The sequence below is a fragment of the Theobroma umbraticum genome, unplaced genomic scaffold, assembly GCF_002168275.2.
Source record: "Theobroma umbraticum cultivar Fairchild unplaced genomic scaffold, ASM216827v3 scaffold_95.0, whole genome shotgun sequence".
NCBI lineage: Eukaryota > Viridiplantae > Streptophyta > Magnoliopsida > Malvales > Malvaceae > Theobroma > Theobroma umbraticum.
Window position 1 is genome coordinate 8553668 of NW_018397257.1, and position 71468 is coordinate 8625135.

At 33.0% G+C, this 71468-nt stretch overlaps 7 protein-coding genes across 8 annotated transcripts in view; 6 read left to right on the forward strand and 1 right to left on the reverse strand.

The window, feature by feature from the left end:
• The first annotated feature begins 6628 nt into the window (after positions 1-6628).
• LOC110411997 (arogenate dehydratase/prephenate dehydratase 6, chloroplastic-like) lies at positions 6629-8285 on the forward strand. Its single transcript, XM_021422391.2, has one exon. The coding sequence runs from the start codon at positions 6764-6766 to the stop codon at positions 8051-8053; it is 1290 nt and encodes a 429-aa protein (XP_021278066.1). The 5' UTR covers positions 6629-6763; the 3' UTR covers positions 8054-8285.
• A 15978-nt stretch (positions 8286-24263) lies between these two features.
• Positions 24264-25171, forward strand: PSK3 (PHYTOSULFOKINE 3 PRECURSOR). Its single transcript, XM_021423232.2, has 3 exons — positions 24264-24571; positions 24653-24711; positions 24817-25171. The coding sequence occupies exons 1-3, from the start codon at positions 24475-24477 to the stop codon at positions 24925-24927; spliced, it is 267 nt and encodes an 88-aa protein (XP_021278907.1). The 5' UTR covers positions 24264-24474; the 3' UTR covers positions 24928-25171.
• An 8401-nt stretch (positions 25172-33572) lies between these two features.
• Positions 33573-34952, forward strand: LOC149527460 (uncharacterized). Its single transcript, XM_089782951.1, has one exon. The coding sequence runs from the start codon at positions 33764-33766 to the stop codon at positions 34511-34513; it is 750 nt and encodes a 249-aa protein (XP_089639077.1). The 5' UTR covers positions 33573-33763; the 3' UTR covers positions 34514-34952.
• Positions 34953-38484: 3532 nt separating this feature from the next.
• LOC110412551 (DNA glycosylase/AP lyase ROS1-like) lies at positions 38485-53682 on the reverse strand. The gene is made up of 21 exons (XM_021423107.2): positions 53568-53682; positions 45201-46206; positions 44475-45091; positions 43913-44372; positions 43515-43808; positions 43270-43360; positions 42106-43132; positions 41914-41993; positions 41765-41849; positions 41585-41676; positions 41430-41498; positions 41282-41318; positions 41110-41192; positions 40412-40837; positions 40141-40177; positions 40009-40066; positions 39672-39808; positions 39477-39542; positions 39257-39371; positions 39145-39183; positions 38485-38876 (listed from the first exon to the last, which is right to left on the reverse strand). The coding sequence occupies exons 2-21, from the start codon at positions 46189-46191 to the stop codon at positions 38692-38694; spliced, it is 4989 nt and encodes a 1662-aa protein (XP_021278782.1). The 5' UTR covers positions 46192-46206; positions 53568-53682; the 3' UTR covers positions 38485-38691.
• EMB1211 (MORN (Membrane Occupation and Recognition Nexus) repeat-containing protein) lies at positions 47993-54191 on the forward strand. Its single transcript, XM_021423110.2, has 11 exons — positions 47993-48857; positions 49364-49435; positions 49760-49849; positions 49964-50137; positions 50413-50503; positions 50961-51023; positions 51122-51188; positions 52068-52171; positions 52252-52378; positions 52506-53251; positions 53602-54191. The coding sequence occupies exons 1-11, from the start codon at positions 48217-48219 to the stop codon at positions 54010-54012; spliced, it is 2586 nt and encodes an 861-aa protein (XP_021278785.1). The 5' UTR covers positions 47993-48216; the 3' UTR covers positions 54013-54191.
• Positions 54192-62986: 8795 nt separating this feature from the next.
• Positions 62987-64198, forward strand: LOC110412120 (uncharacterized). The gene is made up of 2 exons (XM_021422581.2): positions 62987-63696; positions 63818-64198. The coding sequence occupies exons 1-2, from the start codon at positions 63315-63317 to the stop codon at positions 63991-63993; spliced, it is 558 nt and encodes a 185-aa protein (XP_021278256.1). The 5' UTR covers positions 62987-63314; the 3' UTR covers positions 63994-64198.
• A 4960-nt stretch (positions 64199-69158) lies between these two features.
• LOC110412162 (histone deacetylase HDT1-like) overlaps positions 69159-71468 on the forward strand; it is a 3067-nt gene continuing 757 nt past the window's right edge. Inside the window, exons 1-8 of one of the 2 annotated variants that reach the window (XM_021422635.2) lie at positions 69159-69332; positions 69985-70055; positions 70156-70367; positions 70491-70507; positions 70591-70653; positions 70745-70932; positions 71317-71367; positions 71454-71468. The exon at positions 71454-71468 is cut by the window's right edge and continues 73 nt beyond it. In XM_021422635.2, coding sequence (XP_021278310.1) covers positions 69320-69332; positions 69985-70055; positions 70156-70367; positions 70491-70507; positions 70591-70653; positions 70745-70932; positions 71317-71367; positions 71454-71468 — 630 coding nt within the window. In that variant the 5' untranslated portion in view covers positions 69159-69319. The remainder of the gene's footprint in view (positions 69333-69984; positions 70056-70155; positions 70368-70490; positions 70508-70590; positions 70654-70744; positions 70933-71316; positions 71368-71453) is intronic. The other variant, XM_021422636.2, reaches the window with a different exon arrangement.

Sequence of the window (71468 nt, forward strand, 5' to 3'; positions counted from 1 at the left end):
AATTTAATGGCAATTTAAACAATATTCCATGTGTCAATTAAATTTATCCTTACTTCTAATTGCTTTTTTTAACTTGTAGTTTAGAAAGTAGCCTTTTTCCACAAATTTTAAGGTTAAGACTGCTTCACATGGGCCTACATATGTATGAAACTTTTATTTATTTATTTATTTTTTAACTATGCGCGAATCTTTTATTAGAAGAATATTTAATGAAAACGAAGGTTTTTTACATGAAAAGTAGTACTGATAATTTTTTAAAGTTAACTAATAAAATCTTTCACTCTTTAAAAATCATCTACAATTACTTTAAAAGTTAAATCTGGTATAAATATTTTTAAAATATTATCTTTTATTAACAACAAGAAATCAAAACTAGGAGGAGAAAGTGGGAATCAACTGCCACGGGAAAGGAAGAAAGCAATCGAAGAAAGAATAAATGAAAAATAAATAAAAAGAGGTGATTATGACTCATGGCATGGACAAGGTTTTCTTGGTTAAAAAAGAAAAATATATTATCTAGAAGCTTTTATAGATATTAGTGTATTAATTAGATTTTTCAACAGCTATAATAAACGTTTATAGTCATTCTCAATGAAAATTGGTGAGCAACATTGTCGCTTTGTATATATTTTTAGAATTATTAAGGCCACGGACTGAACGTTGTTCACACATATAAGCCTCATTGTTTTCATCTGCACGTGTGGTCTAACTTTTCTTTGGAATTAAGCAGACTTAGGTTGGACCTTTTACATACATACAAAGAAACCAACCGTGTTATGTTATCATAATTTATATCAAGAAATTTTCAATTTTAGATTTTTCTTTTTCTAAACAAAAAAAAAACTTCATACCCAATTTTATATAATATATATATATATATATATTCAGATAATGCGAGAGGGAGAGAAAAGTACATATAGTTGGGTAGGTAGCAAAATTGGCGTCTACTGTTTTCTTCTCACCTACTTCAACGTTACTGCCGACTGAAGTAATCAAAGGGTAATTGAACTTGCTTCATGTAGTTGAATCATTTAGAAAATTTAAATCCTTTGATTTCAATAAAAAAAGTCTTGAAATTTGACCAAAGGAGATTTACAGCTATATAATAATCTTATTGGATATGACCTAAGGGACTGGACAAGCTTTCTCTTTGGTCAAGTCAAAAGCTATCTAGAAATGCTTAATTAGTGAGACATCAAACAGATACATGGTGGCTGCTTAACTTGCTTAATACACTTTATTACTTCTAGGCTTTTTACTTTGATTAATGATTATCATTAATCAAGGGGATAATAGGCGACACGGCCTGGTTTGATTAATTTGTTCATATAATTTGATCTTGGTCTTATATATGTGGCTAAGTAAAGCCAGCCCACACATAAAATTTTAATGCCATTGATTTTACTAATTATATGTGATAACTAAAGTGGGTTGGTGAGGTTCGGGGGATAGGAATTTTGTGGGATGATCATGTTGACCAATCAAAGATCAACGCCTCACAAATGTCATGTCCTAATACATTGTGTTCAGCCAAAATAGGGGATTAATGGATCATTACTTCGGAAGCCTACAATAAAATCTGTTAGAAGGCAAATTAGAGATGCATTTCGTGTAATGAATTAGGAAGAGAATTACCATAAAACTATAAAAAAAAAGCTTAATCTCATTTAGATAGGATAAACAAGGCCAAGTTACTAATCTAATTCTCTTTAAAGAATATTACTCTTAACATGTACCTGAACATATGATTCATTGATTAGAGCTTGATTCTTCTATCTAGAAAGTAAGGTTTGAATCTCTCTCTCCAATTAAAAAAAAATATTACTCTTAACATATATACTAATACTAGGTAAAAATTTTAATTTCCATATCACAACCATTGCATGTATATTATATGGTTAAAAAATTTAGAAACAGAAAAAACTCTTTGTATTAATTTTGATATGATATGTTACTTTTTTGTTTAATTGAGAAAATGAGGATTCGAACTCTACAATTTAGACAAAAAGATCATATATTAACCACTAAGATAAATACTCGAGTGTATATGATATATTATATTTGATGCAATATAAATACATAATATTTATATAATACTACTTAATTTTAACATGACATTGCGAAAGTCTATATATATACATATCCCCCAATATTTAAACTTTATGGTACTCGTATAGATGAACTATATATAATTAGAGAAAGATCTTTTTCAATTTTCATATTGTTGGCCATGATAATTATGTCGGTTTGTTTTGTATAATTACAGATTAGTTTCTAATCCACAGCCCAATTTTCTATTTATAAATAGAGTCTTTTGCGTTTTGCAAAACATAATCATTTATACGTTACCTTTTTCCTTGTACTTGTCGTTCCCTCATCAGTACTATATTTTTCACTGCTTTTGGCTTTCTCTATACCAAACATTTCGGACATGCATTTGCTTGATTTCCTGGTACAGTTAACCAATCAAAGGAAAAGGAAAAAGGAAGGTATAAAGTTACGTTTGTGGTGCCAAATCAATCCCCCAACTTATGAAGCTTGCCTTAGGGAGGTATAATTGATTTTTTGACAACAATTCTTGTTATCTTGGGTCAGTTCGCCTTTGATTCCTAAGACTACACGTTAGAAAATCTGGAATCTTACAAATATTGTCCTCTTTCAAATCTTCATGTTTTTCTTTTTTGGCAATCAAAGCAAAAAAATGGATTACATTTTACAAGAATAAAATGTCAGTATTGTTTGTTTAGTTTCTTGGCTTAAACTTGTGGAAATTAAATGACATAACACTAAAACAAAATCTTGAATTATTTTTAAAAATTTAAATAAATTTTTATTTTTATTATATGTAATTAAATATTTTTATTTTTATTTTTTTAATTAAATAAATTTTTATCATTTTATGTCATATGATACTGACATATATATATAATTAATTAATTTGTTGATATTTTTAATTCTCAAAAGCTCAAGAAAATAAGTGCAACATAACCTATCAAAGACTCCAATAATGTTTTATTTTAGGGTTTTCTTTAACCATGTGCTTCTTATTCAGATGCAGTTGTCTTTGAATACAATAATGCAAAGGTCATGGGAGCAGGATTCATTGTTCGAGAATCGAATCGGGAGGCAATCTGAGTTGGTACACGACGATTGGAAATTGAAACTACTATATGAGATGCAAAGTTGCGAGCATTAGTGTGGGCGTTGAAGAGATGTGTGCAGGAAAATGTTGAAGTTAATGAAGTCTGAAATTGATTGTGCGCAATTGATGAACAATTGTATGGAGAGTGTTTGATAATATGCTAAGTAGAGTTAAAGTCATTTTGCAAGATATGAACTACTTGTATTTATTTGTTGTCGAGCTGGGAGGAAGGAGTCGTTGCTATATAATGGAGAGCATATCAGAAAAGTACTTTTTTTTTTTCATAATTTTTGTTTCATGGGGTTTTTTCATTAAAAAAGTTTTTTAACGAGGCTTTTTCTTCATGCTAGGGGTAGTGTTGTGACTATAACATGACCATGTTATAATGAAATTGATGTGTCCAAAATGGGTTCCAAGTATACAACAACAAGTATAAAAAGAATAATTCCAAGAATAATATAAACAAAATCATTGTCTTTTAATGTTTGGGATTTCACTTAGGATACTTATTCTAAAAATTAAGGGGTAAGTGAGGGCGGAATCATAGAACATAAAATGAGATAATAAAAATATTATTGATCAAAGATGAGAGATGAAATTATTGCATGAGATTAAGCAAGAAATTTTGTTAGAATTAAGAGCAAACACATTTTTTTATCAATATTAATTAATTTGAGGGATGAATACAGACAACATGATTAATAGAAAAACCAGCAAAGGATTTTTTTGTTGTCTAACTATAATTGGACAATTAATGAAAGTAACCATTTTTTTGTTATATAAATCTTTGCCTCTCTACGATGTGAGGTAGGTCTATTCCTTTTGACGAAATTATAACATGATAATGACTTCATCATATTTTTGTCTGAAGAGAATCATAGATAATATTAGCTTTTTTCTTCCATTTCTTTTATTTTTCATTAATACATAGGAGATATAAAACAGAACCAAATTAAAAACTTTTCCTCATTATAATTAATCCAAGTTAATTTCAACTGTTTGGTAGCATTAACTGCAAAACATTAGGTTATTTTACTCATTAACTTCAAAGTAAGAGACAAAATACGAACAAGGGAGAATAAAAAATTAAAAAAAAAAAACAGGAAACGAGGACAAAACATGGGGTTTTAAGGTCTTGGGACCCTACCCCATGTGGCCTGCAATGTGGCAATGGTCCTAAGAGCTTGGCCCATACTGGGCAGCCAATAAATTAGGAGAAAGTATATATCCCCCAACTAGCAAAGCTGTATTAACTATACATTGATAATCTTGGGTCCAAATTTTCTGTAAAAACCTCATAACATTGTTGGCCGTCACTTCCACACCTAGCAAGCGATTTCCTCCTCCTTTGATTCTTTTAATTTTATGGAATATAATGGGTTTTTTGGGACTATATACCTTTTTAAAATGAGAATTATAAAAGGATTGAATTATAGACATGCCAAAAAAAAAGGAGAAAAGGCTAAGGATAACATGAGTACACTTACATTAAAAAAATGGGAAGTTTTTCTTGTACAAAAATAAGTAGCTACAAAAGTGATAGGAGTACTTATTTACTCAATTTTCTTTTGAAAAAAATATAATTTTATGTTTTTATTTGCAATTTGATATATTAACTCGTGACGTTAATTTAGTTATTCATTATATAATAATATAAATATAGGTAGTATAATAATTAGTTCGTAACGTTAATTCAATTATTTATTATATAATGATATATATGGATAGTATCAATAAATAACTCGTGACGTTAATTCAATTATTCATTATATAATATAATAGATATGAGTAGCATCAATAGTTAACTTATGAGGTTAATTCAGTTATTCGTTATATAATCATATAGATATGGGTAACATCAATAGTTAATTTGTGATGCTAATTCAGTTATTCGTTATATAATAATATAGATATAAATAACATCAATAGTTAACTCGTGACGCTAATTCAGTTATTCGTTATGTAATAATATAAATGGAAAGTAGCAATAGTTAACTTTTGATGTTAATTCAGTTATTCGTTATATAATAATATAGATATAGATAACATCAATAGTTAACTCGTGATGTTATTTCAGTTATTCGTTATGTAATAATATAAATGGAAAGTAGCAATAGTTAACTTTTGATGTTAATTCAGTTATTCATTATATAATAATATAGATATAGATAGCATCAATAGTTAACTTGTGACGCTAATTCAATTATTCATTACATAATAATATGGATATAGGTAGTAGTATAGTTACCTCATGACGTTACTTCAATTTTTTATTATATAATAATAATACATATATGGGTAGTATTAATAATTAACTTTGATGTTAATTTAGTTACTTGTTGTATAATAATATAAATGTATTATCATACCATATTATTCCAATATTACTATAAAAAAAAGATAAAATACCCTGACCCTCTTAAGTTTTGATTGAAATTAAATGAAAATTTTGTGAGGTTTTGAAATGAGCATCCTGTTTTTAAAAAATATTTTTCGTTAGACACGTAAATTTAACTGTTAGTTAACTATTAATATTTTTATCAACTTGTTAATATAGCAAGAATAAAAAAATAATTTTACTATTAATTAATTTTTATAATTATAATCATATAATTGTATTATTTTTTATTAATTAAAATAAAACTCTCCGTCACTGAGCACAGAGGGAGCCCCAATTAGAGCTCCCAAAGGGAACACCAAATCTGGTGCTCCCTCCTTCGATGCTACCCGCCAGCCCGTGGTCCCCTCTTTTGGGGAGATCGATGCTCTTTATTTTTTTTTATTTTTTAAATTATATAAAAATAATTTTTTAAATTAATTAAAAAATTAATTTTTATTATTTTATTAATACTATTTTTATTTTTAAATAAAATATTAATTTTAAAAATTAATAAACTTATGTATAATTTCAGTCTAAAGTTAACAAAGTCAAAATATTTTACGTGAGTAAAAAAGCTATGGAAATGCTAGCATATTATGAACTTTTTCTTCTTTCATCATTCCTCATATGTACTTTCCATGATTGTGATACCAATCCTATTTACTTAATGAGCTAAACATGATTGGTATAGTTAACATATCTGTCATAAGATTATAAAAAGTATAATTATCAGTGATAAAAAAATTAGTAAAAAAATTCATAAATAGATCAAAAACAAAATATTAAAATTTTGAAGAAATTGGTTTTGGCTTGAGCTATTTTTAATAATAAAGGAAAAAAAAAAAGCTTCTCACATGTGTCAAATTATTTTTTATTATTAACATGTGAGTACGTAAGTATATCTAAACGCGAATAGAAAATAGGTAAATGTTATAATTTTTTTCTAAATTGGCGAAATTTAAAAAAAAAAAGGAAAAAGAAGGGAAAGGGGTAGGTGTGAGATTGACCGAACCACCTCCGCACACACACCATCCTCTCAAAGACTCTTCTCTCTCCCCTTTCTTAATATAAAATCCCCTCTCGTCTTCATTTCCTCTCAGCTTGACGTTCCCTTCTCAGAGAGAACAGCAAGCTTTACATCAAAAGAAAAGAAAAAAAAAAAGAGTCTATTTCCTCTTTCCGTTCTTTCCTCTCAATTTGATTTAATTTCTGAAAGGAAACACATTATTTTGATTATAAATATGCAGGCGGTTTCTCCTACACAAAATCTTAACTCTTCTATAATTCGGCCGTCGAAGCCTCGGCTCAACCAGCTGACTCGGTTCGCCGTTCGCTGCGTCTACCGGTCTGATTCGGTCCAATTCCCCAATGGAGTCGGTTCAAGCCGTGCCGATTGGCAAAGCTCCTGTGCTATCCTTTCTAGCAAAGTCTTTTCTCAGGACCAAGGTTCCGGTGACAAATCCACTCCTCCCTCCGCTTCGGACCACCTCGCCCCCGCTGTTAACGGCCACAAGACCACCATCGATCTCAACCTAGTCCCAATCGACAAAAACAACAAGCCTCAACCACCTTCTCAACCGCCTCCACAAAAACCGCTAACCATCACCGACTTGTCCCCGGCTCCGATGCATGGCTCTCAGCTGCGCGTAGCCTACCAGGGAGTACCTGGCGCGTACTCCGAAGCTGCTGCGGGAAAGGCTTATCCTAACTGTGAAGCCATCCCTTGTGACCAGTTCGAAGTGGCGTTTCAAGCAGTTGAGCTTTGGATCGCCGACCGAGCCGTGTTACCAGTGGAAAACTCACTCGGCGGCTCGATTCATCGGAACTACGATCTACTCCTCCGGCACCGCCTCCACATCGTCGGCGAAGTCCAACTCCCAGTCCACCACTGCCTGTTAGCTCTCCCAGGAGTCCGTAAAGAGTACCTTACGCGTGTCATTTCTCATCCACAAGCTCTATCCCAGTGCGAACACACACTCACCAAACTCGGTCTCAACGTCACGCGCGAAGCTGTTGACGACACAGCCGGAGCGGCGGAGTACATCGCAACCAACAACCTTCGCGACACCGCCGCCATAGCAAGCGCACGCGCCGCCGAACTCTACGGACTCCAAATCCTTGCCGATGGAATCCAAGACGATTCGAGCAACGTCACGCGCTTCGTCATGCTAGCTCGGGAGCCAATCATCCCGCGTACGGATCGGCCATTTAAAACGAGCATCGTTTTTGCGCACGACAAAGGGACGAGCGTGCTTTTCAAAGTGCTGTCTGCGTTTGCGTTTAGGAACATCAGCCTAACAAAAATCGAGTCGCGGCCGCACCGCAACAGGCCGATCCGGTTGGTCGACGACGCCAATGTGGGAACTGCCAAGCATTTTGAGTATATGTTTTACGTGGATTTCGAAGCGTCGATGGCGGAGGTCAGGGCCCAAAACGCGTTGGCTGAGGTTCAGGAGTTCACGTCGTTCTTGAGGGTGTTGGGAAGTTACCCTATGGATATGACGCCTTGGTGCCCCTCTAGGGAAGATTAGCAAATCCCATGGAAATAAACAAAAAAGTAAAAAAAAAAAATCATTTGCACAAAAAAGAGATTGGGGAAATTAATTTTAATTTTACTTTTTAATTTGTTTTTTTTGTTATTATGAGAATTTTTAATTCATCAATGGATTCAACAACAAGCTAAAAGAAAAAAAGAATTGTTGTTGTTATTGTTGTTGTTGGGTAAATATTTTTATAATATAGTTGATTAAGTCCTTCCCAAAATTTTTCTTTGTTTCGTGTAAGAATGTGAATACCATCTCAAACTCAATCTTTCTTCCTTCAGTTTTTTGAACCCTTCTTCTTTTGTTCTGTTTGTTAATAATTCTTTGGGGACCTTGATGGCAATGTTGAAAGGAACTTGAAAACTAGAACAGCTTTATTGTTACTATGATTAAGTCAATTGTTGTATGCTAAGAAGGGATTTCCATTTTCCCTTTTGACAATTTGGGGAGGATGGGATCTGAACTTGTAAACACAACTTCTTCAAAAATAATGTCTTAATTATCAATTAAATTACATATCAGTCAAGCTGCAAAATAAATATATCAATTAAAGTGTTGTCACAGTCAAGTCTAATTGTCACTACTCTCTGTTGTGGGAACAAGGGTATTATTCCAATTCCCTGTTGACAAATTCCACAGTCCTCATTTTAATCTGTTTGGTAAGAAAATAGCAAATATGATTATCAAACCTAATCATATTTATTTTTCATTTTGTTTTCCTTTTAGAGAAAAGGTTATGTTTCAATTACAGAACTGTTTTGGGTATAATAGAACCAGAGCCGACCCTATCAAGTTTTAAACAAAAATGAAACTCTTGAGTTAGGAAGCAAAGGCCTGAGTAGTGGGTAGTTGCCATGCCTTCCCACCAGAAACCCAAAAAAAAAAAATGCACTAGTTGTCATATTATAGTTTTAATATTCCAACAAATTCATTTTTTTAATTGGTATCAATAGATCTGATTAGCTTTCTTTTTTCAGAAATCAGATTGCATGACAGCATTATACACTTAAACACTGAATAATTAAGTAGCTTGGTCCCCTTCACTTTTCTAATCTTCAGGAAGGCCATTACCAAAACTAAAAGACCTAGCTTTCTTCTTCTTCTTTTTTTGTTTTTTCTATATTCATATTCTAATTCTAATCATAGAAATGTTGCTAGACTTGAGCACAACTAATAATTTATTTTTCAAAATTTTCAGGGTATTTTTTAAGTTGAAGTGTCTCTGTTAAGATTTGAGTTAACTATATTTTTCGTTTATCATTCGTTATTTACAAAAGGATTTTTAGGGAAAACAAATCGACTTATATGTCAAAAATTTTCTTATTTGAGTTTTTGCCGCTAATTCTTAACAAAGAAGAAGAAGAAAACTTATTATCTCATCTAAGACCTTTATGAAAGTTTCACATTAGATAAATGGAAGAATGCGAATAATGGAAGTAACATAACGATCTAATTAGCATGGTAATGGACTTAATAAATTAATAAATAGTTGGATTAATTATCATTGACTATCCATCACTCTAGCCTAAATTTAATTGTTTTCAAAATCTGTATGTATATCACTTACCAACCTATGAGTGTTTTTTCCTGTTTCCTGCTTTTCCACCTACCAACTAAATGAGGTTGAAATTTCATGGTAAACCAATTTGTTTCTTCCTTAAAATAAATTCCCAAGAGCTTAAGTCATTTTCATCAAAAGCCAAACAACATAAGTAAAAAAATAAATAAATGGTTTGATATCATCTGTCAATGTTACCCTTTCTATGAAGCCAATCAAGACAAATTTCAATAAAGATTTTACGATTTATCATACCATACCATACATATTTACTAACAAATAATCAGTAAAAGTAAAACCCAATTAGGGAAAAAGTTGGGGAGGAGAAAGTGTTACTATTATAACACACTAAAGCACTATTATAATGAGGAAATAATTATTGAAAATGAGATATTGGAGTCATTACTTGTTTTGTTAATATAATAATAATTAATGAGAAATTAAGAAAACATGAAAGGGGGGGGGAAAAAGAGAAGAATTAAGAGGAGGGGTTTGGTGAGGATTGGCAAAGGGAGAGAGCATGATGGGAAAATGGGGTGTGGTAGGTGGAGATGTGCCTTTTGCTAAGTAGTTGAAAGCTACTACACTCTTCTTCTCCCCCATTGAGTGACGATCCCCTCACCTGCCGCTTACGTACGTCGGTATTTCCTGGCCGGTTATGGCCTCATGGCTGTCCCCACTTGCTCCTCTTTCTTTTATTACACTATTCTTTTTCTCCTCCTCCACCTACCCGACACGCGTTTTTTATTCGTACGCTCCTTTATTAGTAGAAATTCAATTTTGTTTCCGTATCACGTGAAATTTATATGAATGCACATCAAGTCGATCCTTTTTAAGTTATTTTGAAGTTTTTTTTATGTAAGTTACGCCAAACTGTTAAGATAATTAAATTAGTATAATTACGTTAATATGATATTGTTAGATTACAATTATAATAATATTAAATTTATTCTTTTTTATAAAATAAATAATTCATAATATAAAATCTTCCCTTTTGTAACAAAATTCGTGATTGTTATTCTTTGATGAATTAAGAAAAGAAAGTTTGTCTTTTTGTTATTTTAGAACGGATCTTTTAAATAGAAAGTTTAATGTTTTTAATTTTGGAGATCTTAAGGTTAATGATTGATTTTAAAAAGGGAGTTAAAATCAATGCGCATGTTCTACCCTAATAAAAGTTTAAGAGAACGAACGGGATTAATTTTTCAAAAAATTTCTTATTGGATAAAACGAAAACAAACATTAAATTAAATGTATTTGGGCATTTAATATATAAAACATATAATATAATCAATCCTCATAATATATATATTAATAAATGTAAAAAAATCTACTTATAATCAAGTGTGGAGTCACGGGAATAGTGATTGTCACTCCTTAATTTTTATTTTTTTTGTTATTACATATGTAAAATTTGATATATAAAATGTAATTATTTTTATAATTATTTTTTAACTATCTCTCATGTAAAATCTTAAATGCACTATTACCTATAAGTGAAGCCATTAGAATAGGGAAAAATCTTGAATTTAGATCTTGAAATAAAAAATCAAAGACGAGGTAAGTTGATTAAAAGGCAAGTTCATAAAATTTAACTATTCTCATGAATTATGAATCCATGCCCATAATATGATATATGATAAATGCAAGGAAGGAAGCAGAGCCAGCAAAAGAAAGAAAGCTCTTTCCTCGATCTGTCTCTTAAACATTAATCTTTTATAAATGAAATAAGTTTATTGATAATACACGTGACGACCTTCGGGAACCAAATAAATAAGTTGTTCAACCAATATTTTGTAACCCAATGTGACAGTGTCAGAAATAAATCTCTGCCAAACTTATGGCAGCCTCATCTTATCTCTCGATTAAACCTTATACATACATACATGTATAAACTAGATCTCCCTCAACAAATAAATCTGAGCCATCACATGCAATAATTACTACTTCTGTTTTTCTTTTTATTTCGTGTGTATGAAGCTCGTGATAATGAAAGTAGTAGGCAAATAATTACTTACATATAGATGACCATATTTCTATGCATGTTTTTGACTTGTTTAATACAAATACCAATCATTACATGCTGCATAAGCGGGACTCCCATGTGGGCAAGCATGTGTTCTATCACAAGAAGTAAAATTATGTGTAGAAAAAAAATCATCTTCTTGGTATTTATCTTTTTTTTATATATATTTTAAAAAGTTTTTGAATTACTAAAATATTTTAAAGAACATTTATTTTTTATTATGTTTAATTAAATTTTTATATTTTTATTATTAATAATTAATTAATTATATTAATAAAAAATTAATTTTTATTTTAACGTGAGAATTAAAAATATTACATGATTATGTTATAATATTATATTATTATTTATTGTAATATATTTGTATGTCACATTAATACTATGTATCATAAAATAATAAATAAAAATTAATCAACTTTTAGATAAAGCTTAATTGATTAAAAGTAAAAGTATAAAAATTGAAATAAATATAATAAAAGAATAAAAATTTATTTAATATTTTTTAAATAATTTTAATTTTTTTTTATATATTATGTCTAAAATTTTGATTATTGTATATTTTATATTATAACATTCAAAACTTTATATAAAATATTAATGTACAATAACTTTTTCTATAATCATTAAAGCTATGTTTTTTGTTTAATGGTAAATTAAAAAGAAGAGGTCTTGTCCTGTATCGTGCTTGAGAGTGAGTACGGAAGCATGGGTTAAAAATAAAAAATGGGCCTCCCTAACTCTTTAATTGATGGATGCCAGTTGCTTTAGCCAACGAAGCAAAAGCTAAAAGACAAAGCCAGCAAAGCGGGAGCAAAATTTCATCACATGTCCTAATGGCCTAGTTAGACTAGTCTTCAACTTCCTACCCTTTGAATATTTCGTCATTATCGACTGTCTTCTTGGGCATCCACCCTGGACCTGGCACACCTTACCTTACCCCCACAGGCTTCTTTTCTTTTGTTTTATCCAACTAAACATGTGCCTGCTCACCAATATCCACAAATCATCTACATTATTTTTTTTTTAGCACATGTTTAACTTGAGTGGCAAGGGCGAGGTATGATGATATAAATAAATATTTTATGCTTAAACGGTAATGCTTCCTCTCATAATCTTTTTCAGTGTTTGCTTTCCATGGAGGATGGACTATCACAATAAGCTGAAATTTACACTACAAACATGAAGCTATTGCTATTTTTTTTTTCCCCTTTAGAAATGGTAAAGAGTCAAGTTAGAAAAAGCACAGATACTTGAATTCATCAAAACTTGCTTCTAAAGGCCAGCTAATTCACATTCAATGTGGTGTACATATTAGCCTGCTACCTCTGCCGCATATACCATTGTAACCTTTCAGGCAATTAAAACTTGAGAGCCAATTGTCAACTGTAGTGTGGACACAATTGAATGATTAACCCAGAAGTTGCTGAAAATTGAAATGCACCAAGTTTGTAATGGTGTTGTCTATATTTATGTTTACCAAAGGTTCATACCTAACGGTTGAGCAATCGGTTAAATCGGTTAAACTAATTAAAAAATTTCAGCAATCGACTTCCTTGGTTTTCTTAGGGGATTTAATGGAAACTATTGACTTTGACTCATAACCAGCTAATTAATCGACTTTAGTCTCATAATTTAGTTATAACCGATTTAATCGAATTTTTTTTATCTTTTAAAATTTTTAGCTTTTTAATTTACCTAATAATTTGTTTTGAAATAGTATTGACATTATATTTTTTATGGTTAATATAAGTGCTTTGATATTAAAAGAAAAGGATACAAAACATTTGCATATTAAAATAAAATGAATTAGTGACATAAGTTTTTTACATAATAAAATAGAATTTACTTCACTACCAAATTCAAGAAGCATGATTTTTACATATATCTATAAGATTAAAATGACGATGGTTGACATTTTAGTAATTGCTTCAAATACAAAAGGAAAAAGAAGTAGTGAATGAAATAGGATTTTTTTATAAAAAAATGTTATTATAGAAGTTATTAAACTATTTTTTAAAAAAAATACTATTAAATTATTTAAATGTAAATCTTATTTGATGTATTGATTTAAAATCTTAATTCTTAACATAAAACTAAAATTATCCTAATATAAATTATAGTTAGCTTAGTATTAAAGATTAAAAGATATTAATAATTAAATAAATAGTTCTTAATTATTTAATTACTCGTTTAGATTTTGTGTAATTGGTTTATAATTTTTGTAAGTGATTTGTTCAAATAAAACAAATTGCTTAATAAAAAAAACTTATACATTTTTGAATAAATAAGTGAGATGATGGTCAAATATTTTGTAAATAAATTTTGATATAAAAATCATGTAAATAATTTTATAAATATTATTTTTGTATTATGTTTAATTTTTTATAAGTGTTTTATATTATTATATCAATGATATCAATGTTTAAATAAAGATATATAAAAATATAAATTGGTTTTGTTCGTTGAGAAGTTGAATATTGACATGGATTATATATTTATATACATAAAAATAAATAAATAAAATTTAAAATTAACAAAAAAATAACTAATGAGATTATATGATGTTTGCCATTTGTTTGATGCAATCTAAGCTATTGACTTATATATGCAAATGGTGAAACTGTGTGAGCAAGATCTATGCAAGACTTACCTTAAAAATAGTGTATATAAGGTCGGTTAATTTGATTAACCGTCTTAATTTTTTTTTAACCGAATTAACTTAACTTAATCGATCCCTTAATCGAATTAATCTTTCTAACTGACTTTACATAGTCCAATTAACCAACTTTTGTAAATTAAGACAATTTTAATCAACTTTTTTTCACCCTAATTTGTAATTAAAAAAAATTGTTGTACATGATTTTTAAAGCCCCAAACATTTTCAACTCATGATTCTAATGTCACACGTACACTTATTAAAGTCTTACACATAATTAATAAGTGAATAAGTGGTGTTGTTTCGAGTTTCATCAGTGATTTTTTTATTAATTAATGTTAATTTTAAATGCAAAATGAGATAAAGTACATTTTGTTAGACCTAAAATCTGACCAACCTATCTACCATATGATACTATATATACGTTTTTATCGTGGAAAGAACAAAAGTTGTCTCCATTTTTTTTTCTCTTCTCCTTAATTTGTCCACAGAAGCCATCACACGTGCATTAGAAAACTTAATACAATTTTCCATAATAAAATCAGTGTTGAATTGACTCCTACAGTCATTATAATATTGTTTTTGGGTCAAAACAACAAACAACACAAAGGTCTTTCAAACAGAAGAAATAAATAAAAGTAAATTGTGATAAATAACCAACTCGATAAATCTATTTAAAAAATAATTTTTTAATATAAAATTAAGTATTTTTATTCAACTTTTATTATGATTTGATAAAAATATTTTTAAAATTATTTTAAATAAATTAAATACTTTTAATTTGTTTCTCTCCCATCCATCTATTATGTTTTATATTTTTTTTTCTTGCCATTCAACTCTTTTTAGTTTTACCACCGTTATTATCTGTTTGTCTATCTCTTGTCATCTCGTCGTCGATCTATAAACCAAAAAGCATGATATGACAAGTAGTAACATCTTATTTGGTTTCTTAATTTACATTCACAAAACTCTCGTTATCTCTCTGTATCATCATTGATCTATAGATTAAAAATTATGATATGATGAGTAACAATATGTTCTATTGATGTTGAGTTTTTTAGTGATTCAAGTTTAGTAGAATATGCCTTGACGTGTAACAAAAAAATTTCTGTCTTGGTTTGTAACATGAAGAAGAAAGCTATAGCATATATTATCTAGCGTTGAAGCTTTGACCTTTGCATGTAACATGTGCTGCTAAAATTTTGATGTATAACATCTTTTGCTAAAGTGTGTAACATCTGCTTAAGCTTGCAGTGTCGTTTTTCTTTTTAGTTATTTTTATTGTAGATAGATTTATAGATTAGTAGTTTTTTTATAATTTGTAGTTACTTATATATATCTATACCTATATACACACACACATATATATAAATCTAAATGGAGGTGAGAGAGTTTTTGGCTCTAAAGTTGTTAATCCATCTTTTTCTTTTTTTGAAAATTTTCAAAGTTCTTATTTTTCTACAAATTTTTTTTGAAAAATTAATAATTGGTTTGCATTTAAAAAAGTCAAAAGTTGATGAGTTGAAGTTCTAAGTGAAATAAACTCTGTAAATTAGAACATTGCACAGAATTGTTACATAGAGTTGTTACAAGTCATGTCTACATCAAACAACTCTAATGCACTTCATGTATATCAAATCTATTGAATATGGCATGACATATAACAACATGTTTTTGTACATGCTTGTATGTAACAATATTTTTTTTTTCAAAATAATGTGTAATAATACTTTTTTAAACATAACTTGTAACAATATTTTTTAAACATAATGTGGAACTTACTCCTTTGTATTTCGCTAAACTCTTGGAGTCAAAGTGTGTAATAATTTTTTTCAACTATAATAATATTTTTGTGAGCATGCGTATAATAACAATATTTTTTAAACATAGTTTGTAACTTGATTTTTATCGTTATATTTTACTAAAATATAAACTCTTAAAATTAAATAACTTCATCAGATAAAATTTAAAATAAAAAAAAATTGACATGAAAAGGAAGATATATTGAAAAGTTATTCACCTTCAACCTTATTGTTGGGATGAAATAGATTTGGATAAAAAGATATTATCCAAAATTTTTAAATTTAGATAATTAGCATTTAAGGTTATTTTATTTGTTACATTTCTTGGAATAAAAAAAATGATGTGTAACAATTTTTTTTAACATAAAACAACATTTTTTCAACACATATGTTTGAATATGAAAAAGTTTTATTAAGGGTAATTTTGTTTAAAAAATTTTTCTCTTAACTAAAAATAATTAAAATTAAAAAAAAGAATATTTTTAAAAGCACTTTATCTTTGAAGATTAAAAAAAATTATCCCAACAAATAATGCAGCACACGCTTCACTCTGCACCTTAACAACAAATTAACAAATAATTGGCAATGCAAGGATTTTAGTAATTAAAACTTAGAACAAAATAATATCTTTAAAGTAAAAGGAATTTCTTAGGCCTGGACCTTTATCAGAATAATTTGTGGATCACATTTATCTGTCTCTATTCCTACCATAGTTTCCTCACAATTTGTGTTGGTGTGTTTCACAATGTATAGAAATATTCATTTATTAAATTACCAAGCAGAAAGGTATATATATTTCTGGAAGTGGAAAGGCTTATGAGAAAAACATTATTCCAAATTGGAGGGGCTCACGCACCCCGCCCAACAAACTCATTGAACGGGTTCACACTCCCCGCTCAACAAACTCATTGAAGGGATCTCTATTGGTGTCTTGACCCTTGACCCTGGACCACAAAACTCACCAACCTTACTAGAAGCTCAAGCTCAAGCTCAAGCTCAAGACTTTTTGAGAAGCTGCATTGATCCTTCTCTTTCAATGCTTTTTGCATTGTCAAGGCTTGTTCCTTTGTTTCTCTTAATCGTCAGCCTCCAAATGTCCATTTTCTTTGGTCAACTAATAAACCCACTCTTTTTTTGGTCATTTAAACTTTGGTCTCTCCTTTGTCTAGCACTCTAGCTCACCTTTTTTGTATGGATACGACATCCGAAGTTTAATGTCCAACAATCATTGTGTCATGTCAATACAATTGATTTCAGCCTTGCACCAACTTGATTCATTTCATGAATCATGACTTTAGAGGAAAATTCCAGAAAAGTTTCCAATATACCATTGCAAAAATTATTCATGCATTTCCATAAAAGTTCCTTCCTTTATTGTTACAAGAGGAATTTTCAAGAATGGGGAACCTACAAGCTTCACAAATAGCCCTGGTGTCACCAGACCAAGCAGTGAAGATCACAACTATTTTCATACTCACAATGGCTAAAACACCCCCCCCAGATTTTGGATCAGGATTGCCTACAAAACTTCACATGATTGCCTTGTGAAGTTTATGTGCCAAAGTGGCAAGTCCCATAAAAGAAATTGAGTAGCATTTATTCTCTCCCCAACTAGTTCAACATTGCCTTGCACCACCTTTATTTCAACAACTTCTTGTCGAAAGGATTTTGCTTGAACCAAACTTACTTCTTTTCCACATCAACTTGCTGCCCTTCGTCCCCTATCCCCTTATGCTTTCATCATCAGACACAGACACAAAAGTTATTGCAGCAAAGAAACGCCTTACCTAAACTTGATTGTGAAATAATTAATTAGGGTCCTATTCAAAATTAGTTGATAGGTTTTACCAACTTCAGATGTTTTAAATTTGAACACTCCTAATTAATGAACTGTAATCTCAATGGAGGATAGATATTGCACAGTGATTGATTAACCAACTTTGGTATTGCAATCCCTAGCCTATTTTGTTTAATTAATGCAAGTTCAAAATCCAACAAGCCCTGTGACCTCAGAAATCGGAGATTCTTATTATTCCTACTGCTTGGAAAGGTACATACCTTGGTGTATAACAAGATTTCAAAAGGAAGGTGGGGTTGCTTTCAAATTATTGAAATAAGGAGTAATTTTTATGCTTCAAGAGTAGGCTAAACTCCAGTCTTCTTTTCCAAGTTGAAACAATGCGTCTAACTTTTTAGGCAGCAATGTTACTTTAAATAAGCCAAGGAAGTAGAATCTTTTATATTGCAAAATGATAACAATTTGGACTTTACATATATGTCTATACGTTTATGCATATATATGTGTCCATTTTTATATATACAAACATACATGTACGTATGTATTTGATTGACATCATTACTCCATCCTAAAACCAAAAGGTGAGCGAAAAGATACACATAATCTTTTGAAGGCATTAGAAATCAGAGTGAGCCCAATTTGTTATACTAAGCTCTTAGGCCCAAATGAGGCTGAAATCTCTTGGGTCCAAATATGATAGATAGCTTTGTCAAGACCCAACGCTCTGGTCCAATCCAATCGTAATCTGATTCTCATGTACTTTGGGTTTCAAAAATTGACAAAAAGGCAAAGCACTGAGCATAAATGATGAAATGATACCTCTTCACAATAAAAGAGGGGGAAGGGCAAAGGAAATGGTCATTATTTTTGAGGCCATTTAAGATTATTAAATTCCACAAATATGAATCATGTTGAGAGTAGGATTTGAACCCTCGCCCTTTCGGATCAGAACCTTAATCTGGCGCCTTAGACCAACTCGGCCATCTCAACATTGACATCAAATTTTCGAATATATTATTAATTGTGCTTCAATGTCAGATTCAGCTGAAATCAGGCAACTTCCCATTAACTTTAGCAAGCACGATGAGTCAATGGTCATGTAGTATATATATTCGCATTCTGGCGAAAAATGAAGAAACAGTAAAAACCAACTAATTAGTGGCCCAATCCGTGAAGCCGACCAACCCAATTGGGTGTCAGAGGAGTGCAAACCTCACTAGCATTTTGCTTTGCACAGGAGAATCCATTGTCTCTTTAACAAGTACACAAGTTGAGGGACTGATATTTTGGCAGCTATCAAAGCAGCCTTTCTCTCTTGAAAATGAAATTATGTGGTCTAATTGTCTGCTACTACTATTATATTAAGCACACACAACCATATCTACCCAGAGACACCACTAAGATTGGGTTAAATGAACTGAAAGCTGGTGCATTACAGTATTTAGCAAGAAATTTAATTTGCTGGTTTTGTGTTTTGACAGTAATAAGAAAACGCTTCAAGTCATCTTGGATTTGACGGCACATTATGGTGAGATTCTTTAAGCAATTTACCAGAAGTATAGTATAGTTGTTTGAAGAGTATTTCAGAGTGACTTTCTGGTGAGGCACTGGGTAGGTGTCATATCTGTGCGTGTAGGTGGGTCAGAGAAATCGCCAAGGTGTTTCCACCCTCTCCAAGTATTTTTTTCTTTCTATCTACAAGCCTACTACTAGCAATAAAAAAGAGAAAAGATAGTGCACTTTAATGATTAATGTTATCATACTTGTCTGTTATGTCTATTACATCCAAATCGTAATTGATCTCCAGCAAGTAAGAAATGGGCCCCTTCCCCTCCGCATAGCAAAAAATGGTCTTAAGTGTGCATGATCAGTTCAACTTCTGCCTAGTAACAAACAAATATTAAGAAAGGCTTGGATTGACAACTTGCCAAAGTTTATCCTTTATGGGTTTAATGACATTGAGGCTCTCATGATTAAGAGGGTTTCGATCATAACTTAGCCTCACTTTTCTCAATGATGCAAGTAAATGTTTTTATGTTTCCAAAGATAATTGATGACATTGCAAACCTATCACTTATTATTTAAATTTAAATTACTTGACATTTATTATTTTAAATTTGAATTATTAATAGTGATTGACTTGAACTTTTATAAAAAATTTTAAGAATCAATTCATATCAAATCAAATGTAGGGGGGATATAGCATAATCCTGAAGTGTTCTAAGGGGTAAATCACTTAAGTTGCCACAAAATCCAAACTCTTTTCGCGTGTAACTCGTTAGGCTGTAGCTACTGCATATATCTGGTTAGATCTTTGCTGTCAAACTTCATGACTTCTAAAACTAGCAATATCTTCTAGTTTTTTTAAAGTCCATCCATGTCAGTCTTACTTTGGTTGGGCATACCCACAGGCCACAAAGGGATTAGGTAGAAAGAAAGACCTTTTTTATATATTGAGGGAGGGGAAAGGAACCAAAAGCCTCGAAGATAGTGGAAAAGAGGAACTAAGAAGCACCAAAAGTAAAGGGTTTTCAGATTTGTGAGTACTGAGTACTTTTTTTTTTTTGCTCTTTGATGGAAATGTCAATGCATTGGAGTTAGGAGTCGAGGCATATTCCCTGTTGCAATATATGACTTTGATAAAAGGGTTCAAAAGCAAAAGTTACGGTTAGTGGAACTGTGGGAGAAAGCAAGCTACTTCATTTCTATCTCTTTGATTCATCAAGTCACTCACATACCATATAGCTTCACTTTCCCTTTCCTCCTATGTCTTGTCTCTCATTCCACGTTGAAACCTTGGGTCAAATTTAAGTTCCTGATCAGCTCCCAGCAAGACCAGGGTAGCAGGTCAATTCTAACGTTCATTGGACAGTCTATAGTGGAGTTGTGATACATTTGCCATTATTAGTATCAATGAAAACCAACGTAAAGTTGAAAGTTTTGTGTTGCTTTTGCAGCTTTAATTTTGGGAAAACTGAACTCTTTTGATAGCGATGCAAACAATTTCGCCTTCGACATATTGCTTAGAATTACAAAATTCAAGGTTTGAAAAAATGGAACTTTATCAAGAATAGAATAATGTTAGATCATTATTGAGTACATATTTTAAAGAGTCAGGAATAAGAGTTGGACTGCATAGAAGTGGAATCATATCTGAAAGGGGGCCATGCATGCAAATAAAGAAAGAAAGGACCAGGCGTGGAAGCCTTGGAGTATTCACGCCACTACACCGGGCTTTAAAGAGACAAAAAAATCCCAAATACCAAAGAAATCCAGCAGGCTGCAGGGGTAACTGCTAAGTCAACATAACACTAGTTCCTCCAATAAATACATGGACCAAGTATCTACCTATTGTGTTATATAAATATATTTTTACTGTAAATTGTGGACATATTGCCGGAGAAAACAGCCAAAACTTGGTGAAGGAAGAGACCAAATTTATTGGTGAAGTTCCCGATGCATTGCCAGATTTAAGTTCCACTTCGAAGTTCCCACCATGCTTTTCAAATGGGGTGAAAAATTTGGGTTCCTGCTGGGGGCTTCTATGCAATGTTGATGGCTTTCAGATGCATGTGTTTGTGTTTTATGGGTCTCGTTATCCGCTCAGGCTCACAAAGCAGGCTTGCCACAGGTCGCGTTTAGGTATAGTGTTTAACACTTGAGTTCTAGCAACTGGTATTGACTCGGAAGAATGGGCTTTGCTTTGAAAGCCATTTACCGCTCGTCAAGATAAGAGGAGAAGCGCCATCCCTCTCTTATCCCCCATCCAGAAAAGAGAAAGCTCTTTCCGATGGATTAATGCAATGAATGCGCCAAAACCTGTTGTTTGGTTCTTTTCAGCTGCGAGAGGGCAGCAAAGGAAGACATTGGTCACTGTCTCGGTGAGTACAATGTTAGAAATGATGTGCAAATGTCTAAAATTATGGACCACAAAATCTACATATTGATTGCAACTTTAAAGTCTCACATATAACAAAATTTAATGCCAACCACCAAGTACCCATTGGAGGGGAATTTTGTTCCAATAGTGATGTTTTTCTGGTTGAATTCATTTCTCATGTTTTTAACCATTTAGGGTATTCTCTTAAAGACAACATTTACCTAATAATAATGATAATAATAATAATTATTATTATGATATATATTTATATATACATACACCTTAAAAGACATATTTTAGGAGGACTGTTAAAAAAGATTTTGCATTTAATACACTAGGAACAATCATATTCAAGGTACCAAGCTTATTAACTGTGTGAATCTTTTTTTAAAAAAAATGGTGATTAAATCGGTGCCACAAATCCCAAATGATAAATAAATAATCAAGACAATAAAATATAAGTTAATTTGAAATTTGATATTCGAATTATAGTCAAATTATAGATTTGATACATAAAGTTTTAATATTGGTACTTAAGCACTAAATTTTGTTTTTATCTATCAATTTACAAATAAGACTAACACAATTAATCAAATAGATGATGTGTCCAAAAACAATAAATAAACACATTAATATCACATGTTATAATTTTATTACATGTTTTGGACATGTTATCAATTTGACAAACAATGTTAGCCATGTGCGTAAACTAATACACGAAAATAAAAAGTTCCAAGTATCTAATTGCAAATATATAAATTTTAGATGTTAAATTGAGAATTCAATAATAGTTTAGATACCAACTATGTAATTATCCCCATCATATATATATGGTAACGAGTAGATCATTAGTCACGAGAACACCCGAATATTGTCCTGCCCTCCAGCATGTCTCCATAATACAGATCAGTTCAGAACTTAGCTACATGCTGTGGCATATTCGATGTATAGGGGGAAATCTTCACTGAGATGAGCACATGAAATGGGCAATGGGGCATTCCCTTTTGGTGATAAGATTGGTTTCAAGCCAAAAAGAAATGTACATGATTAAATTAAGAGATAGCATGCACATGCCAACAAGTTAGGCTCCTTTTACTAAAAATTTATTCTATATATGTTTCTAGTTCATCAACGAATAAAATCAATATGTTATGCAATGACGAATTGTCATATTCTTTTTCTTTCTCAGACAAGCAAAGGATTATATTACAATTTTGCTTCACATCAAGCAAATTTCAAGTTCGAGTTGTAATATTCCTGTTTCGAACAAATGGTAAGGAGAAGAATAATATCTGATGCTTGTCTTGCAAACGAATCTATTCATATATTATAATTCCAAGTTTAAATCAGGAGTGCAAAAGAATGGTTCAAATTCACAAATGTGTTATTTTAACAGTATCATTTTCCAATATGACACAAACAGACCCAATAAAAGTCTTGATGTAGGAGTTAAATATTGATCATGTTTCCCAATCAAATTCGTCTGGGGCTGGCAGACATGATCTTTTCAATATTCCAACTCAATTCTCAAGAGAATTTGATCATACAATAAACATCTTGCCTTCACAGAATCCAATCCCATCAATGGCTTTCTTTTGAAAATTTTTTATTCTTCCTACAAATAATGAAAGATTCAAATCTTCCAAAAGAGAAGCATAATCACGATTTTTTTAAGTTTTAAAAAGTAACCCATCGAGAGTGGACAAAAACACATATCTGACAAACTCAACAAATGAAGTGGCTCCCCACCATTGTTGGTGAAACATGTACCATTGTTTCAGTAAAGATCACCCCATCTTTCCCCATGCAAACAGATTCCAGGGCATTACTACCATGATAGAAAACTTAAGGAGACAGATATAAAATTGATTTCATGTCAGTGCCTGGCACCAAATGAAAAGTATCACTTTGAAAACATAAAACTTAGGTAGAACTTGACAATTAGACAAAGAGTTTGGTATAATACCATAGGATACATATATTAAAAAAGGGGAGGTTTGTGACTTAGTTCCACTGAGGATAGTTGGGCTTGCCACTTATGCAGGCTGCTTACATGTGGATGCAATAACAGTAATGGGATTTCGGAATGCTTTCAGGTGCTTTGTTTTACCTGACCCCAAAACAAAGGTGGTTGTGCATTTGTATGATGTCTTTTCATGGTGTAACTAGACACTAACCATCTTGCCACTTGTCCAAATATTGTGATGTGTTAAAACATGAGCGATGGGCAACAGCTGTCAGCATGTCCAAAAGGTTGACTTGTTGACACTGTGAATCACTATTGCATTGATTTTTGGAGAGTCTTGGACTTTGCTAGGACCACTATGGCAGACAGTGACTAAAGCTTTACCTCTCTCTCTCTCTCTCTCTCTCTCTTCATAATATTGGTGCTCTTGTCACACAAGCATGGAGTGTAGTATTCTAAGGGCATGGCTTTAGGACCACATCATGAGGTATTCTATTATAAGTTTGTAACTGCCTTCTTTGAGGGGGTGAGTCTTCATGTGATTTACTGTGGTAGCTTCCTTTGCATGTATTTATATCCAGCTTCCCCCCCTTCCACCATCCCAACTCCCAACACTTTCAAGTACTCTATCCCTTTCTTTCTTCTCTATTTCTCTCTCTTTGCCCTTGTGTCTCTATTTGTGTTTGTGAGCATACCGTAAAAATAGTGTCCCAAGCTGAAACCATGAAGCAAAGTTTTCTTTCTGGTGCTCTTCTTCTCTTCTTCCTAATTCTTATTTCCTCTTCCCATTTATCTGCACGATTCATAGCAAACAAACAAGGTAAGTTTCTCGATCGGTATCCTTTTCCTCCTTCCTTCTTTACTAATCTAGAAACTAAAGTTCAGCGGCTATCTTACGCAGGAAAAGAAGAGGTAGAGCTAAGTAAGGTCACAGATAGAGAGGACATTGAACTGATAAATGTAAGCTTAAACTACCTCTTTTTCATCAACTTCGAACCTGTATCCTATAATATTGGCTAAATATCTAATAACGTACTATTGTTTTGGTTTCCCAATGCTTTGCAGCAACTAATGGGGGTGGAAGCATGTGACAGTGGAGATGATGAATGCTTGAAAAGAAGAATAGTCTCAGAGGCTCACTTAGACTACATTTACACCCAGCATCACAAGCCTTGATCAGAATTTCCATACCAAGGATTTGAAGTTCATGTAGCTTCTTCATATTTTTACCTTAGAACCTACGTATATATGTTTGATTTTATTCCATGTATAATTAAGTTCTTCTTTGATCTTCATAGTATGAGAACCGGTAGAATGGCTTTTAAGTTTTAAAATTCTATGTTTGTTACTGAAAACTTATGATTAATGTAAGTGTAACACCTAAGTGCAGCTATATATCACTAGATAGTTTTCTCTGTAACTTTGTTCTCTCAAATTTGTGATGATGATTCCACCAAGCTCATCTTGTTGCGATGTAGTCTGCATATATGCAGAAGATTTGGAGTGTCAGATTTAACCATGGAGAAAAAAACAGAAGCTACAGCCTCGACCAGCAAAGGAAAATGTACAAGGCAAGCCCCAAGTAGCTCCAGAATTTTATGAGAGGGGCCCAGGGAGAAACTTTAAAATCTAGCTAGGTCGGTGACTATGGGATTAAAGCAATTAAACAGACAGTTGGGAATTTATGCTCTTGCGAATTTAGTGAGATAAGATTTCAACTGCATTTTGCTTTCCGCAGTTGGAAGTGTTAGTTCTAGAGGCGTAGGCCGTAGGCTGCCAGATTCCACAGCTTAGATTAATTCTGTTCTTTTGACTAGCTGACTCAGACCACCTCACTTGCTCCAACTCCGGTGGCTAGTAAATATCTGTACTGCAAAGCGTATGATGTTGAAGGAAACAATCAATGCAACCTCTTCTTAAGATAGTTAAAGAAATATGTCAGAATTAATTTAGGTTTCTTTTCAAAAATATTTCTCCTATCTAAAGAATTTTTAAAAATAATTTTTTATAATTTTAATCATTTTTAATAAAAAAATAATTTTAAATAACAATATCTTTAATAAAATCAATTTATATTTAAATCTGTGTCTCATGATTCATATTTTTTGAGATTTTTTCATCAAATTATTCATTTTTAAAGTATTTTTTATAAAAAAAATTAATTATTTTGAGTATTTTGAAATAATTTTTAATACATAAAAAAATCTTTAAACGTTTTGAGTACTTTAAATATTTTAGAGTGGTTATTGATACATGAACAAAAATTTTTGAGCATTTGAACATTTTTCATCAAGTAGACATATTTGTTGATTATGTTATTAAATGAAATATAATGTTGTTTAAAGTTAGATTTTATTGAATAGAATTCAGTAGTTTTAGTAATTTTTACACATTACGTAACCGATTCTTGAACATTATGTGACTAGTTTTTAAATATTATATTATTAATTTTTAAGTATTGTATAATTGGTTGATATGGTATTACGTGACTCATTGATAGTCATTGTTTGATTGGTTAGGAATGTATTACGTGATTAATTTTTAGATATTATGTGATTTAGGCATTATCTAAAAATCAATCACAAAATAGTTAAAAAGCAGTCATGTAATACTTAAAAACTAATCACGTAATGTCTAAAACTAGTTATGCAATGTCTAAAATCAATCACACAATGGTTAAATCATGCAATACCTAAAACTCGGTCTAGCAATACTTAAAAATCAGTGATACAATATTTAAAAATCAGTAATGCAATACCTAATAACTAATTGATTTGCCTTCTTACAATTAAGTTTAAGTTACCAAAATTATATAGTGTTCTAATTTACATATATGTCTTATCAATTGCATCTTCTTAACTTTAGGGTTCTATGAATATAAACTAATAAACTCAAAAACTTAACATGTATATATTTATATCATCTCTTCTCTTGGGGATAGCGAGAAAGAGTTGAATGACGGGGTAGATAATATTTAGTAAAAGAAAAAAATCAAAATTTAATTTAAAATTTTTTGTTTGGGTGGCAAGACAGAGAAAATGAAAACTATTTTAATTTGTTTAAAATTGTTTAGAAGATATTATTGTCAAGTTATATAAAAAATTAATTAAAAATAGTTAAAATTATAATGAGTGATATTTTAAATTAAGCTTATGATTAGAGTTATTTTTCATAATTTTTTTATTAAGTTTTGGAGATAAATGATGAGAAAAATTACATAAATGACTTCATGTTCGAATGCAAAGGAAATTAAACTAAGCCACTTCTCTTACCACATGCTATTTCTCAACATAGCCAGAGATACAAAGAGATAATATTTAATTTATGTAATAAGTAGCAGCGTTGGTTGAATCACCCTGACACTACATGGTTTTCAGACAGACAGCCCTTTTCTACTGTATGGATGTGTACAATTATAATTTCATCGGCAACCCAACGTTGGTGCCTTAGAAATTTACTGTGATCACCTTGCAGAAAGGATCAGAAGCTAATGTCACCCACGTTAAAATGCTTCCTTGCACTTTCCTTTCATGCGACTTACATGAACAAGTTCATCCATTCTAAAGCATTCTGATGAAATTGTTATACTTCAGTGCGAGATGACGAATCATGAGGGGCCGGGTCCAGTGCCTCAATGTTATGCTACATTTAGATGAGGCATTAACTTTCCTTAGATTGATTGATTGATATGGACTTTATACAGGATATAGGAACCAATTTTGTCTGAACGCTGAAAAGACAATGAAATAATACACGTAAGGATATATTTTTTCTTTTGTTTGAATGAACTGCGTTCATTGAAGGCACACCTGTCATGCTTGCACATTTCTAGCTACCTAGTGAAACTTTAAGCCTGTTATCGTGCAGTCTGACTTAGTCATAAAAATCCGTAAACCCCTGATGCACATCTCAGTTTGTGCATGATAAGTGGTTAGAGGGTGCCAGCAATAGTAAAAATAAACTTGTAATTAACACCAAAACTCATATATATATATATATATATATATACCTCAAATTTTAACAGAAACGAGCAATTTCTTAGGCAGTCTGATATAAAGGGCAAGCGTGTTAAGGCAAAAAAGTGCTTGGAGACTGTTTCAGTCAAGACTCAAGATAATCACAAATATTTGAACATCAGTGCTACAAGTGACTTTGAATTCTTACTTTTAAGCTTTTGACCTACAACTTTCAGTTGTGATAGAGAATGAAAACTACCAGCTCTTGTCGATGTTGTTGAAACTTCTCTCTTTTTTCATGCTCTCGATCTTTCATTGCCTCTTTAGTACGCAAAAGACTTTTGTATGGTTACAACACGATAAACACCCAGGGAAACAGACATAACCTGATACACTAAATGGAAGGGTCCACTTGATCGTTCTGCCTTCTTTTGGATAAGATGTTCTGATAGCTGTTAGAAGGATCTTGAAAATTTGTAATTGTACCAATCTTTGTTTCGCCGGTTCTACCTTTAACCGTCCGAAATAGTGCAATAGCAAGGATTAGAGGATGAGTTTGCAATGACAGCACGTCAACACCTCTTCTGGCAACTGATTCTCCAATTCAGAATCAAGAACAGCATAGGGAAAAAGAACCCAAAACATAGATAAATGTAGAGGTTAAGTGGCCAATTTATAGCTCAACATTTACAATTCATTGCACACACCAAATCACACCACCAAAAATGGTTGATCGCGATATCAGGTTTGTTTCCCTACATGCATATGGGACCAACATGGATGTCTCCTTATCATTCAAAGCAATTTCCTTGACATGCCACATCTTACCAGCAGATGCGGGTATCAAAGTCTGACAAGGCCAACATATGATTCACTGCTGCAAGCGTTTAAAGCTTTCCGCTTGGATTGCTGTTGAAAACCAAACCCCATTCTCTAGACTGTAAATCTTACAAAATCCAACAGAGGCTAACCATTTTTTTTCTCTTTAAAGGCAGGGCAGGTACTTGATTATTTATTGTTCTTTTCAGCAGAGAAATTAGTTACAACTGCTGATTATAAGCAAACAAAAGTGAGATAAACATACTATATAATATATATTCTCCCCCAAGCTTTACTATCAGCGTAGTTGACTGATTTTGAATGTTCATGAGTAGTTGAGTACCTAATGCTTCCAGAAAGCTAACAGTACAAATCAGGATAAACTTTTCAGTGTTAGATGTTGAATTAAGACCGTTGAATGTGACCAAAACAAGATAAGTATATGATAAAGCAATGCAAAAGCTGTAAATTACATAAGCAAACACACAAGTCTCAAGAGTATTTGAACGTGGATACTCCATAGAAGGTATAGATGGCAAGCACCATTCTACTAATTTACTGGCAAACAAATTACCATGAAAATAGCCAGGCAGCCAGGATTAGTAACATTACTTGTGACAGATTTTATTGATTGTACATACTTAACCAAAATAAGTGCTCTTCTTCACAACCTGAGAACTTTAATTGATAAGATTCTGATCATATGAAGACGAGAATTGCTCTGACACCCAAGATTCGCAACAAATAGAATCTATATCCTAAAATCCTGCACAGGAATTCTTGTGATTGGGAGAGAAAACATTACAAACAACTAAAATAATGTATTAGAGGTGGCGGAGAGCAAGATTAGAACCATTCCTGAAGCATTGAGTGTCGTGATAGGTAAAAAAGAATAAGACAAGAACATGTAGAGAATGTAAAAGAGAATTAGAGAGAAGTTAGCAAAAAACATTAGGTGAGAATAGGATATAGAAATTTGAAATCTTCAAATAAATTGTGAAAGCTCTATGTATAGAGTTAGAAGTAGTAGTTATTCAATAATCGGTTTAATGTGCGTAATGATGACATTATTATGAAGAGTTTTAATGTGATTAATCGTTATTGTAACCTATTATGTAGATACTAAAATGAGAATTTTTTAGCATAAAATGAATAACGATTAAAAACTCATTATGTGACTATTAAAGTAATTAGACGTAATAAGAGTCATTCTAAAGTAAAAGATAATAGAGAAAAGGTATATGAGAAAAACTATATGAAAACAAGTTAAGAAAAATATATATATGAACAAGTACAAGAAAAGAAGCTATTATAAGAGAACAAAGTAAAGATGAGTGAGAAACACTTATAATTCAAGAAAAGTTTAAAAAGAAGACTTTTTTAGCTAGCTCCATATTTGAACGATTAAGCCAAATTCTTCAAAATATTCCAACATAAAAATAATCCGTAAATCTTGTCACTTATTTTGAATTATTTTCATTGTCATTTGTGTAAAGTAATTATTCCACTTATATTAGTTATTCCGTATGAAGTAGTATCTCACTTGTTTTAATTATTCTGTGTGAAATAGTGTTTCATTTATTTTTCATTTGGCAAATAAATACAATTAAATATTTTAAATAAAAGAATACCTACACTTTGCATTAAATTAAGGGCTTGCCTACAAAATCAGTCATCGCTTTACATTTGCATGATGATACGGTTTGGTTGTACATTTGGCCCAGTTGGTCTTTATGGGCCTTGTTAAACAAACCTTTTGAACCCAGCTTATATCAATTTGGGTCTTAGCCCAACTTCTTGTGATCATCTTTGAGACTTGTTTCATGAGGGGAGAGGTAACAGTCCTTCTAAGATGTTGTAAAGCGTTGAAGAAAAGTCATTCTTTTTTTAAATAATTATTTTTTAAGATGAAAAGAAAATTTTTTTAAAGAATAAAGAGATAATGGTTTAGCCATTCCTCCAACTAAACATGTCGTAATACTTACTTTTATGGTGTAAAATGTGATTATTACCCCATTAAGACACAACTTCTAGGCAAGTCACAATTATAGAACAAACCTTTGTCAAAAGCACCCTTGCCATGGAACCGATATTAACTTTAATAAGGTCATTATCAAAGCTTTAACATCCCCACATGAGATAATGATTCCAACTTATGTCAACTTGGGAATACAATTAGAGTGATTAATCATATTTTACTAACATGGTACGGAGTTTGGAATCCACCCTAACAATAATTGGAAACAATGGACAAATCTTTGACAATGTTGGTTTGGATATGGTTTTTGAGATTTGAAATTATTAAAAAGTAAGTCATACCTAGTATTTTTTTTTCTAATTTGGTTAAATTATAAAATACCATGTGACTTGAGATAAAATATATTTGTTTCATTAAGATTTAAATTTGACATTTAATTATTATGTATTTATTTCTGTTACCTTTTAACTTAAAACCATTAATTTTATTTTCAAGAATTTTTTAATTGTTTTAAATTTTTATTTTATTATTAATATTAATTTAATGAAATAAGAGATATTCTAATTATTTTATTTTTAAGTGTGTCAAGAAAATTTTAACAAAATTTAAATGTCAAATTTTAAATATCAATGAGTAAATTTATTTCATCTCAAACTACTAGTACTTCTGTGTTTTCAAGTAATTATTACACCTCGAGAACTTGAGTGTATAACACTATAAATAGATATACATGCAAGGTGAAGCTAGCCAACTTTTATTAGAAGATCAAAGATGAAGAAAAATAATATATAAAATATAAATAATTAAATATGGTATACAAAATTAATAATTTTCTCTTATATAATCAATATTGTTTAAAGATTAAATGCTTAAAAATAATTTCTTTTCAACTAGATATAAAACATAAAACATAGAAAAAATATCTTATATAATTAAAATTAATAAAAAAATATATTAGTAAAATTTTAAGCAACAATCAATCATGCAATGTTAATTTTAAACAACAATCAATAATGTAATGCTACAATGCATATTTGACAATTACATAATAATTTTTTAATTTTTAAAAACTAAAATCATTGAGGACATATAACAAAAAAAAGAAAAGAAAGACATGGCAAGTAGAAAATAGAATTATATAACAAATAAGAAGAAAAAACCATAGTAGATGATTTATAGAAATTTGATGAAGAAAATTTATAAAAACTTAAAACATATATCAAATAGAATAAAATTGAAAAAAATAATAAAATATAAATGATAACAAATAATATAAATAGAAAAAGAAAGATTAAGAAAAACTTTACCTTTATGCAATTTCACAATGAAAGAACAAAAAAGGCAAAAAAAAAAAAAAGAAAAAGAAAGTGATGAAAAAAAGTGTGAAGAAACTTGAAAAGAAAAAAATTTAAGAGTTATGGTGAAATTAAATGGATTTATAAGAATATTTTATTGTTTTTATTTATATTAATAATTTAATAAAAAATTATTTTAAGAGTCCATTGAAAATATGTTGGACATATTATATTAATAATTTAATAAAAAAACTATTTTGTGGCTCATTAAAAAATATATATAATATATAAAAAGTTTTAAAATTTTTAAGAGGAGTCGGAAAGGGACGCTCCGTCTCTATATTCTCGTAGATATGTATATATATATATATATAATAATTTTTGAATACACTAAATTTTAAGACATCATACAAAAAACGTGTTTATTATACATGTTTGGAGATGTTATTTTTGTGTTAAGAAGAGGTGGGTACCCCTCTTCAACACTTAAGGATTGAATGGAAAGAAAGTTTTCATTTCCCAAATAGTTTCTGTTGTGCAACTTTCCACTTTGATTCACAACCAAAATCTGTTAAAGAAAGAGAGGAGAGGTAGCTTGCTCTGTAGCTGTTTCACAACCAAAAGAAAAACCTTGCTCTGTAGCTGTTTCAGGAGGGACCACTCCATGCATTGAAGAGATACCAGCAGCAATCCCAGCTTTTAGGCATTTTAGCTGGTTTGGTAGATCAATCCAAGACAAAAATACTTGCTTATTTCTTTATTGGCCTATATACATAATCCATTATCTTATCAGAAAGCTTAGTACTTATATATATATATATTTATTTATTTAGTTTAATAAAAATCATTTGTAACTATATTTGAATATTTAATTCACTAATTAATATATGAGGTCCGAATTCCCTCTCCCAATTAAAACAAAAATAATTTTCAACTAATCTTTGGGGAGTGGCTGCTAAGCGAATTTATCAAAGTGGTTTTGTTTATATTAATTTGGTGATTTTTTGGGGTCTGTTTTCGCTTTGTTCATTAGCTAACTTTTCCTCCTACAACTGTGAGGACCCCACTAATTAAAAAGAAGCAGAAATGGCAAGGAACGAAGGGTCAATTTCTGACTATTTCTAGATTAAATGCTGAAAAATTTAAATAAAAATATAATATAAAGTTTCTACTTTGAATGGCTATTGAGATGATGGGATCAAGTATACTTTGACAATGGTCAAAATTAAAAAAATGAGCGGAGTTAGGCTCATTAGCATCTCTTATAAAATTGAAATAATATTTTGGAAATTTATTTAAATAAAAAAATTATTAAATTTTTTAATAAAATATTTTTTACCAAAAAGATTTTCATTCCGTAAGTTATTTTCCCAATACCTAATGGAACCTAGACATGGATGATGAATTATTATTATAAAAAAGAAGGAAAATTCTTGATGGGGTTAATAAAAATTAATTTTTCAAAAATAATTATCCTCCTTTGGAAAGGAAAGGAAAGAAAAGAAAAGATCACACAAAACAAGCTTTCAAGAAAAGAACACCATTCTATTTGCTAACACAAGAGAAACGCCCAAGGCCAAGGGCGTAAACCCGATGACAAGTTTTGTTCTCATCGGTTAATTACGTGCCACTACCATCTCCAACACCCAATCATCTTTCGCCACGTATGGAACACTGGTAGCCAACATGCCACGTCACTAAAGCATCGAAGAATCCCATATCTTGTTTTTTTTCCCCTCATTTTCCATTATTTCATAGCAACAAATTGAAATTCCAAGAATATAAAAACAAAATGCTACTATTAAATACGGAAAGATTAGCGAGCATGCCTTAGCTTGTTCGTTTCTTTTCTCTCTCTCATTTAGTATTCATTTTTTTTCTCTCTTGAATTCTCTCGGAAAAATTGGCAAAGCCTTGTGAGATGTGAAAGGGAAGGGAACCTGGGTTCTTTCTTGACTCCCAAAATGGCTTCTTTGTACTGCAATAATCAGGTAAGAGATTCTTGCTTTAGCAGCGCACACCATGGAAGATCATGTTCCAAAGCTCAAGCATGTCTTCAAAAGATTCTTCATATTATTTCAACTATTCCACCACCGTGTCAAAATATCCCAAACCCTTTTAAGAAGGGAGGGTTTGATATTGACTTAAACTTAAGGTTAGGGTCTTTTCTCAATGATGATGAGAGTGAAGAAAAATCTGAGTCTTTAGCCGAGAATAGCTTCGTCGGCAAAAACCCAGATGGAGAAGAAGAAGAAACTGAAGAAATTCAAGAGAAAACAGCTACAGCTACAGCCACTGATGTTTCTTCTGATGTCACGGAAATGCAAAAAAGCGACGAGTTTAAAAGCGGTACTGACGATCAAGTTAAAACGGGGGCAGCGTTCAATGATTCTTTGGATTTACTTATAGAAGCGGCAGAGATGATTTCAGACAGGGATTATTGTGTGAGTGAAAAGGATAAGGAAGTTGAAGAGGTTGAAGAAAGTGGTGTTTCAATGAAAAGGAATAAGGACGACAGTTCGGTTAACGTTGAAGAAGAAGGGCTCGGGGAATTTGAAGATATATCGCCGGTGGTTAGATCAAAGAGAGGGAGAAGTCAGGTTTTGCCACACAGGTTTAGAGACTCGGTTTTGGAGCCATGGAAGAAGCGACCACAGAGATCAGCAGCAGCAGCAGCAGCCGTGGTTTCGAAAAAGAAACGGAGGTCGAGGTAAAAAAAAAAAAGAGAACTTTAATTTAGAAAGAAAGACGTAAAAAAAAGAGTGATTTTTTTTTTCTTTTACCGTTTACGTGTTGGAGGGTTTTATGGGAGTTACTGCGAAGTGGCAGAAAGAGATTGGTAAAGGAGAAATTCAGGAACTATGGTGTCTGTCAACTGTCAAAGGTAAATGCAGATTGCAGAATGTTAAGTTGGGTGACAGAGATGTTTTTTTTTTCTTTCTTGTCTTTTTTTTTTTGTTTTTGTAGCTTTTAATGTAGTATTGAATTATATTATCCTTTAGCTTTTCTTTTTAATTTTTCAAGTCCTTTTGTCTGTGATAATTTTCGGATGTCAGCATTGGCTTAAAGTATGAGGAGAATCCTTTTCCTTGTAATAATGTGTTTACTGTGTAAAGATCATGCTATTCACTAAACTGAAAACTGGTTTGTGTATCACTCTGCGTCTACAACTATGTCTAGACATGGTTATTGGCTTTGAAATTGAAGGAGTACTAGTGAATTTTTCATTTGTGCTTGAAGACAACTGAAAGGTCAATTGTCTCCCTCTGTCTTGTGAAGCTCTCCAGGTTAGGAAAAACTGTGTCACATGTTTCAAAGTAAGGGCCCAGTTCCTGAACCCAAACTTTTCCCTCACGTTCTTTTTACAATTTTATTTTTCCCGGAATTGGGTCTTTTTTCCACAGTATACTACAATGATCAATGACGTTTACTACTGTAACCGATTGCAAAATTTAAATGACAGGGTAAGATTCACTGGTTTTGGTTAAGTGAATGTCTGAAAAGAGAACACACCTAGCTAGTAGTACAAACTCTACCGTAAGTCACCGCGCACCGCAGAAAGCAGGCCAAAGGATGTACAATGGTTTTTTCCTTCAGCCCCTGCTTTTGAAACTCTGCTTCCAAGAAATTGTACGTTCTCATTGAAATATAAAAAGAATTTGCCTGCCAAAAGGTCAAAGGTACAGAAGCGAAAAAGCAGCAGCGGCCAGTCTTAGAATCTAGACACCTAGTCAAAACGACGTCGTACTAAGGTCAGTACAGAAATTCAAGCTCATCACAGTACCCATATCAACATCATTATGATAATCAGATAAAGCAACGGTCATATTTTCTTTTCCCTTCAACGTGAGCATATTTTTATCGTCACTACTCGCTATCCGTCCTTCCGCATGCACCACGTCATTTATATTAACCCCATTAACCCTCTCATCTCATTTGACTCTTCAACAACTTTCTAGGGGACAAGTCAGAAATACATTGTCTACAGAAGGAAGGAAAGAGAGAAACGAGAAAGACTGAAGGAATTAATTAAGCAAAGAGATTGGTTTTTGGGTGGTGCCTTTCAGAATTTGGCGTTTCTTTCTTCCGTGTGATTTTGCAGAAACTGATGAAGAAAAAACAGTTCAAATTCTAGCGAAAGCCGATCAGATCGCTGATGAATTAAAAGGAAAGGGGGCTTCGTCTTCTTTTTTATTTTTTATTCTCTTGTTCTTTCCCGTGTTACATCAATGGATTCGCATAAATTCCTTGGTGGTAAAGGAGGAGGATATTCGAAAGCTCACATGTGCTTGCAAAAGATCCTTAGCATCATCTGCTCTATTCCTCCAAACCAACAAAACCCAAAAGCCAACCCATCTTTTCATCGTCAACTTCTTCAACTTGATTCTCCCTCCTCCTCATCAAGCTCCCAGGATAAGGCCCAGTCTTTTGGTAATCAGGGTTTCCTTATTGACTTGAACTTGGAGTTGACTTCGTCACCAGAAACTGAAAGGAATTCGGATGCTATTGAAGCCAACTCAAATCAAGAGAAAAACGAAAACGAAGAGAAAAGAAACCCAGTTCCTGAAATCGACGTTGAAGATGAAAAGAAGGAAACGGAGCCGTTTTGCAGGAGGGAGCTCGGACAGGAGGAGGGTTCGTTAGCTAATTTGCTTATTGAGACAGGGGATCTGAGTTCGGCAAATGGAGAGTTGGAACGTGGTGGACTCAGTGGCGAGTTGGAAACTCAGGAGATAAACGGGAAGGAATCGATGGAGAAAGGGAGAGACTGTAGGGTGGCGGATTTATACGGACCTTTCGACGAGGCTTCGCAGGTGGTCCGAACGAAACGCGGGAGGAGACGGGTTTTGCCGTGCAGGTACAAGGATTCGGTGCTTCAGCCGTTGGCGCGGATTTCTCGTTCTAAGAAACGATAGCGTTTAAGGTGATGAAATCCATGTAGTTTTCGTCTTTAAGATATTCCTCTCCTTTTTTTAAAGCTTTTAATCTTGACTGGATTTGAACTTAAAAAATTGCTCATTGAAATATTGTTGTAATTCCTGGTTAAATTATGTATCACTTATAATATCTAAGTCTTGCACGTAACATAGAAAAAAGAAAAAAAAGGGAATTTAGCTTTGAATATTTTTATGCAAATTAAGCTACACAAGGATAGTAATAAGCAGTACAATTTCCTGGAAAAATCCTAGGCAACAAGTCAAACACACGCAGAACAAGTATAAGAGGTGCATCAAGTCATATTTTTCGTAATATAATATATTATATATTTGACAAGACGTGATACTCGTCTCTAAAAGAAGAATAAGAGAAAGAATACGTGAATTAAGAAAATAGTTAAATGATTATTTTAATTAATATTTAGATATTACTCGTAAAAATGCACCAAAGAATAAAAATACTTATATATATATATATATATATGTATAAACCTCAAAAGGTTAAAAGGGTAACTTTTTAGAAGTTGAATAATATTTGAATGACGTGTGAAGCTACAACAATGTTAGACGGAAAAAGTTCGAATCTTAAAATGTGTAAAAATCTGTTACCCACCGTTAAAGGCCAGAATTTGTTGACGGCACTGCACATACATCACTCCAAGGCGTCATGTTATTATAATATATCTTGTCAGTAGAGACATAGGATTTTGTTATTAAAGTTGAAACCTCAGAAATTACAAAGGAATCGTGAAGATAATTTCTTAAAAGCTTATCTTCCTTAAAAACAATTAAAAAAAAAAGGTAGGCTTTTTGATTTATTGGTTAGATTCTTTTTGATTTATTAATCTTCGAAAAATATTTTAAAGGGAAGATCTCGCCATGAAGAATTCGATTTTGAATTAAAATTATAGATCAAGAGTGTTCAATTTTCGTTTATTTATCTCGTGTAGTTATTGTTATTTCTGTTGATAATAAAATTGAGATAAAATTAAATATATATCAACATAATTATAAAAAAAATAAAAATGAGACAATTTATGAGAATTACGGTATACAATAAGACAGCAAACATAGACAAGGGATTTAGTTTCTGTTAAACACGCTTTTTGAAGGTCAATTTTGTTGTACAAATTGACCAAAAACACCTAAGGGCAAGAAAAGAAGAAATTATTTTGGACCATTTCCACAGTATTTGGAATAAATGTTTTATAACGCGGGATGCCTTTGACCAGGAATGGTTTACTGGTCACTTAATGTAACCAATATCACGTACAGTGAGACCAATATGAGCATGTGCGCCAACGTAATTGGCAAATTCATTAAAAGGGAAGGAACCATGATTAATGTAATGGATCGTCCGCGTGGTCAATCTAATTCAACAAATTAACTTTGTTAATAATTATTTTATAACATACCTATTTAATATGTGAACATAGTTCGGTGAGAATTGAGAATTATCTATTTGTAGAATTTGTTTAAGAAGACTTCAATAAATTTTTAAGAGGATGTCAGCTGGCATTTTAATTAGCTCTTAATTTTTTTTTATTAAAGCTCAAATCTTAAAAACGCTTATGTATTATAATAATAAATAAATTTTTAAATTTTAATTTTACATAAACAAACTATTCTTTCGATACAACTTCAACCAATAACCAATAAGATGATCAAATGTATCAAATTTTTTTGACCACATCAACTCATCAACTAAAATTAAAATTAAAAACTTGTTATTGATTTAATTGAATAAATTATCATAATAACAAAATATAATTTTCTTTTCATTCAGTAAACTTTACATTACTTATATCGTCATTTGAATTTAAAAAACCTTCTAACTTGAAATCTCTAATTAAAAAATACTATCTATTACAAATGGAAATGTTTTTCTATTATATATACCACTCATTTGGTAATGATAAATTATTTACAAATTGAGGATTGCAATGAAAATCGTTTCAGTTTCTGTCATCAATTATATGTCGTTTTTCTTTTGCTTTCCTTTTGCCACCTTTATTGGACATCCCATCTTCTCTTGTTTCTCTTTTTACCTTCTCCATATTACTTGGTGAGCAGTGAAATCTTCTTACAAGTGGTCTAGGAGCCCTTGTACTACGCTCAAATCCTCTCACACAAATAACACCTGAAAAATAAAAAAGTTTTAGTTCTAAAATTTGACTACCACAGATTATGTCAAGGATCAAAATAAAACATGTCTGGCAAAATATAGTAACTGACTCATGATAGCTAATAAGAGCTTGACTCAATAGTTAAAGATTCATTCAGTCTGGCCTTGGGTTTGCACCACTCTGACCTTTCATTGATGCTAATTGTATATCTTGTTCTTGACACAATCAGCTATAACAACAGTAAAACTCTTGAGGAAGGGTTTTTAGGAACTTCTTTCGTACCTTTCCAACAGCATTTCTGAATTTCTTCCATTGATAAACCTGTTTAAACAAGGTATTTTATGAATAAAATGTTTGAGGTTTACATGTTGAACTGTGAATCACAATTATTTACCTCTGAATATTGCTGTTGCTGATGATCCAAAGTATGCAGTCCTAGTTCTGAGATTATATATCAAGTCCCTTGAAATGTTAACGGGTCGAAGACTAGTTTCATGATCAGCAAATACCTATGCAGGAGATCAAATGTTATATGGCAGAAGTTTTTTATCCACAATTTTAGTTATCAGATAAGAGTTTGATTAAATACAAAAACATTATATGAATGGTTTCACCTCATTCACTTGAAAGTATGTTCCATTCAGTGGAAAGCTACGTCTCATTGCTACTCTACAAGGTATCTGTTCATACAATTAGTAATTTAGTAATATATATTGCAACCACTTTTGCAAGGATACGCACACAATTTAAGTTTTTCATTTTGTGGTGGGTGGGGATGGGGTTTATGAAGTGATGCTTTGTTCACTCACCAAAAGAGTGGCACGGACTATATTGGCATTCTGCTCCCTAGTATTGTTGCATGAAAAACATGTTTGATCATTGCAAAGCTCAAACTCCATAGAATTGCATGTCTTCCTTGATGGCACCAATGAGTCTTCAGTTTCACCTGACACCATATATTGCCCCAGTGCAAGACATTGTTTCATAATGTGAGAATAGGCTTGAAAACTTGGGGGAATAACCATCTTAGAGTCCAGAGAACATATTGTTTCACCTATCAATTATATGCTAATTTTTATGCACTAATGGATTATTAAACATAAATTGGCTTGTTCATGAATGTATATTGTTTACTTTACATCATACCTGGTCTCCATATAGCAAGATGGTACTGCACTTCTTCATCGGATTCTGTTTGTTCAAGCTGTAACAGATAAGAGGTAATGAGACTTTAAATTCATGTATCATAGTACAATTTTATTGGTTGGGTCAACTTACCTGTTCTAGAAGAAAGTGGTTTCGTGGCAGTTCATAACTGCATGAGAAAAGTAAATTGTTAGTATTAATTGCCTATGTTTGAAATAATAAGATAATCTGTACCCAACAAAACAAAAAAGATTATCTTCTAATGACTATGAAGTTTTAACGTACAGTACAAATAGTATTGCAAATTATTTGGCACAATCTAAATAATTTTACCTTTTTCTATTAGGTTCCTACCCTGATTTCAACGATACACAATAGGTTTACATGAAAGATGACTACTTACACTAGATGCTCTGTTCTTAACCGGCTAACATACTTCAGTTTCGGAGCAGGAATTGAAGCTGCTTCTGGAGTCAAAGCAATTATTGCTTTTGAGCTTTCGCCATCTTCAAACACGGTATTGCTGTTGTCCACGTAGCTGCACAAACTTGTCCTAAAGTTTTCAAGATTTAGTCTGATAATAGGAATTCCTTCAGAATCATATTCAACCTCTAGTTCCTCTGATTGTGGAGATTCAAGTTTTGGCAGTAGTTCGATGGTTTCTTGAATGTCAGGCTCACAAATCTCGATTTGCGGTCTAGAACAATGAAATGGTGTAGCCTCTGATGAAGATACCAATGGTAGGTGGTCGAAAATTGCAGTTGAACCGTCAGGAACTGATGGACTCACATTCATTTTATCAGATGGCCCTGGCAGTGCAAGCCTTGAACTGCATCCAGCAGTTTTGATTTGTAAGAACAAGCTATTTATGATATAAATCTAAAAGGGGAAGTTTATAGCATGCAGAAACATCTAGCTGCACCTCTTTATTTCTTACACGAGGATGACAATTGAGATCTTAGAATGTTTTGTTATTTCCATGATCTATAACTATGGGGAAATCTATTTTTCCTAATTCAGCATCTAATGTTCCCTATAAGTTCCTATTAAATCCAAAATAAAACTGGCATTAGTAATTTTAATTATCGATGTGATACAAACCTTGCAAATGCACTTGCAAAGTGTCTGCAATCTGCCCTCATTGGACAAGCATTACAATTTGGATTTTTCTTGGTGCAGAAAACCTGGAAAAATTTTGAAGTATGTGGTAACCATTTAGCATCTTCAATAAAAATAAATAATAAGTGAAAATGACAGTATCATGATCAAATACCTTTCCAAAGGTTATCATCTGATAATGTAGTTCATATCTGTATCAAGCAGTATGTCAAAGTATTAGTTAATAAGCTTAATGAAATCAGCAAATATTCTGTCATCTTAAGATTGTTTAATATATAGGAAGCTTTGGAATTTGGAATTACAGTGTTTTCTGGTCTAAGGTGCAGAGTCGCGGCCAGAGGTATTTCTGAATGGAATCCATTATAGGGTACCTGCACAAAAATATTATTAGTGCCTTTTCATCCTTTTTTCCCCGGTAGAAATTAGTGATTTTGCTTCTCAGCTGTATGATGCTTACTGTTCAAGGAGATGTATCTGAAGTTCTTCAGGCAGTGGTTGGAGGGGAACCCATCCTAGACGTACCGCTATTCGACCAACATTTGTGTCAACCTTGTTGAAGAAACAACCAACTTTTTGAGTGAAGAGATCAATTTCATTAACGAACAAGTAATCATTATTTTAATAGATTAAATCTTACTGGGAAGGCAACATTCTCCAGTGTCAAAAGCCGTACGCACTCAACACTCTTCAACCCCAGTCCATCAACTTTCAGCAGGTATTCCCTATAGGTATGGAATAAACATGAGTATATGCAAATTTAGCAGGTTCAAATATTCGTGGGCTTACTTCGCTAAATCAGGTGGGACGTTTCGTAGCCATTCAAGGTCAAGGCATTCATGTAGTTTAACCACTCGGTTAAGGAATTTCTGCAAAAATGAACAAATGAGCATATTTGTAAGAGCAATTTTCCATCTGAGTTACAGTTTTATCTCGAATAAACCATGCTGAATATGGTGTTCTAATACGTAGGTGCCTTACTTGGATTTTCCCTGCAATTACTCTGTGCTGCCCTCGTACTTTAATGGCATCTGCTACATCTTCAATGTCTGCAAGCCTGACTGCCTCCCAGTCCACAGAATCCATTTGATCGCTACTTCTTGGGCCAGTGGAATACTTTATCCTTAAACTATCCCAGTCAAAATTGTCTTCTGCTTTCTTACTATTTTTATTCTTTCCCCTTGAAGTAGATTCATCCTTCTTTGGTGATTTCCCTCTACCCCTTTTCTTGCTAATAGTAGGTGCATCATCATGCTGCATCGTAGTCTTCTGAGTTTGTTCTGCTTTGTCTATAGGGAATACAGGCGCATCAACTGGCGTCTTTTGAGACTGGAAGCGCACCATCTCTTCTTGGAAGCAGTGTCTAGCATGGGAAACTTCTCCAACTTCAGCTTCTGCCTCTTCCTTTGGTGCAAGGGGTGTACAGCGCTTGGCTTCATTATGTACCTCTAAATCTTCTGAAATCTCTGGATGATCTACCTTCAGATTGGAAGTGGGAAGGGACATATCAAGGGAATCTTGAGAACAGGACGGAGAGATATGTCCGCAGCAACCTTTCAGGTTAGCTGATCTCTTTGAACTGGATGTTTCATTTCCATGCTTCATCTCATTACATTCATTTTCCGGTTTCTTTTTGCATGATAATATCATATTTGGGTTATAGCGTGATTCCTCTGGTAAGTTTGTGTTTTTAATCTGTGGACTGCCTCCGTAACCACTAGAAGTCTCCAAACTATTTGGCATGCACACTGATGTAATGTCTTCAATTTCAGTGGAGCTTGTTTCCTCTACCCCACCAACCAAGGTCTCTGTTCCTCTTCCCAATTCCATCTTCCTTTCTGGTTCAGGTTCACTGACAAAATACTTGTTACCCACAGCATCATATTCTGCTGCTATGCTTCTTCCAACTGACTCTTGGATACGTAAGATCTCCAGGACTTCATCACATGCTCTTTTCTGACATGTTGGCTGAGGGGGGAACTTTGCAGCAAGTGACATAAAGGCATTGCTGTGAAAGACAAAAAAGGCATTAAATTAAGTAATAATTCTCAATCATTATCTCTAAGTTTTCTACCATTGTCAATCTGTTAAAAAGAGAGCAGAGAAAAAAAAAAAAAAAATAAAGCTAAGAAATTTGTTATATACCTTGAAAGGTGGTCTGATACGTTCTGTGTTAGGAAAACTCCTACTGCTGAATCCAGAACTGAACCATTCCATTTTCTGAAGCCTCTATCCCCTATGAAAAAAGTTTGCTGTCAGTAAAGTTGTGCAAATCACTAACTAAAAATGTATATTGAAAATAATGGATTCTTATTAAGGCACATAATCATCAACAAAAAGATACCATAGATAAGGTAGAGATAAGCTGCTTGGCAAAGGATTCAATGTACCTTGTATTTGATACATACGCGCATTAAATGAGGATACATAACCAAAAAAAATTTCTCTTTCTTTTGCCCACCACTTCTCAGTTTCTTCGCTTGCTTCCTTTTCACTCCCGCCATCATCTATGTTCATCAGCAAGTTCCAAACTCTCAATGTCTCCGAGTCTAGGTCAACTTTCGACGATTTTTTCTTCTTAGTCCCTTGATAGGGAACCAGTGTGCCTTCATCACTGATACGCAAAGACTGCAGTTTCTGAATAATTAGATTAACGTCCTTTTTACTTAAGACTCCCTTTCGACCTGCATCACATGCATGATGTATTTTACGGAGTTAGCTTCAAGAAAATCGAAACGACAGCTTTTCTGTTATTAATGTTATGTTGTGTTGTGCCTAGGGAAAATACCTTTTGATTTGGTAGTGACATCTGGTGTGCTTTCCTTAGGTTTTCTCTTGCCTGTACTTTTCTGAGCTTCTGATGTGCTTCCCTCACCTTTGCTTTTGCATGTACTATTGTCAAACTCTTTTGGAGTTTCTGTCTTTTGAGACCTCTCTGTTAAAGCAGGGGTTTCCATCTGTGTTCCTAAAGTAGGGGCTCCCATCAACCTCTCCATTAAAGCAGATACCTCCATCTCTCCCATTGTGGAAAGATCCGTCTTATCAGAGACTAAATCATCATCACTCATATTAGTGACAATAGTGTTGTGGTGAACTGGAAATTCAGCAAATCCAGCATTGTGAGTTTGAAGCCCATGGTTAGTATCTGTCTCTATTACCCTTTGCTTGTCAATAAATGAAAGATCAATCTTTGCATCCACCTCAGGTACCTCTAACTTATCACTGAGTAAAGTATTCCTCTCAGGTACCTGTAGTATATCAATGAATAAAGCACCTTATAAGCTTCATTAGTCAAAGTTTAGGGTAACTTGCTTAAGAAAACTGGAGTTTGAGTGAATTCTACTTCTTACCTTCTGTGGCCTCTTCATTTGCAACCTCCTTTTTCTCGGACACCAATTAACAGTTAATAGTCTTTTCTTGCTCTTCTTGCCCTTCTTTGTCTCACCCATGAAAGTGAAACTGAACAAATTCAGTTTCCTTCTCCTTTTGGACCTTCTTTTCTTGTTAAGAGAAGCAGAACCCACATGTTTAGCATCCAAACTTTCAGATTGAAAATCCAAAGCCCTTGCGATAGGTGCTTTGGTTTCATTGATCTCTATGATCAGGTTGCTTTGGATGTCAGATTGATTTTTGGTCTCCAATTGATTGAGAGCTGTGCCTTCAATGATGACATCCTTCAAACTGGAGCTTCTACGCTTCCCTACATTCTCAGATTTTGTTTCCTTAACTTGCTTTGGAGCTGAAACCCTTGGTTTCTTTTCCTTGGTTTGCTTTGGAGTTGCGAGCTTTGGTTTCTTTTCCCTTGCTTGCTTTGGGGTTGCAGGCTTTGGTTTGGTTGGCTCGCCATCAATTACAACTTTGGGCCTGTGTTTCTTCCTTTTTGGTTTGTGTTGTGTCTTCTTGGAATCTATGCAATCTTTGGCATCAATCTGCTCACAAGTTACATTTTCTTGCATTAAGCCATCATCTGAACCCAAAGTTAACTATATTAGAACATGTAATCTTATAATAAGAAAATAGAGATGCAACATAAATATATCAATGAGACACTAAAGGACAAAATCAGCATCCCTTACCCTGAACGAAGTTACGGTTTGAGCTTAATTTTTCACTATCAGGCTCCTTCATTACAGGGGAATTCTCAATCTTTCTGTCAGTTGAAGCAGTTTGTGATATTGCATCTGCATACACAGATGCCTGAGAAGTTTTAGGCTCTGGGAAACTAAGGAATTCTTTAAAAGGATTATGACTCAATACTGAATCACAATGACTAAGACCTTCATTCGACTCCCCAGAGCCCAAGATACCTAAACCTTCAATCACTCCACCAGAAACTAAACATGTGGATTCACCCTCATGAGTCTGCATTACTTGCTCTTTAGAACCATCAACCTCTTCCAAACTATAAATACTTATATTCAAATCTATCAAGCCTGGAGAACCCGAAAATGTCCTTTCTACTCCATCAAAACTCTGTTCCTTTTCCTTGCTTGTGCCTGTGGAGTCTGCAGACCCCAAGCTTGAGCCTCTGGTTTTATCTGAACTATGTTCCTTTTTCATACTTGCATTCAAATCTATCCATCCTGGAGCACAATCCTGTCCCTCCTCCTTTCTAGCATTGAAATTTATCGTCCCTAGAGAATCCAAGCTCATGTTCAAGTCTATTATGGGGGCAGAATCCAAACATGCGCTTTCTGTTCTGTCAGAATTTTGCCCCTTTTCGTATCCTGTCAATGCCACACAAGAACCAAACTGAACATTCTCTTCATCCGCAGAAATCATAGTAACACAAGTAACGGATGGTTTGTCAGAATCAATTTCTTGTTGAGTAAACAGAACGTTCTTTTCATATGAAGAACTCATCGCAAAAGAACTCCCAAATAACGAGTCGAAATCTTTTTCTTGTGTAGCAAGCTTCTTTCTCGAACGTTTTTTAACATAAACGTTCTTGGTCTGCGGCGTTCCTGGAACCCAACAGCGTTGTTCTTTCCTCCCTTGTTTTTCCTCCATTGCATCGCTAAACTTAGCCCTTTTTGGTGTTCTCTTGTAAATATTATACCCTGACATTGTTTCAGGTTTAACCTAAGAACCAAAGAAACCACGTAAATTCTATTGAGAAAAAGCAAAACCAGAAACAAAGAGAGACACAGAGAGGGAGAGAGAGAGAGAGTGAGAAATAAGGGCCAGTAAAAGAAGCGTAATTCAGGTGAGCAGTAAGCAGTCAAAAACAGTAATAAAGAAACAAACATAAACCCCGCTATAAAAACAGGTAAGAGAGCTTATTGCAGTCAAATTCGTCAGAAACAGCTTAAATAATTAACATTAAAAATAAAAAAACAATGCCCAAAAAAGCTATTGCTATGATGATGCTATAAATTGTGACTGAACTTTTGAAACTGTAAGGAAACTGTACTCACTGGATACAGTCAATGCTGCATAGAATTCAGAGACGAGTAGAGTTTAAAAGAGAAAAACAGTGAATGTTGGTTTTTTGGGAGACAACAGCATGGAAGGCTTTGCTGTTGGACGATAACAGTAAAATTGGTGGTTTAGTTTCACAAAAAGAAGGGTTGATGAGTTTGATTTTAACTGTGCTGTCGAGGTCCAAGGAGACCGGATTCTTCTCAACTTTCCGAAGGGTTTACGGCTTTAGGCTCTGTTCTGCGTCAGGTTTTGAATCCAAGTTTGGGCCCTGGTTTCCTTGTCATTGGATGTGCTCTCTGATTTGGGCTTCGCCATGGTTGTCTTTATAGTACTATTATAAATTATGATTTTATATTTTTAATTTAAAAAATATGTCTAATACATACTAAAAAACTCATATTTACATATTCAAGGCTTATCTTATTTCTTTTAAATCCGTGACATTTTATTTCACCTAATTGGTCAATGTTTTTGTTGTACTAGTTTTTTTATCTAAAGACTCTCATACTACTTTGGGTCTACATCAATGAAGATTTAAGTTTACTTTGATATTTATATTTAGGTTTGTTTTAATATTAAATATCACATACTGAAACATAAATTCAAGTTTATGTTACTTTAAACCTTAAAATATAGAGCTTAAATAAACTTATAAATCACAGTCCACATTCCTAATTCAAAAGATATGCCTGATGGTGAAAAATCTATATTTATATATCTAAGACTCATTTAAGCTCTTACTGATATAAAATTCGTGACATTTAAGTCATCCATAATACTTATAATTTAAATTTTAAAGAATTTTCATAAAAATATATGTATATTTTTTTATTATATTTAATTATTTTTTTATTTATATTAAATAAATTGTTATGATTAACGATTAATTATATATTATTAATAATAAATATATATTTGATTTAATAAAAATATAAAAATTTAATTAAATATAATAAAAAAATAATTTGTTTAAAATTTTATAAGTAGTTAAGAGAGTTTTTAAAGTGATATACTTTCTTTTTAAATAATAGAGATAGAATAAATATGAAGGGGAAAGTAAATAAGAAATTTGGAAAAGAAATATGAAGCTACTTTATATTAAATATAATGTTAGATTTTTTTTTTAATTTAAGAAAGAATATATGCTACTCCTTTTTTTTTCATTCATCTAGGTAACAAAAGTGATAACTAAATAGGAGATCTCAATATAATTATTATTAATATTATTTTCTATTCGTTCCAAAATTTTAATCACAAGCTAAAAAATAAATAGATAAATAAATAGTCTTTTATTGTTTTATATATATCAACAATTAAATTTAAAATCTTCGCAAAATAATTTATACACTTATCATGTATTAAACACATTGATTAATTAATTATTAGCTTTATAAGTTTATAATTAAATAAACAGTAATAAGTTTACAACTTGTAAATGTTCAAAAGAAAAAAAAACCTACTGGTCGATTATATTGTAGGATAATACTTCAAAAAAAGGAAAAGACAAAATCACCCGAAGACAAGGAAAAGGCCAAAATGCCCAAAACCCTTTTGAAGTGATAAACCACTCTGTCACTCTCTGCTCTCAGCTTCCCTTTGTAACTATCGTTCTTCACACTTTCCACCTTATCTTCTTCTTCCTCCTCTCTTTCTTTCCCCTCTGAAACAATGTCTAACGAAGGAGAACAACCCACTGAGCCACAACAAGACCCAGAAGACGAGGAAGAACAGCAAGTACAACAGCTCACTGTGTCACAACAACAATATCCAGACTCCGACTCCGACTCAGACTACTCCTCCTCTTCCTCCGACGACTACATCGAAGAATCCGATTCCGAGACTCTCACCTACACTCGACCCGGAGACGCCCTGCCCGAAGCCGAAAACACCCCTGAAACGAACATCCGCAAGTATACTCGAGTGCTCGAGAGTAAAAGATTCAAGAGAATCCAAGAAGAAGAAGACCAAGACTACATTTACAACGAAGACTTATGGGATTTTCCAGAAGATCCCGAGAATTGGCGGGAAGAGGATTTGAAGGAGTATTGGGTGGATGCTCCGTTGGAGATGACCAAACCCGGGTGGGACCCGGTTTGGGCTGATGAGGAAGATTGGGAAATTGTGAGGGATGAGATTAAGGAGGGTCGGGACCCGGGGATTGCCCCGTTTTATGTTCCGTATCGGAAGCCTTATCCGGCTATACCGGATAACCATTATGATATTTCGAACCCCAAAGCGGTTATTGAAGAGTTGGATAGGATTGAGGAGTTCCTCATTTGGGTCAGCTACATTTTCCCTGATGGAAGCTCGTATGTCAAAGAAACTTTCTTCTCTTTTTTTGGCCTTAATTTGTTAGTATTTTTGTTGCTTGAATTTTTTTTTGGAAAGGTAATGCATTTACTTTATAAGAATATCCGAATGTGGTAATTGAGGAACTTTGGTTAAGATTCAGAAGTTTGTCAATGAGGTAGCTACATTCTTTCATAGGCTTCATGTGGTTATTGTTTTTGCTAGTTAAATTTTGCTAGTGGGGTTTACATTGCTTTTGAGAATGCAGAAAGCAAAAAGTGCCGTCAGATATACAAACAAAAGTTGAATATGCTTTGAAGAGTCAACTTCAAAAAATGTATAGCAAGGTGCAAAATTATAGATTTATATGGGGCAGCTATATATGAATGTATATTGTGGTTAACTCATTTACTCATTTCCAATCATACATTTTGTTTGTCCTATGTTTGAAGTGCATAGTTATGGTATGCCGGATTAGTTAACTTGTTTGATTGCTCATCGTCTTCAATTTTGCACTTTGTTCAAGGTATGAAGGCACTGTTTGGGATGACTTGGCTCATGGAAAAGGTGTTTATGTTGCAGAACAGGGCCTGGTCAGGTATGTCAGTATTTAATTCAGCACCCTACTTCTGTTTGTTTATCTCTGTTTCTCTATCATAAGGTTGTTTTTCACCTTTCTTCATATAGATCTTCTTTCAAGGCCACTTAAACACCTAGATAAGGCTGTGCTTGAGTGGTAGGGACTGAAATGTATGCTTTTATTAATTGACCCTGAGAATGTTGTAACAATTTCCACCCTCTTATTGGGTCTATAAATTTTTACTGTGTTGGGATTATGAGGTGCTTCAAGTACCATTCTATGCTGCTTACAAAAGGTTATTACAACAAAAAAACAAATCTTACAAGATATTTCCTTTCCTAGGTATGAAGGTGAATGGCTGCAAAATAACATGGAAGGTCATGGGGTCGTTGAAGTTGATATTCCTGATATAGAACCAGTGCCAGAGTCCAAGTATGTAATAGTTGTTACTATTTATGATACTCTTATGTTATGACATAGGTTTTACAATCTGAGGAATAGATATTTACATGATATAATGTGGTTGAATGTTTCCAATTTTTCTAGGCTTGAAGCAAAAATGCGAGCTGAAGGGAAAATAATATCAAGAGATTTCATGTCCCCAGAAGATAGAAAATGGTTAGAGATGGATGTTGAAGATAGCATTCGTCTGGCTGGAGGGCAGTATGAAATTCCATTTTACGAGAGTGATGAGTGGATTAAACATTTTGGGAGAAAACCGTATGTTCCACTATCAAGTTGTATATTTCTTTAGTTTTTTCATTACTTTCATCCTTGCATTTGAATCTGCACTTATTTTTATAATAATGCTCATGTTGGTTTTGTAGTCTTTATCTCAATTCTCAGAAGTACTAGATTGGACATTTATGTTTTATAATGAATGCTATTTTCTGTGTTTTGAGCATGTACTTCACTTTTCTGCTAATATTTGTTGAGCCTTTAGTTGGCATGTAACTCAATTTATGGTGTTATCGAGACCAATGTTTCTGTTTCAGGGAAAAGGGTCGATACCGCTATGCTGGCCAGTGGAAGCAGGGTAGAATGCATGGATGTGGTGTATATGAAGTCAATGAACGCACCATCTATGTACGTGCTTTAATATAAACCAATTTTTTGAGGCTCAACTTATGTAATGAAATTTATTTCTTCCATGAAGATTTGGATTGGTTTATACATAAGATCAAATACATGCTACTGCACCTCAGCTCTAGACCATGATGTTATAAGCCTCTGTTTTGTTTTAAATAATGCTTTCTAGTAACATACAAATTTGAAAACAGAAAATTTATACAATATGTTTCAAGAGAACAATGTTAAGATATGATGATCTTTAAAAAAAAAATGAGAAACAAAACACTCATCAATCAATTTGGTTAGTGGTTGATATGATTATGTAAATTGTTTCTTTTTTTTAAAAAAAAAAACAAAGTCTTCTTAGAATAATATCTCCCTTGTTGAATGAACCATTTCTCTCAGCTACCTAAGCATTCTCTTATAAGACTGCTTGACTGCTTATGTTACTGCATAATTTATATGCATGCAGGGTAGATTCTATTTCGGAGATCTATTGGAGGATGCATATGGTTGTGATGAGAACATTTCAGCGGTATTATGGAATTTTTCATGCTTAATAAATAGTTCAAAAGAAAATATGGGAAAAAGAATTCTATAATATGGTCTTTCTCTCACATTGTAGTCTTTCAGATGCATGCTGGTATAGCAGAGGTTGCTGCTGCTAAGGCTCGGATGTTTGTTAATAAGCCAGATGGAAGTATGTAGTCTTGACTCAATTAACAATTACATTTGTATAAGCACAAAATGTTGTTTGACATGGCAACTTGCTAGACAAGGGAACAAGTGATTATGCCTATATCATATTCTTGCCAAAGAATTGCTCATAGCAGAAATATCGTACTTTAGATAATTCTCTAGTGCAAGTTTCTTGACAAAAATGTATAACATCTTTAAAATTTACAAGTTGTTTAGGAAAATATGACATATTCTCTTATAATTGTCCCTACAAGTGTCTGACATGATGGACATGAGTGTTGTGTTCTCTAGTGTCCATGCCGATCAATGTTTCTAGAGTGTGACATAAATCATGGTTGTAGAACTATGCTTGAGTGAGAACAAGAAAGAGAAGAAACAAAAAGGAAAATAGAAGTGGGAGACCTTTGTATCTTGTGCAAACTGGATAAGTCAACATCTTAACTTGTGCTGAAGTTGAATCTTTTAAAAGTTGTAGAAACTTATTCATAGATATGGATTGGGTTTATCAGAAGTCATTGTTGGTAAAAGCCTTCATAGAAATCTTCTGCTAATCTTATGTTTTGGGTGCAAAAGGGAGCTCATAGAGGATTTCATGGAGCATGTTGACAGCTATTGTGTAAAATATGTTTTTGGGGGTTCCAGAATATGATCAGAACTTTGAACACAGTTTGTTTGTTGGAGTTTCATCCTCTATGCAGAAGGCCTGACTTGGCTATTCTCTGAAGTTTGAATACCTGTATTTCTTGTTCAATATTTAGCATAATTCAATTGATACTAGAAATTTAGCTCTGCATAAATTACTATCTGCCTTTTGACTTTTAATCGCTGAGAATTTGAAAGATTAACATCTTATAGTCATGCTATTGATTTGCTTATACAGTGGTTAGGGAAGAGAGGGGTCCTTATGGTGATCCTCAACACCCCTATTTCTATGAGGAAGATGATGTGTGGATGGCACCAGGCTTCATCAACCAGTTCTATGAAGTAAGTAAAGTTTTCTTTTTCATGGTAGATACTTCCTAAGATCATGAAAAGGAGAGGTAATAAGTAAGTTTGTTGGGCAGGTTCCTGATTATTGGAAGACATATGTGCATGAAGTTGATCAGGAAAGAGAAATGTGGTTAAACTCCTTTTATAAAGCTCCCCTGAGGCTACCGATGCCCGCTGAGCTTGAATATTGGTGGTCAAAAGGTATTCTTCCTCATTTCCTTTGCCAATTCTTAGCCTTTGAAAGTTATAAAAAGAATCTTCTTCTTTTTTTTTTTGTGTTTTTGTTTTTTGGTTCGTTGAAATGTGTGCTTTACAATTTCTTCATCAGATGAGACTCCTGAGTTTGTTCTTATCAACAAAGAACCAGAGCCTGACCCTGAAGATCCATCAAAACTAGTATATACTGAAGATCCCCTCATTTTGCACACCCCAACTGGAAGATTAATTAATTATGTTGAGGATGAGAAACATGGGGTCCGATTATTTTGGCAGCCGCCTCTAAAAGAAGGTGAAGATGTGGACCCTGAGAAGGCTCAGTTCCTACCCCTCGGATTTGATGAGTTCTATGGACGAGAAGTGATTGTAAAAAGGGATAATATATGGAAACGATTCATAACGGCAATAGAAAATGCATTGAAGCCAGGATTTGATAAACTAGAAAAGTGGACTGAAGAGAAGAAGAAAGCTGGTGAGATGAAAATGAAGCTTATTGAAAAGGAACTTGACCTTATAGAGGCTGAATTGTGTTTGGAAGAGGCCATTGAGGACTTGGATGAGGAGTTAAGGATGAAAGAAAAAGAGGAGCAGAAGAAAGTGGAAATGGGTGTGCAGGAGGAAGAAGATACTTCTGTGATAGCTAACCAAGAGGAAAAAGCTATTACCAAAGAGGAGGGTGATGAAGATATAGAAGAGGAAGATGACGAGGAAGAGGATGATGATGATGCACCTACCAGTTTTGGATCTGTTGCTGCAGATCGAGGTTCCATAAAGAACGATCAGAAGGGAAAGAAGCCTAGGGAGTCTCCATTCTCGTCATCTTCATTGTCATTTGCTTCTTGTAGCCTTGTTTCGGCAGTAAGTTCTTATTCCATGAATTTTTATTTTCTTTCTTTTTCTGTTCCGATCATTGTGCAAACTATGTGATTGATTTACGAGAGAATGATCTGTGAAGGTGAACAATTTGCTTTATGACATTAGATTTCCAAAATTATTATTCATATGTAAACTGTGTTGAGTAGTCTCAATTTTTTGAGGTCTAAAATAATAGGGAGTTCATCAGAAAAGCTTTATCTTCCAATATCAAATGGCAACCAATCCAGGGATTAATGTCTACTCTGTTTATTTTGAGGATCCTTTATGCTAATAGAATAAGTATCTTTTATGAGATTACCTTGCTTCAATTGTTTTCCGTTGCTGCTTTGCAGGTTCCATCTATGTTGCAGCTATCAATTTTGTCATTGAAACAATGTAGATTACCACTAAAACCACATCCTCCCTCAAGTGTGGAAAACCCCAATGACCTCCTGAAAACAATTGATTCAGTCAGTTTCCCTCCAGTGCTTCACCATAAAGGAAGCTTGAGAGCATTTAATCAAGATCATCTAACTGTTCAGCGACAAAAATGCTCTAATGGACGGATGTCTCACTTGCACTCCTTATGTAAGATTTTGAAATGTCCTTCAGCTACTGCTAATACCAGAAGCAATCCAAAAAAACCTAGAAAGCATAACAGTTTTGGGCCACGTGCTGCACCGGAGGAATATTCAGACAGCATTTTATCTTTGCACTTTCCTGTGTATTATTTGGAATCATATACAGATACTAAATGGTGCTGAGCCTCATTGTAGAAACTTAAAACAGTTGAACCTAGGAGGGTCAGTTTTGTTGAGGCTGCATTTGATTGCTTTTTGGCCAATCTTAATTTCAAGTATGCATTTGGCTTTTATCTTTGATAAGAGGGAAAAAAAAATTAAACATTAAAAAAGTATTTCAAGTTTGGATATATTCTTCTGTATTAATAAATAGCTAAGATGGTCATCAAAATCTCATCTGGCTTGATTTTTGGATGCTTCATTTTAATGGTCGGTTTTCGGTACAGACTTTTGCAAGAATATGAGGATGGATGAAGTTCCATTCAGGCAATTGAGAAATGGAAGTGGATGATCAAGTATTAACAGTTTGGTCTGATTGTATTTTCACGTAATTTTTGAGACTAAGAAATGTTGTAATTTGTTAGAGACGAGCATGCTTCTGGAAATTCTTCAGTCACATACTTGCCCAGATGTTTCAGTGAACTTCAGAAAGAACAACATGCTTTACTAAAAGGAAGCCTCACATTGTCATGAAACCTGCACATCTGATGCTAAGTTCATCAGATTGAATACCTCAGCAAACTGTATCATCCTAGTCTCTATAACTGATTCACAATTAAACCACCATGAGACTACAGCATTTGAAGCAATCATCCTCAGTTTCGGAAATTTCCCAGCTTCCCTCTATGCTGCTGAGAAGTTTAGGAAGAAGAAAGAAGTAACAACAAATTAAAGTTTCTAGCATTGAAGCCTATGAAAATTTTACAAACTAACCCGATCCAGGGATTTTACCGTAAGATATCCATCACTTTGGTTCATAATCGTGTGTCAATTGAAACACAGAAAACAACCATACAAATCTGTACGTGTCCAAAAACCAAGTGACATGTGGATTATGTCCTTTCGACAGTCACTACGAAACATTGGCGAACATGATGTCACCCTGAGCTTGCTGGTTTTTCTTGTTAATACTACAATTTCAATATGATAAGAGGAAAATGCCTGAGTAATTAGAGTAACCAAAAGTCCAGAAAAATGAAATTAAAGGGCAAGCGCTAGCTTATAGAGTTGAAACAAGAAATGAAGTAGTGTGTATTCAGCCTAACAAAATTAATGACCCACGCTTTAGTTTGACAAAAAGGTGCTGGGAATTGCTTGCACCATATTCATACCCCAATCTACGCTGGCTCTTCTAACTTGATTGTCAAAACTCGAAAAGCACTTGGGACTTGGGATGCAATTAGAGCCACACCGCAAGCATGCATAGACAAACAAAATTAAGGCTTGGTTGCCACTCTTCCCTGGGCTGCCGTGCTTTTAATTTCAAGGTGTCAAAATCAGGAGCTACGTAAAGCTTTGCAAGCTATAATATGAAAAATTCAGCACACCAGACACCAGAATGTCGAGGAATCATCCACACATCACCAACTCTTCAGTACTCAAAACCTATCTAGTACACATGTTTATGGTGCCGAATGCTTACTGATTTTCCAAACTTTCTTTTGCCAGTTGGGTTGCTAAGAAAATGACAGAAGAGAAGGCAAACATTGGTGATTGGGACCTAACATTTTCCCCCCTTCTTATTTCTTCAAGTCAAGTTAATAAAGTCCCCCGGCATATGAAGTTTCCTTTTGTTATGTAGGTATTGTGTCAATTTAATGTGTTTAGCCTTCTCAAATTTATAAAATGAACTCATTGTATTATAATTTGTTTATATTATAAGAAAATATTGTTGTCATTGAAAATGAGTAAAACTTTTTTTTTATTTGGGAAAAGGAGATTTAAATTTTATATTTTAAGTAAGAAGATCATATATCAACTAATGAATTAAATGTTCGAGTATTGAAAAGTAAACAAAAATTAAGATAAATTACAATTATGAATTAATATGTCAACAATAAATGAAACCTAAACCCTCTCCTTGACTGGATTTGGTGGTTCATTTTTGGATTGCTGGTATTTTGGATAATGGTCAAATTTCAAGGTCCACACCCAAAGGCAAATTGTTCACAGGAACCTATGATTTACAATTCGTCAAATTTGCAATGCAATGAACTTGAACAAATATAGCAGGCAAGAGAGAAGGACATCAAGCCACATTACATGTTGGCTGCAAAGGCCAGCTGACAACGACAAGGAATTGAAAAATTCTGCAAACGCCAAAATCATGGGATGCTTTTTATGAATAACAGAGCCAAGAGAGTGGACCACTCAATAAAGCATCCCCACTCTCAGCAATGCTTGGAATGAACCAAAATTTTGATTTAAAGCTTAATTGGTTTTCCCCCAACATGCAATGCCGGCCCATCAATTAGATTTTCTTGCGTGGACATTGTAAAATTATTTCAATGACTTCTTTTTGGCCAAACCCAAACCTGCAACTTAATGAAAATTAAGTATAATTTACAATATTAATTCAAAAAAGATCCAAACGTATAATACATTTATAAACTAAATGAAAAAGACCAATCAAAGTGCTATACCCTGTCTTGTTCCCTATAACTAAGAAAATCGTGTGAATAATGACACCATTCATTTCTCATATAATTACCTAAATTGATAGCATTATCTTAAGTTTACTGTATCAATTGATAAAGATTCTTGGCCTCTAGAGATAAATATTAAAGGTGAGAAGGAAAAACAAAAGACCCAAAACGAAAAGCATCCTGGCTTATCTCATGATATCCCATGACATATGAATTTTCCTTTTGTTTGATGACGAGTAATGAAAGATAAAGCCATCACCAGGATTGATGAATAAGACCATTTCCATATCCAGGAAACTGCTTGAGCATTAGATATTTTTCATGATAGGACTGTTGCTATTGAATTGTTCTATTCATCATGCCAACTTTGAAATTCTGATTTGCGAAAACAAAAAAGTTTATGTCAAGATCAATAAATAAATCAATTCAGGTTTCAACGGGGTATTCAAACGTGCTCAATTGAGCTCAGCTATTTACCCTTTTTGTTAATGTACTAGTCTTGCGATTTGAGAGGAAGAAAGTGATGGAAAAGTTCAAAGACTTGAAATCAACATTTCTATGTAGTACTCTCAATAAGATATTCTTAAGCAATTTTTCATTATTTATTTTTCTAATTAAATTGGAAAGAGAGAAACTTTTAACAATTATTACCCTTTCTCATGAAGGTAACTAACATGAGTTGAAGATGAAAGACAGTTCAAATCAAACCAAATACATTATACTAATTATGATAAAATATATTGATTTTTAAAATTTTGTTCATAATTTTATGTAAATTCATTAGTTTTTAAAATGTATAGTCTATCTCTAGCATGGATGGGTAAATGTAAAACATCTCAAATGTCTTTTTTCTTTCTCTAATTTCTTTTCATTATTTTCCTTTCTCTTAAACCAATTGACAGCATTTTCTTACACTGACAGATCATTCAGCGACCAAATTTGGTATGGAATGTCAATTTGGTCGAATATCCCTAGGCACTCCCTTGGAGAGCACCAAATCATGCTTCCCAAATTTAGTTGAATCTGGCACTCCATAGCTGGATCGGACCATAAGGTGGTCGATCGGGCAAGAAGTAGGATTGGTCGGCCGGTAAAAGATAAAGATAAAAAATTTTTAAAAGGAGGGAAAAAATGAAAAATGAAAAATTATAATTATATATTTAGTAATTTTTTAAATTAATAAAGTGTAAAATTATTTAATAAATATTATCACATCATCAAATTATCAAAAATATTAATAATTGACAAACGGTTAGACTTATGTATTTTTTGGAAAAAATTATATATTTTTAATTATAAATTATAAATAAAATATTTTATCCTATTATATAAATATATATTTGGTGCACGATGTAAGTCTATATCCTTTATACATGTAGGTTTCATGTTAAATCAATAACTTACATTTTAAGAAAAAAAATAATATTATTCTCCGCCCTTATCATTGATTGTGATAAAATTAAATGGGGCAACGATTGCCTCTAACCATAACTTTAGTCCATACTCACTATTTTGTCTACTTTCAAAAAATTTTGTATGGCTGAAATTTGTTTAAAAATCGTTCAACTATACCAAACCTGGCATCCTAGTTAGCCAAAATACTTCTCTCTAGATTTTGAGGGCATTATTTACCCGTCCTGCTGATGTACATATGCTTTAAACAGGCACATGAAACATATGATCTCCATGACAAATTTTTTACCTTTCTCCCCTTCCCTTTTTATTTTACTTGTAATAACTCATCAGCTGCTTCTACTTGTAAGTCAGTGTTCACCCATGCACGTTTACTTCCGAATTCAACTCTCTTGTATACTAGAATTTTCTTGAGAAGCAGATAAAAAACAGTTGCTTTCCCCACGTGGTTTAAGGCTTAAAAGTCTGCCAAAAATTAAAAATAATTTCTGTACCAATAAAATGTAACTAATGTAATCCAACACGTAATAGCAGCACGATTTAAATTTTGCTTAAGCTTTGTGACTTCAATTAGTAAAGCTTATCAAGACACGGCAGGGATCAAGAGATTCAAAACCCAACATTTGTTTTTTATGAATATTAACTGCTGAATGTTCCGGAAGCAAACGCAAGATCCTGGACTTTGAAACAGGCTGACCATCTGGATAGGATTCTACATACATCTGGATAGAATCATTCAGCAGCCATAACAATAATGGCGGCTGGCAAGGTGGGGTAGTCTCTTCCACTTGGCCAAAACATTTCCCATGTTAAAGTTGTTCTTTCCCACTTGGTCACGACTGTAAGTCTGTAACCATCGTCGAAGGGTTACACTTTTACGATCACTCACTCTATACTCTTTTCACTGCAGTTGTCCAATCAAGTGAACTTTAGAATCCGGGAACTCGTCCCTTCTCATCACAATCGTGCATCAATGAAAATTTTATGATCGAAAGACGGTTATGATGGAATCAATGAGGTTGGCATCACAATCGTGTGTCAAGACTGTTAGGACTGAATAAATGAGGTTGTTATATTGGTAAGTGACAATGGGGAGTGGCACCAAAGTGATAGATAACAACAAAGAACATGACTAGTTTCTGTCCAAAATGGCACGGAGGAAGGCCAAGGGAAGGGGCCTGCGGCTGAGTCACTCCTTTGCCCTTTTCTTTAACAAAGTTGTTGTCCAGTTTGGGATTTCCACCCCCACCAGTCAAGCCCTTGTCTGGTCAAGTCGTGTGTGTTATTTTGGACCCACGTCAGCTAGCTGCAGACTAGGACCATTGGATGTCACCTGCACCAGGTGCTGCCAAGGTGTTGCTTATGATTGATACCTAGAGTTTGGTTTAGAGAAGGTGTTCTAAGGCTGACCGACTTTGATGCAAGTCAGTTTAAGACCAACTTCTTAATCTCATTAATTGGATCACTTTAAGACCTAATTTTGGGAATGAAAGATACCCTTTTGAACAGATTTGCATGTGACTGTATTTTACGCAAAGGGGAATCTGTATAATGTGACCAGAAAACCAAAATAATGTTCAAAAATTAAAAAAAAAAAACCACCTACAACATAGTAATACTCATAAAGGATAATTTATCTCAATCACCTAAATTCAAAGTTCATAGTCAAAAAGGAAAAAGCTCTCAATGAGAAAAAAACCATTACCATCCCATTTTATATTCATTGGAATTGGACCATACAATAGAGACAGCAAAGTGCCATCAATTCTATTTATATCATGGAATTTGATATAGCAGCAAAAGCCTAATAAGTTAATTAGAATGAGAGTAATACTTGAAATGAGATAATCTCAATCCACCCAAGTCCAGTTGAGTTCTGTCTTAACATGACAATCCACCGCCCAAGCAGGTAGCTAGGTTGGTTGGTGAATATTAGAAATTAGCATACATAAAGTCTTATAAAGAAAGTCAAAAATGAAATTTGTTGTTGAAGTTTTTAGATTTTTTTATGATTAAAATTCAATAATTGAGATTATTTACCAGTGAATTATGTTTAAGGTTCAAAAAATTAATCAGATAAACAATTCTTATTCTATTATATGAAATATATTAAAACACAAACTGAATTCTTTTCAATTTTATACAATAAGTAATTAGGTAAGGATCAACTGAATCCACACTTGTCCCATTCGAGAATAGAGACAAATATTGGGATCCTTCAATTCATTCATATTATTTTAATATGATTGTATTTTGATAAATACTATAATATAATAGAATGAAGTGGTGGCTGATGTTGGGTCACGACTTCAATTGGAAATTAAAATAGTATATGATTATAGAATCTCAATAAAGTGGATCACGCCTATATGGTTAAAAATTAAAATGCAAGTGGATGCACTATGAAATCACCATTTTTTTAAAAAATTAAATAAAAATATATATTAGATTGTTGCCTAACTTTTTATCTTTCTTTAGTATAACTAATATTAGTGTGCGTCTTTTCATAAAGATATTTAATTTCTTTAATGCAAAAATATCAACTAATGATAATGTCGGTAAATACAAGTGATTTTGCATTAGATAATTGACTCAGATTTTAATTGAAAATCATTTAATTGATAATCAATTTGAATTTCCGTGAAATTTTATTGGTTGAGAATTATTTGGTGATTAAATTTAGTTAAAGAATAAATAAAGTAAATAAGTAATTGTTATTGACGAGAAAAAATTATTTGTGTCCAAATATTAGGGTTCTACAAATGTAGTCGGTCTTAAACTCTAAAATTATAAGAGAAATATATTTTTTATGTGATTTTTAAAGGAGAAACAAGTTTGTTGTGAGTGTTTCACAAAATCGTAAGACAGGAGAAACATAGAGGGAATTCCATGGTTTAAAGTTTAAACACTAAGGAGCATGGGATTTGAGTTTGTTTTAGAACTCGGATAGTGTTTATTTTTGAATGTTTTGTATCATTTGTAATTTTTATATTCATAATGTTTTTTTATTTCTTTCTGGTTTGTGAATGTAGATAATAAGTGTCAAATCAAGTTAAATATTGTCTCTTATGTGAAATATTTGTATATTAATTTTAATCTTGAATACGCTTGAAAATTTCAAAAGAAAAATGATAAAATAAGACCACTTAGGTAATAGTATTTATCATTTGTCACCATATCCCTAAATTGTCCCCCATATGTGATTACATTTGCATGTGCTTGGCTCTATCTATTTTTTTAACACTATAATCATCATGATCAGTGACATTTAAAAAATATATATATGAGTTCCTTTTTTTAAAAAAAAACCTAAATCATTTATTAATGAAAGATGTTCACCCAATCAAAAGACCACTAACAATAATTCTTAATTTTGCAAAACTTAATTTTATAGCTATATGATAATACTATCAAAATTTAATGTACCAAAAATAGAAAGATCATATTTTTTCTGATATATCATTATGAAGACTTCCTTGTTTAATCTAGTCATCAGTTCACAATTTATTTAATCTTTTCTACTGAAGCATATTTATAGTATATTTCCCCTGTTTAAATTACATAGATATCCGTAACTTAAATTTTAAGTAAAATTAAATTACATAGATAGCACAAGTGAACCACCCAAACTTGATTATGACTAGGCAAACAAAAGAAAGAAATGAAGATGGAAAGCAGCTTTTGCTTACCTGTGTTTAATTGACATCTTGAACCTAATTGTTTAGGTTTAAACATGCCTTTGCAACTTCCCTGCTCATTACTTACCCAAGTGATGGTAAAGAAGTTTGTTTTAATTATTTGAACCAACTATTTTTTTGGTCACATTATTTTCCTAAGTATTAATTAAGCCTACAACGTTAATGTACCAAACTTAGGCCTACATATAATTAAGGTTGAGCATAACAATTTTTTTATATGAATAAGATGTTTTTAACCTAATATTCGAGTTGAATCACTCCCTTTATTAAATTGATTATTAGTTGAAGTGATATATTTGTTCTATCTCAATTAATTAGAGATGATTATTTTCGTTTGTGAAATAATTGTCGGCATGTGCTCCGAAATGATGTGGGGTTAAGCCATAGCCACACTAATTCTACTTATTTTGAACATGTTTCCAAATATGCAAAGTTTTCAGCTGAGCTTATCTTTAACAAGCTTAATCCTCACTAGGAATCCACATTTTTCAACCAAACTCCGAGTTACTATTTTTCATTTTTTCTAAATAAAAATAAATTAATAAATAGCTTCTTTATCGAACCCATACCGCCATACCTATTCCTAATTTCACCCAAATTAAAATTAGGCAATCTCTAATTAAAAATTGAAACGGATATTTAATTTAAAATTAATTAATATTAAATAAGAAAGGATTTTCATATTTCTATATTCAATAATTTGTAATGAAAAATCTTAATTTACATAAGACAAAACTATAATTGCAAACCTGACGTCAACACTTTAAAAAAATAAAAAAAAACTTGTGCAGAAATCACCATTGGTCCACATGGCGGTCCACCGGGTCCAACTACATCAGTAATTTTCTTTTAGACGACACTCTTCCCACGTGTCACAATTTCACCGGACCATACGTTTTCCTGTTAGCTAAGCTCGATACTTCCGAGTAAAAGTCTCCACCAATAATACTTCCACGTAACGCCGACCAGCCTGATTATGAATGCAATAAATCGCACGTGCACAGCACGTGACTTGAAATTCCAAAGGAGTAAACAACAGCCGCCCTAAAGCAAGGGAAACGCTAGTCTTACCCGACAACTTACACTTCCGAAAGCCAAACACTCACGCGAGTAATCGCAGCCACCATGCCACAAAGTCCCTCCACGTGTCCATTGAATCACCAAAAGCACACTACACCGAGCGCACTTTAGCACGAAGCCGTTAACCAGTTAACCCTCAATGCTCAAGCAAAGCCACACATATGTCGCATTAGCGGGTAATTGCCGGTCACCACTAGATTTAGCTCGCGGAAAAACGGAAAATACTTTATTTCCTACCAACTGGTGTAGCCGGTAATCTGAGAAAAATCATAGCGGTTTTCCACTCTTTATCTTCGCCTTCCTTCTATATAAATTGGCTGAGTGTTTGGGGGAGCTTCGGTTCCTATCCGCTTTTCGCTGGCTTTTCTCTTTGCGCTATGGTTTTCTGTTCATTTACGGTTATATCATCCAGGTTATGATAACTTATAGTGACCGGAAACCTGAGAGCCGTCGCTCCGCTCCCGCTCTCGGTTTCCCTCGCTTTAGGTTCTTCCGTTACCGGCGCTTGAGGTAACCGTTAACTCACTTGCTACCGCACCCCCCCCCCCCCAAAAAAAAAAGGAATCAGAAGAAAAGTTTTTTCATTTTCAATTTTTTCCTGCTTTCGTTTCAATTATTGTATAATATTATACTCGATAATTTCAATTCGATGCCGAATTCAAAAAATAACCGTAAGGAACCGGAGAAGAACCGGAGGGGAAGGTTATCTGAAAAGGCGTCGTCGTTTCACGGAAGAATTCCGACGATCGCACGGGCACAGCTGAGGCGGCCTAAGACGCTACCCGACCTGCTTTCAGAGAGGACTATTACCATCTCCCAGGATGCGAGGCCGAAGTTGACGAAGCTGCTGTTGAACGTGACGATCCAAGGGAGCCTCGGAGCCGTACAGGTACTGATGTCGCCGGAAAACACCGTCGGCGACTTGATAAACGCCGCCGTTCGACAGTACTCGAAGGAAGGTCGACGGCCAATCTTGCCGTCGACGGACGCCTCGCTTTTCGACCTCCATTATTCTCAATTCAGCTTAGAAAGTAAGATCAACGAACGCATCATAGAAAAATAATTGGCCGTACGATCAGCGCACAATATCTTTATTTGGACGCGTGTACAGGTGTTACTGATTGCTAATACTTTTTGTGTGCGGCGGCGCAGGTTTGGAAAGGGAGGAGAAGCTGATGGCGTTGGGATCGAGAAATTTCTTCCTGTGCACAAAAAAGGCGGCGTCGAAGGACGGTGAAAATAGTGAAACGACGTCGTGCTCAAAGGAAGTGGAAAAGGTTACCAAGAGCGTGATACCTTGGCTCAAATTCATGGATTTCTTGTTTTGAAAAACAGGCCATTTTTTGTTCTTCTATTTTAGTGTTGCATTTTGTAAAAATAGGATTTGGAATAAATCTTTAAATAGTTTTGGCGTTAGATTATGATTCATGCAAATTTGGGGAACAAAATTGCATGTATGTTATATCTAAAAATCTTGTGAAGGAAAGACAGTGTTTAATGATAATATCTCTTTTGTTTAATTAGTTATAAAAATGTGTACAGTAATTTTGGACTTTATTGATTAAAGTTGGAATATTTCATGGAAGTTCTGTAAATCTATTGAATAAAGTGGTCAATAAATGTTAAAACTTATGTTGGCTTAAATTGAGAAAAAAATCGAATCTTTGGGATAATTTGTTCAAACCGCCCAAATGATGAAGTCGGTAAATATCTATGAACTTTTAAACAATTGGTTGTTATTCAAATGTCTTTGGGATGATTTGGTTTCTTTTTATTCATTTTCAATTGTAATGATGACGTCATGAATTTATTTAACAAAAACTCAAGTGAGTGGAGATAGAAAGGCTTCGTTTTCAATCATGGTAATATCGCTAATTTATTTAACAAAAACTCGAGTTAATAGAGATTGAAAGGTAAGTCACAAAGATTTAAGGCATGTATAAAACAAAATAAACTAAAATTTAAATTGATGTAAGATTTAAGTTGGGTAATAGTAACATAATTGAAAAAAAATTGTTGTTCATATTTATTACAAGGTTGTGCAATGATAAGGTTACTAGATATGCTGAAGGACAGTATTTTTCATATCTGAACCCACATACGCCCATTGAAATGCGAGCCAAACCACACACACTTGGCCAATCATTTCGAGTTGGATGAATTAAATAGTACAGCAGTTTTTATGAAAGCACAAAACGCATCCTGGCACTTAAAGAAGAAAGAGAACACAAAGGCTGACGTTGATGTGGTGTCAACTTGTGCATGTGATATTCATCTGTAGTGGTTCGTCGAGGGTTGAGGCTTTGGCAGCTTTTCAAAAGTAACTGCGAGCAAATTCCACGTTCCAACTGTAATCTTGTTAACCGGGTTTAGAATATTATTTCTTTGAAGTGAAGAAATGGGCAAATCTATATATATATATATATATATATATATATATAAATTTATTTCCCTACCATTTTGACCATGTGGGGAACAGTGGGAGACCAATGTAAGACCTAGTATATTGTTGTAACTTTTTCTATGCAGAAATGGATGAAAGAATTCCCTGTACTGAAATCGCAGTGGCAACTGGCAGATGCGCTATTTACTGTTCATTGGGTTCGCAATTATTATTAGAGACAGGAGCTGTTGGTGTCCCCAGCCCCTGGCCCCTTCATTCCTTTCCGATTGCTACTTCTCAGAGGAAATATACTACTATTCTGCTCAGCATGCTGCCTTTGAAAGTTTTGGGTCTTTCTCTTTCCTCCTGTTTGCAAACAATAACACAGATTCCCTTTCAATTATAAACTTAACAAATACTATATATATTGCTATCGTTTGACATAATTAAAGGGATCTACTATTTTTCTTGATGCTTCTAGGTAGGAACGTATATATATGCAGTAATTTGCAAAAGAAGGGGGAGATTTTATTGTATGCTTTGCTGTAGATATTCTGTTCTTTTCAGGTAATCACATCAGTAGGATAGGAAGTTGATGTTTGCTGATACCCAATACCAAAGATAAAACAGTCATTGTGATAGCTATTTTTAGTTTTTCCTCCATGGATTTCCCTTTGTTCGTCAAGCTGTTTCAGCCTATATGTATATAGGAAATCATGAAAAATAACCTTCTTTGATAAGGATATTTTAAAAATAATTATCAAAATAAATTTAATTATAATTTGATAAAAATATCTTTAAAACTATTTAAATAAATTAAACCATTTATCACAAATTTTTTTATTTGTACTTTTGATTTCTCTCTCTCACCATCTTACTTTGTTTAATTTTATCGATTTCTCTCTTTAACATTCATCTGTTATGTTCCGATTTCTCTTTCTCACACTTTTCGTATTTATCTTTTCTACCCTCTCAAGACACCAAGTGATACTTTTGATGTGCTTGGATAAGTGATTATTTGAGAATTTGATTTTTAAGTATTTTGGATAAAATTAAAACATTATAAATGATCTTTGAAATAACTTTTAATTAGATCAATTCGGGACCTAAATATCAATAAACTTAAAAATTTGAAATTTATAAACTTAAGTTTTCAAAGAAGATTTTTTTCGATTTTTAGTCGAAATAGGTATTTTAGATAAGAAAATTTATGTTTTGAATTATGAAAACATGTTACAAACACTTTTGGGTGCTAAATTGTCAAAAAAAAGATAAAATGAAATGAAGAGAGTTGAAAAAATTCGAAGTTTTAATTCGTAAGTAACGATAACATTTCAGATATTAAAATGTAACAAAATGTTTTTAAATATAACGTGTAATAATAATATTTTTCAACATAGTGTGTAATAATAATATTTTTTTTAACATGGTGTATAATAACTTTTTTAACTATGATGTATATAACGCATAATAACAGTATTTTTTTCAATATGACATATAACAACCTAACCATGACATATCACATCTTTTTGTACATAACATGTACTAATAAAACCATAACATCTAACCTATTTTTATATATTACGAATAATTTTATGATATATAATTTTATTTAATTAAATTAAAAATAATTAAAATAATTAAAAAGTTATTTTTTAAAATATCTTTTTTTAAAAATTATTTTTAAAAATATTCTCTCTCTCTCTCTATATATATATATAATTTGACCACTCACCTTCCTAAAACATGGACTCGTCACACGTGATTTGGCAATGGTGTGAGTGTACACCATGAGGAGAAGGATAACGTAAGCTTTGACTAAAAGTTGAGAAAATTACAAATCCTGATTATTATTATCAGAAACATCACCTACCTTCAAAAGTAAATGAACTGCGTCAGTACCTTTCTTTGAGGATACAATGATTCTTTTTTATGACCAACGATACAATGAATTAAAGAATAGTTTTAGTGATTAAATGTTTCCTGGAATTAGGTTGCATTCTTCTTTAATATATCATCAAGAAACAATAAGAATTCTGCATATATATGCAAACCCAACCACAACTTCCTGTAAGCATTTTTGTAAATATTTTTAAACATTTTTATGTGGGTTTTGGAGCAATCCCAAGCTGCCATGGAGGCACATGGAGGAGTGACAAATGGAAAAGCAGGGGAATATATTTGTATGGCATGCATATGTGCTAAAGCTGGAAACATTTTTTCAATCAAAAGCTCAGGATTCCCAGCCCGAAGAACCTGATCCTTTTGATGGTCTCGCCGTCTGAAACCTATGTATCCCCAAAGCAAAGGCCTATGTCTCAGGAATCCTCCCAACCTTTTTCCTTTGTCTAATTCTATCGTGGGAAATCTTGTGGTGGCCCCTGGGGCACATGATAAAACAAGACAAAAAAATGCACATCAATGAACAGAATTGTTTTGTTTACCTGCAAGGCAAAAGCTTAAGCCAAAAACGTGTGAAGAGCAGGACAGTGATCAATAATGTGATGTAAGATGTCTTTTGAGTTGTGTTTGGTTGGGTGAGGTGCGTTTTCTGGTGTTCAGATACATGAACAAAAGATTAGCTTGGACACCACGAGATTTTTGTCTCTGATCTGACAACCTCAGCAGGTAATAGTTTCAGTAGGGTAGGATCTTAATTTATCATTTTATTAACAAATGGAAGTAGTGCAATTGTAGTGAATATGACATATGGTCTTACGCAATGGGTGTAACACCCCAAGAGACAAATTATGGTGGCAAATTAAAGCTATCCCCACTCTGGGTTTGTGAGGCATCATTTTGTAGACTTGTTTTTGGTTTTTTGAGCTGGTTTTTTGATCAGCTTTCCTCTATCGAGTCCTTGCTACACAAATTGAATTTGTATCCTCGTGTGTTTTTTTCATATATATTTTTATGAATTAAATATTTAATACTTCACACAGGACAAGGATATGATAACATTACATAGGTCTCGATATTACATTGTCTAAATAGAACATGGAACCTAGGTCTTAGCAATGTTTCAATCTTGTGTCATATTAAAGCCCATTTTTCAAGTATTTTGATATTTCTCTGTCTTTATATATATATATATATATATATATATATTTAAAAAGGTGATTTTATTGAATTTCGTAACCGGAATGTCATGTCCGAGTCTCTCTTAGGATTGATCAAAGACTTCCATGATATTAAAAATCGAATCGGATAAAAAAACCTGTACAATTACAACATAATTGTCCGAGTCACCAGCTGCCCAGGTGCAAAAAGGGGCACTGTACCATCAAAAACAGAGGCCAAAAATCCAAATCAAAGAGCATTTGCCATAAGCTAGAAACAATAAAAAGCTGGTTCCTAGCATTCCACAAGAAGATCAGACTTCCAAAACTAAACAAACAAGGAGCTTCCAATCTCGACACTAGTATTTGGATCCAAGAGGAATGTGAACTGAGTTTGTCACTAATTTTCCTTTGCAGAAGCACAAGCATTGAACGTCTACAGTTGAATATTACAATTAAAATTTGAGACGAGATGAGAGAGAGTTATCTCTTGTTGTATTATTTGAAAATTCAATAAATTTTCATATATTGATAAAAAAGGTGTGTATATATAATAAGTATTATTTTAAATAATTGTTTAATAAAAAATATTTACACAATAAGATGAACTGCATTCTTGTTTGAAAAATTTTGATTTTTTTGAGTATGTTCGATTTGTTCATTTTGTATGTCAAAATTTTACATATCATGTGATGGAAGTATGTTAAACGTGATTCAATTCTATAATTATTTATTATGTACCCCAAAAAGAATGTTTAGTTATTTACCAAAACACCACTCCGGGAGAAAAAGGCTAACAGGTTGCTGTAACACATCTTGCATTTTGTCCATCAATCTTGAGTACTTCTCTTCTATTTCATGGAATCGGGCCTATTCTCTAGGTGTCCACAAAAATTGGGTTAGGTCAAAACATAGCCCATCCGAAAATTATTTAAAAGTCCGGATATTGGGCCTAAGGCCCAAATATGTTGGGCCAAAGCCCAAAACGAACTCTTTTTAGCGAATCCTCAGTTTTCCACAAAACCCTAAAAATGGAGCAAACACAACCTGGCGGCAACTTGCTTATAAATTCATTTCAATGTCCCCACGAGTTTCCGCCCTCTTTAAAGCGTTGATACTCTTGCGCTTCCCCTTTCTAAAGCCCTAGTTCTCCTGCCTCCCAAAACCCTAGCCCCTCAGTTGCTTCCCTCTCTCCCACTATCACCATCATCCATGGAGTTCTGGGGTAAGCCCTCTTTCTCTCGTTCTTTCTTTTATATGACTTTTGATGGTTTGGCCTTTTGCTTACGTTTCCTTTCTTCTCTCCTGCTGTTCATTTTGCTGCTTTCTTCGAACATTTTCACTCATTTTCTACGATTTTTTTTCTGGTTTTAAAAGACGGTTGTGTTTGTGGAAGCTTTGATCTTTTTTATTTTGTTAGTTTGCTCTTTCTGTTGAAATGAGGTTAGCTTAGCTAGCTCGTTATATTTGTGAATTTACGTTCTCGAAATGTAATACTATTTATCTTACTGCCTTGAAGAAGTCTTGGGTTTTAGCTTCCCTGGTGTACTACTGTCAATACAGATAATTTTTTTCAAACATGTTCTAGAATTTGTTTGTATCGTTAGTTTAATTTTGTTAGCATGCTTTCAGACAATGTTGGTATAAGATTTTGGATTCACTTCGTTTTGTGGTGTTTGAATGAATTTTGTTGGCAATGATTCGTGTATGTCTGTACAGAGCAAAGATTGAAATGGGGTTTTTTTTTTAAACTGTTGGTAATGATTTTTAGAGACACTGTTTGTAATTGTATACTTCTGATTTATATTTAGAGACACGTGTTTTGTTGTGTTTTAGTTCGGGTAATTAAATTCAATTATTTTTTATGTTACTATTAGGTATTGAAGTTAAGGCTGGAAAGCCCATTAAAGCAGACCCTGGTGCCAATCATGTCATCCATCTTTCCCAGGTTAGAAGTGATTTATTTGTTGAAGTTGATTTTATTATCAATGGTTTCTTTTTTTTTTCTTTTGGTGTCTAAAATAACCTGCAATCTGCTTGTGTTTTAGGCAACACTTGGCGAGTCAAAGAACAAAGCAGAATCTGTCACCCTCCATGTAAATGCTGATGGGCAGAAACTCGTTCTTGGAACTCTTTCCCACCAGAATTTCCCTCAATTATCTTTTGATTTAGTGTTTGACCAAGAGTTTGAGCTCTCTCACAACTGCAAACATGGAAGTGTTTATTTCCTTGGTTACAAAACTTTTGTGCCGGAGGAAGGATATCCTTTTATTAGTAGGAGTTAATTTTGTTTTTTGGTGATAACTGAACTCTTGTTTTTCATGAATGTTAAGTGTGTTTGGGCCATCTTGTTCTTCCTTGACTCTTATGCTTTCTTTGTCACCACTGATGATGAATTTGGTGAGTCCTGGAAAACATCTTGCCTATTTGTAATTTTCTTGTCTTTAGCAAGTATTTCTCATGCATATTATTCTTATGTATAGATATGTCTAGTGACGAAGAAAGTAGCGAGGATGAGGAACTTCCTGTGGCTGCTGCAGAAAATGGTAAGTTCTCTTCCTGTACTAGAATTTAATCAGTGGTTGAAGATTTCAATCTCTCTTATTTTCAACTGGCAAACATTTTCTTCCACTACAGGAAAAGCTAAGACAGATGTAAAACCATCTAAGGTTAATGCTGGGAAACCTGATGCTCTAAAACAAGCTGTGAAGATTGAAGAACCAAGCAATAACAAGAAAACTGAGGATGATGATGAGAGTGATTCTGAGGATGAAAGTGGTTCTGATGAGGAAGATGATTCTGAGGATGAAGATGAGTCTGATGAGGTCTCTTTTTCATAACTAGGCAAAAGATTTTTAATTGATTATTACACTTAAAATGGATGCTTTTCCTTATTTTATTTATTTTGAATGGCCTTCTGATCTGTGTGGTATCTGTTGTCTTTGGTCTGTGAGTTGTTTTTTACCCTTTTCACTTTGCATAGTTGATTGCTTTTAATCCATTTTTTCCTAGCTAAATAGTGAAGGTATAAAATGTTTTCTGTTCCTTGTAGAAATGATTGAAATGAATGCATTACATTGTAGTGACTTTGGTGTTGATCACTACATATGGATTTCAGTTGGCTCATTTTGGTTTTCCTTTATTTTCTTTTCTAGATGAAGTAGTAATTGATTGACATGAGTTAGTAAGATGTTCTGTTTCCTGGGCAGATGTCTATGGATGAAAGTTCTGATGATGAGGATGAGGGGACACCTAAGAAGGCATGTTTGGTAGACTGAAGTGCTTTTTGAATTTTTTGAATCTGCCCTGATTCCATTAATGAAATTTTATTTCTTATACTTTTAAGGTTGAGGCAAGCAAG

Excerpts from the sequence above, each read along its gene's own strand:
- LOC110411997 (XM_021422391.2), top strand. The coding sequence starts at position 6,764 with ATGCAGGCGGTTTCTCCTACACAAAATCTTAACTCTTCTATAATTCGG.
- EMB1211 (XM_021423110.2), top strand. The coding sequence starts at position 48,217 with ATGTCTAACGAAGGAGAACAACCCACTGAGCCACAACAAGACCCAGAA. Across the intron at positions 49,436-49,759 it reads GCAGAACAGGGCCTGGTCAG|GTATGAAGGTGAATGGCTGC; the intron begins GTATGTCAGTAT and ends TTCCTTTCCTAG. Across the intron at positions 51,024-51,121 it reads GTGATGAGAACATTTCAGCG|ATGCATGCTGGTATAGCAGA; the intron begins GTATTATGGAAT and ends GTAGTCTTTCAG.
- LOC149527460 (XM_089782951.1), top strand. The coding sequence starts at position 33,764 with ATGGCTTCTTTGTACTGCAATAATCAGGTAAGAGATTCTTGCTTTAGC.
- PSK3 (XM_021423232.2), top strand. The coding sequence starts at position 24,475 with ATGAAGCAAAGTTTTCTTTCTGGTGCTCTTCTTCTCTTCTTCCTAATT. Across the intron at positions 24,572-24,652 it reads ATTCATAGCAAACAAACAAG|GAAAAGAAGAGGTAGAGCTA; the intron begins GTAAGTTTCTCG and ends TATCTTACGCAG. Across the intron at positions 24,712-24,816 it reads AGGACATTGAACTGATAAAT|CAACTAATGGGGGTGGAAGC; the intron begins GTAAGCTTAAAC and ends AATGCTTTGCAG.
- LOC110412120 (XM_021422581.2), top strand. The coding sequence starts at position 63,315 with ATGCCGAATTCAAAAAATAACCGTAAGGAACCGGAGAAGAACCGGAGG. Across the intron at positions 63,697-63,817 it reads TTCTCAATTCAGCTTAGAAA|GTTTGGAAAGGGAGGAGAAG; the intron begins GTAAGATCAACG and ends GCGGCGGCGCAG.
- LOC110412551 (XM_021423107.2), bottom strand. The coding sequence starts at position 46,191 with ATGTCAGGGTATAATATTTACAAGAGAACACCAAAAAGGGCTAAGTTT. Across the intron at positions 44,373-44,474 it reads AAATGAAGAGGCCACAGAAG|GTACCTGAGAGGAATACTTT; the intron begins GTAAGAAGTAGA and ends GATATACTACAG. Across the intron at positions 41,193-41,281 it reads AGATGATAACCTTTGGAAAG|GTTTTCTGCACCAAGAAAAA; the intron begins GTATTTGATCAT and ends AAATTTTTCCAG.